Source organism: Oncorhynchus mykiss, chromosome 5 (assembly GCF_013265735.2).
Source record: "Oncorhynchus mykiss isolate Arlee chromosome 5, USDA_OmykA_1.1, whole genome shotgun sequence".
In the NCBI taxonomy this organism is placed as follows: Eukaryota; Metazoa; Chordata; class Actinopteri; order Salmoniformes; family Salmonidae; genus Oncorhynchus; species Oncorhynchus mykiss.
In genome coordinates, this window is record NC_048569.1 from 4,557,088 (window position 1) to 4,629,176 (window position 72,089).

At 43.2% G+C, this 72,089-nt stretch overlaps 2 protein-coding genes across 10 annotated transcripts in view; one reads left to right on the plus strand and one right to left on the minus strand.

Annotated features, from left to right (window-relative positions):
- The first annotated feature begins 4,262 nt into the window (after positions 1–4,262).
- Positions 4,263–41,689, plus strand: LOC110523122 (one cut domain family member 2). Of its 4 annotated transcripts, XM_036976623.1 has the most exons (3): positions 4,265–5,915; positions 9,857–9,943; positions 41,381–41,689. In XM_036976623.1, exons 1-3 carry the CDS (start codon positions 4,799–4,801, stop codon positions 41,665–41,667), a joined length of 1,491 nt encoding a protein of 496 aa, XP_036832518.1. In that variant the 5' UTR covers positions 4,265–4,798; the 3' UTR covers positions 41,668–41,689. The 4 variants fall into 4 exon arrangements, with proteins under 4 accessions (XP_036832521.1, XP_036832522.1, XP_036832519.1 ...); XM_036976626.1 differs by lacking the exon at positions 9,857–9,943 and having other exon boundaries at positions 4,263–5,925; positions 41,381–41,486; XM_036976627.1 differs by lacking the exon at positions 41,381–41,689 and having other exon boundaries at positions 4,263–5,925.
- A 16,224-nt stretch (positions 41,690–57,913) lies between these two features.
- fech (ferrochelatase) overlaps positions 57,914–72,089 on the minus strand; it is a 23,131-nt gene continuing 8,955 nt past the window's right edge. The window contains exons 8-11 of one of the 6 annotated variants that reach the window (XM_036976628.1): positions 71,837–71,944; positions 67,527–67,793; positions 66,871–66,930; positions 57,914–60,735 (exon numbers count right to left, since the gene is read on the minus strand). In XM_036976628.1, the coding sequence (XP_036832523.1) occupies positions 60,604–60,735; positions 66,871–66,930; positions 67,527–67,793; positions 71,837–71,944 (567 nt within the window). In that variant the 3' untranslated portion in view covers positions 57,914–60,603. The other 5 variants (XM_036976629.1, XR_005051626.1, XM_036976630.1 and 2 more) reach the window with 5 other exon arrangements.

The window sequence follows — 72,089 nt, forward strand, 5'->3', positions numbered from 1 at the left end:
ACAACTTGCCTGCCTGCCTTGAAAGACCAAAGAAACAAAGATGTGGATAATGTATAAGGGTAATCTTGAATAGGCCTGGGTAAGACGGAGAAGAGAGAACGTATAAAGGTGACATAGGGTAAACTATCACATGATAGGGTGTATGTGTTTCAAGTTTCAAGTTGTATTTGTGTGTGAGTGTTGATGTGTGAGAGTGGAGAAAAACAAAGAGAGAGAAAGAGAGAGAGAGAGAGAGAGAGAGAGAGAGAGAGACAGAAAGAGAGAGAGAGAGAGAGAGAGAGAGAGAGAGAGAGAGAGAGAGACAGAAAGAGAGAGAGAGAGAAATGTTTACTGTAAAAAAAAAATAATGTTTTATTCACATAGGTTTATTATCTACTTCACTTGCTTTGGCAACGTTAACATATGTTTCTCATGCCAATAAAGCCCTCGAGTTTGAATTGAATTGAGAGAGTTTGTTCTAGTTTTCAGAACCTGACCTTGAAAATGTGATGAAAAGTGAACAGAAGGCTATGTGCACTTTGTTTTATCCAGTGGTGTAAAGTACTTCAAGTACAAATACTTTTAAGTACAACTTAAGTATTTTTTGTGGGTATCTGTACTTTACTATTTATATTTTTTGACAACTTTTACTTTTACTCCACTACGTTCCTAAAGAAAATAATGTACTTTTTAACTACTTACATTTTCCTTGACACCTAAAAGTACTCGTTACATTTAGAATGCTCAAGCAGGACAGAATTATGGCACCTGTCAATATAACACTTTGTCATCCCTACTGCCTCTGATCTGGCAGACTCACAAAACACAAATACTGCCTCTGATCTGGCAGACTCACAAAACACAAATACTGCCTCTGATCTGGCAGACTCACAAAACACAAATACTGCCTCTGATCTGGCAGACTCACAAAACACAAATACTGTCTCTGATCTGGCAGACTCACTAAACACAAATACTGTGTCTGTAAATGATGTCTGAGTGTTGGAGTGTGTCTCTGATTCTGGCAGACTCACTAAACACAAATACTGTGTCTGTAAATTATGTCAGAGTGTTGGAGTGTGGCCCCTGTCTGTCTGTAATTAAAATTAATATACGAAAATAGTGCCTTCTCGTTCGCTTAATATAAGGAATTTAATGTATGGCATTTACTTTTACTACTTTTTCTACCACTGTACTTAAGTACATTTAAAACCAGATACTTTTAGACTTTTTACTCAAGTAGTATTTTACTGGTTATCTTCCACTTTTACTCGAGTCATTTTCTGTGAATAAGGTATCTTTACTTTTACTCAAGTATGACAATTTAGTACTCCCCCCCCCCACTGGCCTTCGGATGCTACTCTTTATTACGTCATAACATGACCATTGCTGTGACAGCTCATGATTCCATGTTGTATTTCTCTATATCTTTTGTCAAATTACCAAAAAGCAGTAGAAATGTGTACATCATGACTCTAGCTCTATAAGGTTATGACTTTCTTAACATAACCTAACTAAAGCCCCACTGTAGGCTAGAACTGGTTTATAATTACAACATAAACCATAACATGAATAATGAAAGAGCAATTTATTAATCTAATTATGCACCCACTGGTTATCCTGAGAAGCCGCTTCTAAATTATGTTTGTTATTGTAGGCCTATACGCAAAATTATTTCAAATATATCTATTTAATTTTTTATTTTACCTTTATTTTACTAGGCAAGTCAGCTAAGAACAAATTCTTATTTTCAATGATGGCCTAGGAACAGTGGGTTAACTGCCTGTTCAGGGGCAGAACGACAGCTCGGGGATTCGATTTTGCAACCTTTCGGTTAGTAGTCCAATGCTCTAACCAATAGGCTTCCTGCCTCCCCAGTTACAGAGAGGAGATACAGGGAGGAGACACAGAGAGGAGATACAGAGAGGAGTTACAGAGAGGAGAAACAGAGAGGAGATACAGAGAGGAGATACAGAGAGGAGATACAGAGAGGAAGTGGTCACAGAGAAGAGATACAGAGAGGAGATACAGAGAGGAGATACAGAGAGGAGACACAGAGAGGAGATACAGAGAGGAGATACAGAGAGGAGAAACAGAGAAGAGATACAGAGAGGAGATACATAGAGGAAGTGGTCACAGAGAGGACATACAGAGAGGAGATACAGAGAGGAGATACAGAGAGGATTTACAGAGAGGAGATACAAAGAGGAGATACAGAGAGGAGATACAGAGAGGAGATACAGAGCGGAGATACAGAGAGGAGATACAGAGAGGAGATACAGAGAGGAGTTACAGAGAGGAGATACAGAGAGGAGATACAGAGAGGAGACACAGAGAGGAGATACAGAGAGGAGTTACAGAGAGGAGAAACAGAGAGGAGATACAGAGAGGAGATACAGAGAGGAGATACAGAGAGGAAGTGGTCACAGAGAGGAGATACAGAGAGGAGATACAGAGAGGAGACACAGAGAGGAGATACAGAGAGGAGATACAGAGAGGAGATACAGAGAGGAGATACAGAGCGGAGATACAGAGAGGAGATACAGAGAGGAGATACCGAGAGGAGTTACAGAGAGGAGATACAGAGAGGAGATACAGAGAGGAGATACAGATGGGAAGTGGTCACAGAGAGGAGATACAGAGAGGAGATACAGAGAGGAGATACAGAGAGGAAGTGGTCACAGAGAGGAGATACAGAGAGGAGATACAGAGAGGAGATACAGAGAGGAGATACAGAGAGGAGATACCGAGAGGAGATACAGAGTGGAGATACAGAGAGGAAGTGGTCACAGAGAGGAGATACAGAGAGGAGATACAGAGCGGAGATACAGAGAGGAGATACAGAGAGGAGATACCGAGAGGAGTTACAGAGAGGAGATACAGAGAGGAGATACAGAGAGGAGATACAGATGGGAAGTGGTCACAGAGAGGAGATACAGAGAGGAGATACAGAGAGGAGATACAGAGAGGAAGTGGTCACAGAGAGGAGATACAGAGAGGAGATACAGAGAGGAGATACAGAGAGGAGATACAGAGAGGAAGGGGTCACAGAGAGGAGATACAGAGAGGAGATACAGAGAGGAGATACAGAGAGGAGATACAGAGAGGAGATACCGAGAGGAGATACAGAGTGGAGATACAGAGAGGAAGTGGTCACAGAGAGGAGATACAGAGAGGAAGTGGTCACAGAGAGGAGATACAGAGAAGAGATACAGAGAGGAGATACAGAGAGGAAGTGGTCACAGAGAGGAGATACAGAGAGGAAGTGGTCACAGAGAGGAGATACAGAGAGGAGATACAGAGAGGAGATACAGAGAGGAAGTGGTCACAGAGAGGAGTTACAGAGAGGAGATACAGAGAGGAAGTGGTCACAGAGAGGAGATACAGAGAGGAGATATAGAGAGGAGATACAGAGAGGAGATATAGAGAGGAGATACAGAGAGGAGATACAGAGAGGAGATACCGAGAGGAAGTGGTCACAGAGAGGAGTTACAGAGAGGAGATACAGAGAGGAAGTGGTCACAGAGAGGAGATACAGAGAGGAGATACAGACAGGAAGTGGTCACAGAGAGGAGATATAGAGAGGAGATACAGAGAGGAGATACAGAGAGGAGATATAGAGGGGAAGTGGTCACAGAGAGGAGATACAGAGAGGAGATACAGAGAGGAGATACAGAGAGGAAGGGGTCACGGAGAGGGAATACAGAGAGGAGATACAGAGAGGAAGGGGTCACAGAGAGGAGATACAGAGAGGAGATACAGGGAGGAAGGGGTCACAGAGAGGAGATACAGAGAGGAGATACAGAGAGGAGATACCGAGAGGAGATACAGAGAGGAGATACAGAGAGGAAGTGGTCACAGAGAGGAGATACAGAGAGGAGATACAGAGAGGAAGTGGTCACAGAGAGAGAGGAGATACAGAGAGGAGGTGGTCACAGAGAGGAGATACAGAGATGAGATACAGAGAGGAAGTGGTCACAGAGAGGAGATACAGAGAGGAGATACAGAGAGGAGATACAGAGAAGATATACAGAGAAGAGATACAGAGAGGAGCTACAGAGAGGAAGTGGTCACAGAGAGGAGATACAGAGAGGAAGTGGTCACAGAGAGGAGATACAGAGAGGAGATACAGAGAGGAAGTGGTCACAGAGAGGAGTTACAGAGAGGAGATACAGAGAGGAGATAAAGAGAGGAAGTGGTCACAGAGAGGAGATATAGAGAGGAGATACAGAGAGGAGATACAGAGAGGAGATACAGAGAGGAGATACAGAGAGGAGATACAGAGAGGAGTTACAGAGAGGAGATACAGAGATGAGACACAGAGAGGAGATACAGAGAGGAGATACAGAGAGGAGAAGACATTTAGACATTCTGACATTACACTCCAAATGCAAGAGATGCGTCTAAATCTCTACCAACCCTTATATCTGACGGGCACTCTACCCAGTAAACATGGATATGGGAGAGGCAGCCAATGAAATGCCTTTGTTTAAACCAAAGAGCGACTGTGGGTGGTTAGATCAGCCGTCCTTAACAAAGAGCCCTCCCCTGCCAGCGCGTTAGGCTGTCCGTTCAGCAAGCCCATCCTGGACAGCTCCAGTGTCCTAAACAGAATACGTAGGAGGAGGAGAGGGCTCGGACATGGATCTAGGAAGACTCAGCACTGGCCCGTCTGATAGAGATCGGTAAAAAAAAAAAAAAGATTTATATTTAAAATAAAAAAAAACCGAGAGGCCTTAGAGAAAAGAAACCGAAGGAATTAGCAAAACCCATCCCGGCACAAAATATTAAATTGATCAATGGACTGAATGAGGGCTGAATGAAGACTGCCTATAACGCCTATCGATGCCTGTCCAAGGATCTGGATGCCTACGCCATGAACCCAGAGATGACAATGGACAGCATTGGCAATCTGCATGGCGGACTGAGCCACGACCAGGACTTGATGAACAGCCACAGCCCCCATCACACCCGGAACGCGGGGGCTTCTTTGCGGTTACATCAGGATCTGGCTGCTGCATCGTCGCGGTCCGCCATGGTGTCCAGCATGGCAACGATTCTGGACGGAGCCGGAGAGTACCGACCAGAATTGTCTCTCCCGCTCCATCACGCTATGAGCATGCCGTGTGATACATCCCCACCGGGGATGGGTATGAACGGCACATACACCACGTTAACTCCACTTCAACCTTTACCCCCAATTTCAACCGTTTCGGACAAATTCCACCATCCGCATCACCATCACCATCACCACCAGCGTCTCTCTGGGAACGTAAGCGGGAGTTTCACGCTGATGCGGGACGAGAGGTGTTTACCAGCAATGAACAACCTCTACAGTCCCTATCATAAGGACATGACCGGGATGGGTCAGAGTTTATCCCCCCTGGCCAGCAGCCCTCTTGGCAATGGCTTGGGTTCTCTTCATAATACACAGCAAAACCTCCATAACTATGGCACTCATGGGCACGACAAGATGCTAAGCTCCAACTTCGATGCCCACACTGCCATGCTGTCCAGGGGTGATCAACACCTCTCACGAGGCCTCGGTGGCCCCACGGCAGGTATGATGCCGCATTTGAACGGGATGCACCACAGTGGGCACCCGGGCCACCCTCAATCCCACGGGCCTGTGTTGGCTTCCAACCGGGACAGACCGCCCTCCTCCTCGGCACAACAAGGTAACAACTCGGGGCAGCTTGAAGAGATCAACACCAAAGAAGTGGCACAAAGGATCACAGCTGAACTGAAGCGGTATAGCATCCCCCAGGCTATATTCGCTCAGAGGGTGCTGTGTCGCTCGCAAGGCACCCTTTCAGACCTCTTAAGGAACCCCAAACCTTGGAGTAAACTTAAATCTGGAAGGGAGACCTTTCGAAGGATGTGGAAGTGGCTGCAGGAACCCGAGTTTCAGAGGATGTCAGCCCTACGGCTTGCAGGTAAGACAAGGTATCCTCAATAAAATATAACCCTCTCTGCTGATGTTTGTTGTCTGTCTGCCTGCCTGCCTCTCTGCTAGTAGTCAGGCTATAGCCCTGCACTAAAATACAGTTCAGTATCTATCTATCTATCTATCTATCTATCTATCTATCTATCTATCTATCTATCTCACTGCTGACAAGCTTAGATGAATGAATTTCGTCCAAATTACAGTAGTAGTATTGTTATCACTGATTCATAATAACAATCGATATCAATGACAAGGTCAATTTATCTGTCTAAAATTATTTCTCTATTTAATAATGAGCTATTTATGTTATTAATATTCTGTGTTTATTGTAGCCTAAACCTTTTGGGGGGGAATTCTCTTTTAGTGACGAGCAAGTTCTTCTGATGAAATATTACTTGTGGTACTATTTTCATTTTTATATGATATTATTATAAGCATAGATAGATACCACCGCTTTTCAACATGTGCAACGCTGAAAACAGCACCAGTCCCTTAATTTGAAATACCCCTCAAAATTGTATGTTGATGTTGGATTTTATGGGGAGGCATATTAATGAATTTATTTTAAATTGTATTGTATTTGTTTATTTATTGAATAGACATATTTACACCTGGAGTAAAGCAGTTTAAGGACTATTGTGTAAATATATTGCTTGGACTTTTTCTGTGGCTGTTCGGTCAAGGAGAGGGAGAGAAAGAGAGAGAGAAAAAGAGACAGGGGACCGTTTCAGACAGAGAATGCCAAAATGCTGTTGAGTGTGAGGAGCTTTTTTCCAATCAAAGCCAGAGAATGCGTTGAAAACAGGCCAAATACATCTAAGGCTGGTCTATAGTAAGGCTGGCGCCCCCTCTAGCGAGAACGCGTAGAACGACTAGAACGGCTTTCTTTTGTTCGGGCAATGCGAAAAAATGAACCGTTGGTTTCCTTTCAGAATTGATTGTGGATTGTTTTTACTAAGGTTTCTCGTTTTATTTTAGTTCACTATTCTCACGATCCTCAAAAAAAATATTGTTTAAATATGTAGTAGACAAACATTTGCTATTATTTCAGTAAATGCTATTTATTTATTCTTCACTGATTAATAACTTAATATAGCTACGTAATCCTAAATGTAAACTATTACTGGCGTATAGGCTGTATATTGATGTTTACAAGTATAGTGTGGAAAGTTGGCTGTTTTGACTAAAACCGAAGGGGATACTGCCTAATTGAGATGAGATTTAGAGAGGAAGACAGACCAGCGGCGAATAGTGGATCAATATTTCAAAATTGTGCGCATTTTCTAACAAGGCATTATCAAAAAAAATCCAGCCTGCTATACTGTAAGACCCAAACAACTACAACATTAGATTTCATTTATATATACATTCTTAATGTATTGGAGATAATGACATTTGACGAGGCTATAATGCAGTAACTGAGCACATTTGAGTAATTTAACAGATGCTCTTATCCAGAGCGAATTACACTACTGAGTATATATATATATTTTCATTCGTGCTTGTCCCCGATGGGAATCGAACCCATAAGCCAGGCGTCCTAAAAGCCATGCTCTACCAACCCAGCCACACGGGAAAACATACTGTTAAAATTGAAAGATATTAGGTTGCTCCACATGCTCTCTGTCATATATATATATATCACAGAATATATATATGTCCCTTCTATGATCAGTAAATTGCCTGGACCGGAATCCGGTGAATATTGAATCAGGCCGTTTTAAAACAAATACATATATTCGTATTAGTTATGGAACGATTGTAAAAATAATTGGCACCATTAAATTATCACCAAATATAGCCTATCACTGGTAGGCTATTTGACAGAGGAAATGCCTTCCCTTCTTCCCCGCAGCAGAATACTATAGTTTACAGATGGGCCGTAACTCTGCGGCCATGCAGCTCGGGGCTTTGGGGGAAGGTATTATGTGATCGGCTCGCGAGGCAGCAGCCAGGGAATTGAATAGAAGAACAGAAGCTGCAGCGCACGGGGCTCAATGAATTATTGATAGAAATCTCTGCGTGACCAACAGCTTGAGCACAAAAAAACGTCAGCTTGTCGCGGGTTAACCAGCTAGGCAAAATGTGGAGACAGGGCGCCCAGGCTTTTGTTCGTTGTTCTGCAGGTGTAATGACGTAAATAAATATCACTGATTGAAAATAAAAATTATGTGAAAGATGTGGTTGTAATACAATTGGAAATGCGGCATGTTTTTACTGTCCAGTGAATCACCTTATATAAAATAAATTTATATAGTATGCTTACAGGCGTATTAATAGGGATATAACCATTAACAACCATTACAGTAGCTGTTGGTCGTATACTAATTATTTGATACAACAGTTTCTACTGGAGGAAATAGAAAATCTCCAGGTGTCCTTTTCACTGCAGGGTCTCAGCACAGGGAAAATGGACCCTTCGCCAATTTATTAGTCTGGTCAAATCAAACGTGACACTTGACTCAAGCTTATTCCGCGCGCACTCTCATTGCCGCATGCAATCAGGCTGTCCTGGTCCTGCCTGACACCTTGAGGTGCCTGCCACGGACCCGACAACATTCCCTGTTACAGTTAGCCTAGCCTACATCATTGACATGCAACTCACAAGTCCAGCTGAACTAACTTTGCCAAATAAAGAATCACACGGGATAGTCGTCATGATTGAATTATGGACGGTTGAGATCGACCATGTGGACCTTATAGCCTCCTTAAGAATGAAGAAACGAGTGGATATATATAGGCACAATAAACAAATTAATAGGCCTATAGAGACATAAGAAAACCAACGTTTTATAATAATGCACCACTAGACTATCGAACATTTCCTTGTTTATATTTATGTATACTCTAGGCCAAGGCTTTTATTTAGGTGTTTAAATAAAATGTCAGATTTATTGAGATTTAGTGAACATTAGCTATGTCATAACCCTAGAACAATTCTTACAATAGAAACATGATCAGTAGGTTAATAACTTACCAAATGTCGTGAAAACATCAAAAGCGCCAATAGGCCACGTTTCATAATGTTTCACAATATTCCTCTGGCATCATTGTGAAATTAGACACAAACTAAAAATAGTTATTCAAAATCACATGTAACATTAAATGACATAGTTACATCTTTACTGAAGTAAAATTATGTTAATGTTATATATATATATGGACACAGAAAACAAATGGAAACATGATTAACGAACAGAAACACAAGACCAAGCTCAGAATTAAGACAACACACATTCTTGTTTACTGTCACTCCTGTCTTTCAGTTAAGACATGCGGTTATGTCACTTTTTCAAACAAATCTGCTAGGCAGTGGATCAATGGCGATAATCCCCACAAGATTAAAAGGGCATTAATGCTGACAACAATAACATAAACGTGTGGACCCAGATCGCATTGATCTACAGAACCTGATCCGAAGCCGTTCCAGTAATGCTGACGAATCAGGCGGGGTGATACCCTCTTCCCATCACTGGGGCTATCTCTGCAGCGTCTCCTCTCCTAACACCCACATCAACCTATCCTCAGAGCGAAGAATGTCTTGTTGGATTGACAGTGCACTTTGAGAAAGACTGAATTTAAACGTGTGTGTAAAGAGTATTATTGCAGCCTAAAATAACATGTTTTAAATGTCATTTTCCTTGTATTTAATGCATAAATTAAGAGTGACAGTGTGTGTGTGTGTGTGTGTGGGGGGGGGGGGGGGGGGGGGGGTTCCAACTCGGGCCTGTTAGTTAGGCTCGATGTTTGCATATATTCGTATAAGGTGCTCTCATCCAGAAATGGGGACATTATTAATCAATTAATATTCAACATGTAATAATAAATTAGTGTGTATTTATTCATATTTATTTAGTCGGCTAAACAAACAGCGGCCAGAGAACAGATCACCACACCAAGCCTTTTCCCTGTGTGCCTCCTCCCTTACAGGTACCAGTAGAGAGCACGCCATGATTGGGTCAAATGGGATGCATTGTCAGACACTGACAACATTGTGCACAGGGACTCAAAACTATGGTATGTCAAAAAACAATAAAGTAAATATGTAGTAATGCTCAACAGATACACATATACCTAGTATTATATACCTAGTATTATGTGTAGTTGGTAGTTGTGTGTTTAGTATGAAATCCCACTTGAATTGATTGAATGGGATTATTGGATTCATTTTATAAAGAATATATCCGGTATTTAAATAAATGTTATGTTGTATTGGAAAGATCCAATTGTGGATAATAATCTTTAATCTGTGGTTTAAGGCCATTTTAAGGTAAACTAGACCTACTTATGATGAAAACACAACCGTTATTAACCCAGACATTTATCAGATAAAAAATGACGAGAGGGTTGTTTAGAAAAGTAAAGATTTATTTATATATATATATATATATTTTTGTCAGTAGGTGCATGGGTTCTTTGACAGTGCTAAATTATCCAATGAGTTGACGAGTTCACGTTGCTTTGACATTAGCCAATTTGATAAACTACAACATAAAGATTAGTTTTTACTGAGCAACATGTGTTCTCTCTATCACAGTGTGTTTTCCAACCCCAGTCTAAGATAACAGAAGGCTGAGTAGCAGTATTTCTCCTCTCCAGTTAAAGCAGTAGCTATGAGATAATCTGCTAGCCTGGCCACACAGTCCAACAGTGACCATCTGTATCGCCTTGTCATCTTCCTGCTGTCAACACACAGCTTGTGTAAAAAGGGCAAAGTTGATCCCCCCCCCACCCCACCCCTGCTCTCTTCTAAAACCAAAAGTACACTGACTCACTCACTCTTGGTCACGTGCAACCCCTGTCTGTCTATAGACAAAAGCACTGAACCAAAACCATGCTTGGATATGTGAATTATGTAGTCATCAAACAAATGATGCTTTTCAGAATCTTACTGGCTTTGTGATTTTTTATTTATTAGGATACATCTGTCGGTCATATTCGAACTTTGAAGCAACCGAAATGCTGGACACTTATATGTGGTCGATACAGGTCTTTAATGTGTCTGAAGTATCAGTTATTTCTGTATTATAAGGAGTATTACAATGAGTAACATACAGAGTATTATAATGAGTAATATACAGAGTATTATAATGAGTAACATACAGAGTATTATAATGAGTAATATACAGAGTATTACAATGAGTAACATACAGAGTATTATAATGAGTAGTACAATGAGTAATATACATAGTATTTTAGGCAGTATTATAAGGAGTATTATAAGGAGTATTATAATTGGTATTACATGGAGTACTATAATTAGCATTATAATTAGTAATATAAGGAGTATTATACAGAGTATTATAATGAGTAATATACAGAGTATTATAAGGAGTATAATATTGAGCAATATACAGAGTATTATAAGGAGTATTAGGAGCATTATTTTAAGGATTATAATAAGTAATATTATAAGGAGTGTTATAAGGAGTATTGTAGGAAGTGTTATAAGGGGTGTTATAAGGAGTATTATGATAAGTGTTATAAGGGGTGTTATAAGGGGTGATATAAGGGGTGTTATAAGGAGTATTATGATAAGTGTTATAAGGGGTGTTATAAGGAGTGTTATAAGGAGTGTTATAATTAGTATTATGAGGAGTATTATAATTAGTATTATGAGGAGTATTATAATTAGTATTATGAGGAGTGTTATAATTAGTATTATGAGGAGTGTTATAAGGGGTGTTATAATTAGTATTATGAGGAGTATTTGTCATAGAAAAGCACAAAACACTGCATCTTTTGGGTCTGAGTTTATCCTGATGTGTGTGTGTGTGTGTGTGTGTATGTGATGTGTGTGCGTGCGTGTTTGGTGTGTGTGTGTGTGTGTGTGTGTATGTGATGTGTGTGCGTGCTTGCGTACGTGTGTGTGTGCGCGTGTAAAAACCCTGACGGTAGATAAATGGAACAGGATTTTATTCCTCCAAATCCCTCTGAGACTATTTCCTTATCAGTACAGTGACATCACTAAAAGTCAATGAGAGGGCGCTGTGATTGGTTGTTTCACAGAGCTAATAAATAAGTCTGGTTACGAACCTTTGGACTGTTGGCTGTGTGGACACTGTGATTCCTTGATAGGCTGCCGGGCTCCAACCATCATCCTGTTGATTAGAGAAAGAGGGAGACACTGTGTGTGTATTTGTGTGTGTGTGTGTGTGTGTGTGTGTGTGTGCCTGCGTGCTTGCGTGTGAGGTAAACAACCTCACTATCCATCCTCAGTCTTTGATATGGTTGAATGCAGTGAAATGATGTCAGTTAGACTCTCAATGCAAATGTAAACACTGAGTAGGAACTGTCTGCCTGTCTGTTGTTAGCAGGAAGTGTCTGCCTGTCTGTTGTTAGCAGGAAGTGTCCGCCTGTCTGTTGTTAGCAGGACGTGTCTGCATGTCTGTTAGCAGGAACTGTCTGCCTGTCTGTTGTTAGCAGGAAGTGTCTACCTGTCTGTTGTTAGCAGGAAGTGTCTACCTGTCTGTTGTTAGCAGGAAGTGTCTACCTGTCTGTTGTTAGCAGGAAGGGTCTACCTGTCTGTTGTTAGCAGGAAGTGTCTGCCTGTCTGTTAGCAGGAAGTGTCTGCCTGTCTGTTGTTAGCAGGAACTGTCTACCTGTCTGTTGTTAGCAGGAAGTGTCTGCCTGTCTGTTGTTAGCAGGAAGTGTCTGCCTGTCTGTTAGCAGGGACTGTCTGCCTGTCTGTTAGCAGGAACTGTCTGCCTGTCTGTTGTTAGCAGGAAGTGTCTACCTGTCTGTTGTTATCAGGAAGTGTCTACCTGTCTGTTGTTAGCAGGAAGGGTCTACCTGTCTGTTGTTAGCAGGAAGTGTCTGCCTGTCTGTTAGCAGGAACTGTCTGCCTGTCTGTTGTTAGCAGGAAGGGTCTACCTGTCTGTTGTTAGCAGGAACTGTCTGCCTGTCTGTTGTTATCAGGAAGGGTCTACCTGTCTGTTGTTAGCAGGAACTGTCTGCCTGTCTGTTGTTAGCAGGAAGTGTCTACCTGTCTGTTGTTAGCAGGAAGTGTCTTCCTGTCTGTTAGCAGCAAGTGTGTTCCTATCTGTTGTTAGCAGGAAGTGTCTTCCTGTCTGTTAGCAGCAAGTGTGTTCCTATCTGTTGTTAGCAGGAAGTGTCTGCCTGTCTGTTGTTAGCAGGAAGTGTCTTCCTGTCTTTTGTTAGCAGGAACTGTCTGCCTGTCTGTTGTTAGCAGGAAGTGTCTACCTGTCTGTTGTTAGCAGGAAGTGTTTTCCTGTCTGTTAGCAGCAAGTGTGTTCCTATCTGTTGTTAGCAGGAAGTGTCTGCCTGTCTGTTGTTAGCAGGAAGTGTCTACCTGTCTTTTGTTAGCAGGAACTGTCTGCCTGTCTGTTGTTAGCAGGAAGTGTCTACCTATCTGTTGTTAGCAGGAAGTGTCTACCTGTCTGTTGTTAGCAGGAAGGGTCTACCTGTCTGTTGTTAGCAGGAAGTGTCTGCCTGTCTGTTAGCAGGAACTGTCTGCCTGTCTGTTGTTAGCAGGAAGGGTCTACCTGTCTGTTGTTAGCAGGAAGTGTCTGCCTGTCTGTTAGCAGGAACTGTCTGCCTGTCTGTTGTTAGCAGGAAGTGTCTACCTGTCTGTTGTTAGCAGGAAGTGTCTACCTGTCTGTTGTTAGCAGGAAGTGTCTACCTGTCTGTTGTTAGCAGGAAGTGTCTACCTGTCTGTTATTAGCAGGAAGGGTCTACCTGTCTGTTGTTAGCAGGAACTGTCTGCCTGTCTGTTGTTAGCAGGAAGTGTCTACCTGTCTGTTGTTAGCAGGAAGTGTCTTCCTGTCTGTTAGCAGCAAGTGTGTTCCTATCTGTTGTTAGCAGGAAGTGTCTACCTGTCTGTTGTTAGCAGGAAGTGTCTTCCTGTCTGTTAACAGCAAGTGTGTTCCTATCTGTTGTTAGCAGGAAGTGTCTGCCTATCTGTTAGCAGGAAGTGTCTGCCTGTCTGTTGTTAGCAGGAAGTGTCTACCTGTCTTTTGTTAGCAGGAAGTGTCTGCCTGTCTGTTAGCAGGAAGTGTCTGCCTGTCTTTTGTTAGCAGGAAGTGTCTGCCTGTCTGTTGTTAACAGGAAGTGTCTGCCTGTCTGTTGTTAGCAGGAAGTGTCTGCCTGTCTGCTGTTAGCAGGAAGTGTCTGCCTGTCTGTTATTAGCAGGAAGTGTCTTCCTGTCTGTTGTTTGCAGGAAGTGTTGGTCAGTCAATCTCATCTAAGAGCTAGGAACTGCAGTACATTAAGGACATCTGCTAGCTAGCTAGGCTGGAGAGCTAAGAGCTACAGTACATTAAGGACATCTGCTAGCTAGCTAGGCTGGTGAGCTAAGAGCTACAGCACATTAAGGATATCTGCTAGCTAGCTAGGCTGGAGAGCTAAGAGCTACAGTTCATTAAGGACGTCTGCTAGCTAGCTAGGCTGAAGAGCTAAGAGCTACAGTTCATTAAGGACATCTGCTAGCTAGCTAGGCTGGAGAACTAAGAGCTACAGTACATTAAGGACATCTGCTAGCTAGCTAGGCCGGAGAGCTAAGAGCTACAGTACATTAAGGACATCTGCTAGCTAGCTAGGCCGGAGAGCTAAGAGCTACAGCACATTAAGGACATCTGCTAGCTAGCTAGGCCGGAGAGCTAAGAGCTACAGTACATTAAGGACATCTGCTAGTTAGCTAGGCCGGAGAGCTAAGAGCAGCAACATTATGCACTGACTGTGTTATTGGCATTCAGTACAGAGTACAGCAATGTCGAACTATTTCTCTGAAGGAATGTGTAAAACTACATATATTTGTGTTTATTATGGGATCCCCATTAGCATTTGCCAAAGCAGCAGCTACTCTTCATGAGGTCCAGCAAAACTAATGAATTTTATACCATTTTAAAACATTACAATACATTCACAGGTTTTACAACACACTGTGTGCCCTCAGGCACCTACTCCACCACTACCACATTATCTACAATACTAAATCCATGTGTATGTATAGTGCGTATGCTATCGTATGTGTGTGTGTGTGTGTGTGTGTGTGTGTGTGTATGTGTCTTTGCCAATGTTTGTGTTGCTTCACAGTCCCCGCTGTTCCATAAGGTGTTTTTTAATCTGTTTTTTAAATCAAATTTTACTGCTGCATCAGTTACTTGATGTGGAATAGAGTTCCATGTTGTCATGGCTCTATGTAGTACTGTGTGCCTTCCATAGTCTGTTCTGGACTTGGGGACTGTGAAGAGACCTCTTGTGGCATGTCTTGTGCGGTATGCATGGGTGTCTGAGCTGTGTGCCAGTAGTATAGACAGACAGCTTGGTGCATTCAACTTGTCAATACCTCTCATAAATAAAAGTAGTGATGAAGTCAATCTCTCCTCCACTTTCAGCCAGGAGAGACTGACATGCATATTATTAATATTAGCTCTCTGCGTACATCCAAGGGCCAGCCGCGCTGCCCTGTTCTGAGCCAATTGCAATTTTTCGAAGTCCTTTTTTTGTGGCACCTGACCACACGACTGGACAGTAGTCAAGGTGCGACAAAACTAGGGCCTGTAGGAGCTGCCTTGTTGATAGTGTTGTTAAGATGTAGTTGAGGTTTAGGGTTTAGTGAATGTTTTGTTCCATATATAATGCTTTTAGTTTTAGAAATATGTAGGGCTAACTTATTCCTTGCCACCAACTTTGAAACTAGCTGCAGCTCTTTGTTGAGTGTTGCAGTCATTTCAGTCGCTGTAGTAGCTGACGTGTAATAGTGTTGAGTCATCCGCATACATAGACACTCAGGCTTTACTCAAAGTCAGTGGCATGTCGTTGGTAAAAGTTGAAAAAACCCCAGGGGCCTACACAGCTGCCCTGGGGAATTCCTGATTCTAACTGGGTTATATTTGATAGGCTTCCATTAAAGAACCCCCTCTGTGTTCTGTTAGACAAGTAACTCTTTATCCACATTATAGCAGGGGGTGTAAAGCCATAACACGTATGTTTTTCCAGAAACAGACTATGATCGATAATGTCAAAAGCTGCACTGAAGTCTAACAAGACAGCCCCCACAGTCATTTGATCATCGATTTCTCCTCAGCCAATCATCAGTCATTTTTATAAGTGCTATGTTTGTTGACTATTCTTTCACTCAAATATATTTCTGGAATTTACAGTACAGTAAACAGCCTTTAAGCGATATACAGTATACAGATGTTTTGAAATCAGAGGCGTGGCCAAGCCAGTGGCTTTTAGAGACACATTTTATTCTTCCTCTGGAATTTACAGAAACGGCCTTTTTAAGGAATATAAAGTGATGCTTTAAAATCAGAGAGAAAAAGCGAGTGCTAGCCAGAAGTTTTTTTTTCTAGATAGGCTACGTTTTGTCTTCTTAAAGCTTTCCTGATGCTTGTATAAAAGCTGATAAACGTGACCCTGCTGTGTTGTGTAACTACGCCTGGTCGGTTTTGTGTCTCTCTGTGTGTCCGTGTGTCTGTGAACAAGAGCAGACATCATTACCGCTTATGTTTCGTGGTAGAATATTGATCTATCTCCAGGACACCCTCCATCCTCCATGTCACTACTCTAGCCATCCTCTCCTTTATGAACTTATTGATTGCGTCCTCTAATGGCACCCTATTCCCTATTTAGTACACTTATTTTGACCAGGGCCAATAGGGCTTAGGGGCTTTGGTCAAAATTAGTGCACCGTATAAGACCTAGGTAAAAGGGTGCCACTTGGGAAGCAACCATACAGCTGATCTCAGGCCTATTAGCTGACTTTACATTGCTGAATCTTAATTGGAATGTAATGTGAAGTAACTCTGACACGCTGTACTGATAACATGTTTTTATTGTTCTGTTCATCTTACTGTATATAGTTTTAATGGTCCATGTTGAATCTAAGCATTATGTTAATTTGGGAGTCATTCTGAAAATGCAGTGTCTTGTTGATGGTCTGAGAACAATAGAGGGATTCTCTCTCTTGTAGCTTGGTAGTAAGAGAGACCTTATGATAGGATAGCATGTCAATTCAAATCAAATCACATTTATTTATATAGCCCTTCGTACATCAGCTGATATCTCAAAGTGCTGTACAGAAACCCAGCCTAAAACCCCAAACAGCAAGCAATGCAGGTGTAGAAGCACGGTGGCTAGGAAAAACTCCCTAGAAAGGCCAAAACCTAGGAATAAACCTAGAGAGGAACCAGGCTATGTGGGGTGGCCAGTCCTCTTCTGGCTGTGCCGGGTGGAGATTATAACAGAACATGGCCAAGATGTTCAAATGTTCATAAATGACCAGCATGGTCAAATAATAATAATCACAGTAGTTGTCGAGGGTGCAGCAAGTCAGCACCTCAGGAGTAAATGTCAGTTGGCTTTTCATAGCCGATCATTAAGAGTATCTCTACCACTCCTGCTGTCTCTAGAGAGTTGAAAACAGCAGGCCTGGGACAGGTAGCATGTCCGGTGAACAGGTCAGGATTCCATAGCCGCAGGCAGAACAGTTGAAACTGGAGCAGCAGCACGGCCAGGTGGACTGGGGACAGCAAGGAGTCATCATGCCAGGTAGTCCTGAGGCATGGTCCTAGGGCTCAGGTCCTCCGAGTGAGAGAAAGAAAGAGAGAAAGTGAGAATTAGAGAGAGCATACTTAAATTCACACAGGACAAGGATAAGACAGGAGAAGTACTCCAGATATAACAAACTGACCCTAGCCCCCTGACACAAACTACTGCAGCATAAATACTGGAGGTTGAGACAGGAGGGGTCAGGAGACACTGTGGCCCCATCCGATGATACCCCTGGACAGGGCCAAACAGGAAGGATATAACCCCACCCACTTTGCCAAAGCACAGCCCCCACACCACTAGAGGGATATCTTCAACCACCAACTTACCATCCTGCCCACAAAGATCTCCGCCACGGCACAACCCAAGGGGGGTGGGGGGGGGGGGTGGGGGGGGGGCAACCCAGACAGGAAGATCACGTCGGTGACTAAACCCACTCAGGTGACGCACCCCTCCCAGGGACGGCATGAAAGTGCACCAATAAGCCAGTGACTCAGCCCCTGTAATAGGGTTAGAGGCAGAGAATCCAAGTGGAGAGAGGGGAACCGGCCAGGCAGAGACAGCAAAGTCTTCAGAGCCTTTCCGTTCACCTTCACACTCCTGGGCCAGACTACACTCAATCATATGACCCACTGAAGAGATGAGTCTTCAGTAAAGACTTAAAGGTTGAGACCAAGTCTGCGTCTCTCACATGGGTAGACAGACCATTCCATAAAAATGGAGCTCTATAGGAGAAAGCCCTGCCTCCAGCTGTTTGCTTATAAATTCTAGGGACAATTAGGAGGCCTGCGTCTTGTACGTGTAGGTATGTACGGCAGGACCAAATCAGAGAGATAGGTAGGAGCAAGCCCATGTAATGCTTTGTAGGTTAGCAGTAAAACCTTGAAATCAGCCCTTGCCTTAACAGGAAGCCAGTGTAGGGAGGCTAGCACTGGAGTAATATAATCACATTTTTTGGTTCTCGTCAGGATTCTAGCAGCCGTATTTAGCACTAACTGAAGTTTATTTAGTGCTTTATCCGGGTAGCCGGAAAGTAGAGCATTGCAGTAGTCTAACCTAGAAGTAACAAAAGCATGGATTCATTTTTCTGCATCATTTTTGGACAGAAAGTTTCAGATTTTTGCAATGTTACGTAGATGGAAAAAAGCTGTCCTTGAAACAGTCTTGATATGTTCGTCAAAAGAGAGATCAGGGTCCAGAGTAACGCCGAGGTCCTTCACAGTTTTATTTGAGACGACTGTACAACCATCAAGATGAATTGTCAGATTAAGATCTCATATAATCACTTTGATGACCAGGGCAATGTTAATGCTGGGGAAAAAATTCAACCATTTAATGTGGTGAGCCAAACAAACAGTCCTTTCTGTTCTCTTTTATACATAAACACTCTTACTTGACATATAATAATATGTATGTCATGTCAGGCCCTAAAACATGTGGTTTACACTACAGTATGTCATGTCAGGCCCTAAAACATGTGGTTTACACTACAGTATGTCATGTCAGGCCCTAAAACATGTGGTTTACACTACAGTATGTAATGTCAGGCTCTAAAACATGTGGTTTACACTACAGTATGTCATTACACACTCTAAAACATGTGGTTTACACTACAGTATGTCATTACACACTCTAAAACATGTGGTTTACACTACAGTATGTCATTACACACTCTAAAACATGTGGTTTACACTACAGTATGTCATTACACACTCTAAAACATGTGGTTTACACTACAGTATGTCATTACACACTCTAAACATGTGGTTTACACTACAGAATGTCATTACAGGCTCTAAAACATGTGATTTACACAACAGTATGTCATTACACACTCTAAAACATGTGGTTTATACTACAGTATGTCATTACACACTCTAAACATGTGGTTTACACTACAGTATGTCATTACACACTCTAAACATGTGGTTTACACTACAGTATGTCATTACACACTCTAAACATGTGGTTTACACTACAGTATGTGATTACAGGCTCTAAAACATGTGATTTACACTACAGTATGTAATTACAGGCTCTAAATCATGTGGTTTACACTACAGTATGTAATTACAGGCTCTAAATCATGTGGTTTACACTACAGTATGTAATGTCAGGCTCTAAAACATGTGGTTTACACTACAGTATGTAATTACAGGCTCTAAATCATGTGGTTTACACTACAGTATGTAATGTCAGGCTCTAAAACATGTGGTTTACACTACAGTATGTAATGTCAGGCTCTAAAACATGTGGTTTACACTACAGTATGTCATTACACACTCTAAAACATGTGGTTTACACTACAGTATGTCATTACAGGCTCTAAATCATGTGGTTTACACTACAGTATGTAATGTCAGGCTCTAAAACATGTGGTTTACACTACAGTATGTAATGTCAGGCTCTAAATCATGTGGTTTACACTACAGTATGTAATTACAGGCTCTAAATCATGTGGTTTACACTACAGTATGTAATGTCAGGCTCTAAAACATGTGGTTTACACTACAGTATGTAATGTCAGGCTCTAAATCATGTGGTTTACACTACAGTATGTAATTACAGGCTCTAAATCATGTGGTTTACACTACAGTATGTAATGTCAGGCTCTAAAACATGTGGTTTACACTACAGTATGTAATGTCAGGCTCTAAAACATGTGGTTTACACTACAGTATGTCATTACACACTCTAAAACATGTGGTTTACACTACAGTATGTCATTACACACTCTAAAACATGTGGTTTACACTACAGTATGTAATGTCAGGCTCTAAAACATGTGGTTTACACTACAGTATGTCATTACACACTCTAAACATGTGGTTTACACTACAGTATGTCATTACACACTCTAAACATGTGGTTTACACTACAGTATGTCATTACAGGCTCTAAAACATGTGATTTACACTACAGTATGAAATTACAGGCTCTAAAACATGTGGTTTATACTACAGTATGTAATGTCAGGCTCTAAAACATGTGGTTTACACTACAGTATGTAATTAGAGGCTCTAAATCATGTGGTTTACACTACAGTATGTCATTACAGGCTCTAAATCATGTGGTTTACACTACAGTATGTAATGGCAGGCTCTAAAACATGTGGTTTACACTACAGTATGTAATGTCAGGCTCTAAAACATGTGGTTTACACTACAGTATGTAATGTCAGGCTCTAAAACATGTGGTTTACACTACAGTATGTCATTACACAGTCTAAAACATGTGGTTTACACTACAGTATGTGATTACAGGCTCTAAAACATGTGATTTACACTACAGTATGTAATTACAGGCTCTAAATCATGTGGTTTACACTACAGTATGTAATGTCAGGCTCTAAAACATGTGGTTTACACTACAGTATGTAATGTCAGGCTCTAAAACATGTGGTTTACACTACAGTATGTCATTACACACTCTAAAACATGTGGTTTACACTACAGTATGTCATTACACACTCTAAAACATGTGGTTTACACTACAGTATGTAATGTCAGGCTCTAAAACATGTGGTTTACACTACAGTATGTAATGTCAGGCTCTAAAACATGTGGTTTACACTACAGTATGTCATTACACAGTCTAAAACATGTGGTTTACACTACAGTATGTCATTACACACTCTAAAACATGTGGTTTACACTACAGTATGTCATTACACACTCTAAAACATGTGGTTTACACTACAGTATGTCATTACACACTCTAAACATGTGGTTTACACTACAGTATGTCATTACAGGCTCTAAAACATGTGATTTACACTACAGTATGTCATTACACTCTCTAAAACATGTGGTTTACACTACAGTATGTCATTACACACTCTAAACATGTGGTTTACACTACAGTATGTCATTACACACTCTAAACATGTGGTTTACACTACAGTATGTCATTACAGGCTCTAAAACATGTGATTTACACTACAGTATGAAATTACAGGCTCTAAAACATGTGGTTTATACTACAGTATGTAATGTCAGGCTCTAAAACATGTGGTTTACACTACAGTATGTAATTAGAGGCTCTAAATCATGTGGTTTACACTACAGTATGTCATTACAGGCTCTAAATCATGTGGTTTACACTACAGTATGTAATGGCAGGCTCTAAAACATGTGGTTTACACTACAGTATGTAATGTCAGGCTCTAAAACATGTGGTTTACACTACAGTATGTAATGTCAGGCTCTAAAACATGTGGTTTACACTACAGTATGTAATGTCAGGCTCTAAAACATGTGGTTTACACTACAGTATGTCATTACACAGTCTAAAACATGTGGTTTACACTACAGTATGTCATTACACACTCTAAAACATGTGGTTTACACTACAGTATGTCATTACACACTCTAAACATGTGGTTTACACTACATAATGTCATTACAGGCTCTAAAACATGTGATTTACACTACAGTATGTCATTACACACTCTAAAACATGTGATTTACACTACAGTATGTCATTACAGGCTCTAAAACATGTGATTTACACTACAGTATGTCATTACACACTCTAAAACATGTGGTTTACACTACAGTATGTCATTACACACTCTAAACATGTGGTTTACACTACAGTATGTCATTACACACTCTAAACATGTGGTTTACACTACAGTATGTCATTACAGGCTCTAAAACATGTGATTTACACTACAGTATGAAATTACAGGCTCTAAAACATGTGGTTTACACTACAGTATGTAATGTCAGGCTCTAAATCATGTGGTTTACACTACAGTATGTAATGTCAGGCTCTAAAACATGTGGTTTACACTACAGTATGTAATGTCAGGCTCTAAAATATGTGGTTTACACTACAGTATGTAATGTCAGGCTCTAAAACATGTGGTTTACACTACAGTATGTAATGTCAGGCTCTAAAACATGTGGTTTACACTACAGTATGTAATGTCAGGCTCTAAATCATGTGGTTTACACTACAGTATGTAATTACAGGCTCTAAATCATGTGGTTTACACTACAGTATGTAATGTCAGGCTCTAAAACATGTGGTTTATACTACAGTATGTAATGTCAGGCTCTAAAACATGTGGTTTACACTACAGTATGTAATGTCAGGCTCTAAATCATGTGGTTTACACTACAGTATGTAATGTCAGGCTCTAAATCATGTGGTTTACACTACAGTATGTAATGTCAGGCTCTAAAACATGTGGTTTATACTACAGTATGTAATGTCAGGCTCTAAAACATGTGGTTTACACTACAGTATGTAATGTCAGGCTCTAAAACATGTGGTTTACACTACAGTATGTCATTACAGGCTCTAAATCATGTGGTTTACACTACAGTATGTAATGTCAGGCTCTAAAACATGTGGTTTATACTACAGTATGTAATGTCAGGCTCTAAAACATGTGGTTTACACTACAGTATGTAATGTCAGGCTCTAAATCATGTTCGGACCAGACCAAAAATCAATGTCCGTGGACATGGAAATCAAGGTTGGTTTGGACCAGACCAAAAATCAATGTCCGTGGACATGGAAATCAAGGTTGGTTCGGACCAGACCAAAAATCAATGTCCGTGGACATGGAAATCAAAGATGGTTCGGACCAGACCAAAAATCAATGTCCGTGGACATGGAAATCAAGGATGGTTCGGACCAGACCAAAAATCAATGTCCGTGGACATGGAAATCAAAGATGGTTCGGACCAGACCAAAAATAGACGTCCGAAAGGCGTAGGCGTCGGTCCGTGCTTAATGAGGTGTAGCCTACCGTGTTGCCTAACTTTTCACTGTATGAATGCCCCAGTCTACGTGGTGGGCCTCGTATTTGTAAAACAGGCCGTTGTATTGACTTTATCATCAGTCCTGATTCCCGTGACTAATCATTGTGTCTATCTAAACTCTGAATACCAGCTAACCAACTTTATCAGGAGGTATCGTGACTCTATTTGTAATGTGTTTACACAGCGGGAAATGTAGAAGTTTGTTTTATTTGTTGTTGCTGTGATCAGCTTTGTCAAAAAAATGTATAGGATACACACTTGAAACCACTGATCATAACCATTTAGTGCACGGGATGAATTTCCTGGACAGCAGTTGTGAGTAGACTGATTCCATATTAAAACCACTAGTAGACTGATTCCATATTAAAACCACTAGTAGACTGATTCCATGTTAAAACCACTAGTAGACTGATTCCATATTAAAACCACTAGTAGACTGATTCCATATTAAAACCACTAGTAGACTGATTCCATATTAAAACCACTAGTAGACTGATTCCATATTAAAACCACTAGTAGACTGATTCCATATTAAAACCACTAGTAGACTGATTCCATATTAAAACCACTAGTAGACTGATTCCATATTAAAACCACTAGTAGACTGATTCCATATTAAAACCACTAGTAGACTGATTCCATATTAAAACCACTAGTAGACTGATTCCATATTAAAACCACTAGTAGACTGATTCCATATTAAAACCACTAGTAGACTGATTCCATATTAAAACCACTAGTAGACTGATTCCATATTAAAACCACTAGTAGACTGATTCCATGTTAAAACCACTAGTAGACTGATTCCATATTAAAACCACTAGTAGACTGATTCCATATTAAAACCACTAGTAGACTGATTCCATATTAAAACGACTAATAGACTGATTCCATGTTAAAACCACTAGTAGACTGATTCCATATTAAAACCACTAGTAGACTGATTCCATATTAAAACCACTAGTAGACTGATTCCAAATTAAAACCACTAGTAGACTGATTCCATATTAAAACCACTAGTAGACTGATTCCATATTAAAACCACTAGTAGACTGATTCCATGTTAAAACCACTAGTAGACTGATTCCATATTAAAACCACTAGTAGACTGATTCCATATTAAAACCACTAGTAGACTGATTCCATATTAAAACCACTAGTAGACTGATTCCATATTAAAACCACTAGTAGACTGATTCCATATTAAAACGACTAGTAGACTGATTCCATGTTAAAACCACTAGTAGACTGATTCCATATTAAAACCACTAGTAGACTGATTCCATATTAAAACCACTAGTAGACTGATTCCAAATTAAAACCACTAGTAGACTGATTCCATATTAAAACCACTAGTAGACTGATTCCATATTAAAACCACTAGTAGACTGATTCCATGTTAAAACCACTAGTAGACTGATTCCATATTAAAACGACTAGTAGACTGATTCCATGTTAAAACCACTAGTAGACTGATTCCATATTAAAACCACTAGTAGACTGATTCCATATTAAAACCACTAGTAGACTGATTCCAAATTAAAACCACTAGTAGACTGATTCCATATTAAAACCACTAGTAGACTGATTCCATATTAAAACCACTAGTAGACTGATTCCATGTTAAAACCACTAGTAGACTGATTCCATATTAAAACCACTAGTAGACTGATTCCATATTAAAACCACTAGTAGACTGATTCCATATTAAAACCACTAGTAGACTGATTCCATATTAAAACCACTAGTAGACTGATTCCATATTAAAACGACTAGTAGACTGATTCCATGTTAAAACCACTAGTAGACTGATTCCATATTAAAACCACTAGTAGACTGATTCCATATTAAAACCACTAGTAGACTGATTCCAAATTAAAACCACTAGTAGACTGATTCCATATTAAAACCACTAGTAGACTGATTCCATATTAAAACCACTAGTAGACTGATTCCATGTTAAAACCACTAGTAGACTGATTCCATATTAAAACCACTAGTAGACTGATTCCATATTAAAACCACTAGTAGACTGATTCCATATTAAAACCACTAGTAGACTGATTCCATATTAAAACCACTAGTAGACTGATTCCATATTGTCCATTTCACTTTGACCTGTTGTGTTTTTAGGACATGTTGTTTGTTAACATGGCTATATGATTGGCCACCATTCAGGTTAGGCTATTGATTGGCCACCATTCAGGTTAGGCTATTTGATTGGTCACCATTCAGGTTAGGCTATATGATTGGCCACCATTCAGGTTAGGCTATTTGATTGGCCACCATTCAGGTTAGGCTATTTGATTGGCCACCATTCAGGTTAGGCTATTTGATTGGCCACCATTCAGGTTAGGCTATTTGATTGGCCACCATTCAGGTTAGGCTATTTGATTGGCCACCATTCAGGTTAGGCTATTTGATTGGCCACCATTCAGGTTAGGCTATTTGATTGGCCACCATTCAGGTTAGGCTATTTGATTGGCCACCATCCAGGTTAGGCTATATGATTGGCCACCATTCAGGTTAGGCTATATGATTGGCCACCATTCAGGTTAGGCTATTTGATTGGCCACCATCCAGGTTAGGCTATATGATTGGCCACCATTCAGGTTAGGCTATTTGATTGGCCACCATTCAGGTTAGGCTATTTGATTGGCCACCATCCAGGTTGGGCTATTTGATTGGCCACCATCCAGGTTAGGCTATATGATTGGCCACCATTCAGGTTAGGCTATATGATTGGCCACCATCCAGGTTAGGCTATATGATTGGCCACCATCCAGGTTAGGCTATTTGATTGGCCACCATCCAGGTTAAGCTATATGATTGGTCACCATCCAGGTTAGGCTATATGATTGGCCACCATCCAGGTTAGGCTATATGATTGGCCACCATTCAGGTTAGGCTATTTGATTGGCCACCATTCAGGTTAGGCTATTTGATTGGCCACCATTCAGGTTAGGCTATATGATTGGCCACCATTCAGGTTAGGCTATATGATTGGCCACCATTCAGGTTAGGCTATTTGATTGGCCACCATCCAGGTTAAGCTATATGATTGGCTACCATTCAGGTTAGGCTATATGATTGGCCACCATTCAGGTTAGGCTATATGATTGGCCACCATTCAGGTTAGGCTATATGATTGGCCACCATTCAGGTTAGGCTATATGATTGGCCACCATCCAGGTTAGGCTATTTGATTGGCCACCATCCAGGTTAGGCTATTTGATTGGCCACCATCCAGGTTAGGCTATATGATTGGCCACCATCCAGGTTAGGCTATTTGATTGGCCACCATCCAGGTTAGGCTATTTGATTGGAGAAACCTGCATGATGTAAAATGCATGATGTGTCCATCTCATTCCATTGTCATCCATTTTATCTCCAGCCTGAAGGCTACAGAAAAGGCCACCTAGTGTTTCTACCACATCCTGTATCTGCTACATGATTGATGTTAGATGCTATTATTTTGACGGACTGTTAGTGGAGCGCAGCAGCGATGTATCCCTCCAACAGCACAGAGGCATGCTGGGAATGGACAAGATACGTATTTTGTGTCCCTTTGCCTTTGACTAAGTGGGCACTGCTTACCACAGGGCGGCATTAGTGCTCACCTAAAGCCCATATGGTTGAGATAAATTATTATAGTTAATAGGTGATATGTGTTTTTTTGGAGGTGTGTCTTGGTTCAGTTCAGCTCAGAAAATGTCGCCCTCGTCACTCTTGTAGGCAGCCGCCTAATCCTGACTAATAATGCCGTTCCAACTTCAACCGGTGGATCTCCCTATGCGCTTGGCAGTGTGCCAGTAGAAATGCATCACATCCTGATATACACTGGGTGTACGAAACCTTAGCAACACCTGCTCTGTCCATGTCATAGACAGACCAGGTGAATCCAGGTTAAAGCTATGATCCCTTAATTGATGTCGCGTGTTAAAACCACTTCAATCCACGTAGGTGAAAGAGAGGAGACTAAAAGGTTAAAGAAGGATTTTTAAACCGCAACAGTTTCCCGTGTGTATCAAGCAGGGGCCACCACCCAAAGGACATCCGGTCAACTTGACCACAACTGTGGGAAGAATTGGAGTCAACATGGGCCAGCGTCCCTGTGGAACGCTTTCAACACCTTGTCGAGGTCATTGTAAATATGAATTTGTTCTTAAAGGTTAAATACAAATACAAATAGAATCCCATGCCCTGACGAATTGAGGCTGTTCTGAGGGCAAAGGGAGGGGTATGGGGGGGGGGGGTGCAACTCAATATTAGGAAGGTGTTCCTAACCATGAGTAAGAAGGGCCGTTATCCCTCCGATAAAAGAGAAGGGGAACACTACCTTATCGATCATAGGCTATTGATTGAACCTTATAAAGAAAACCCCTAAGTTAACGCCTAATTTCCCCTCTCCTCTGGAAACGGTAAACCCTTCTCCCTGAATAATATAATTACGTTTTTTGATCCTACTGTAACCTGTCCTCCGTGGAAAGAAACCTTGGTTGAATCACTGGAGTGTGGACTTTCATTGTCAGAGGTGAGGGGGGGGGGGTTCAGCGACTGTAGCCTAAGCATAATAGAAAATTATGAGAGATAATTTCATCATCACACAAAGGTGTTGGCCTTGGTGTTGTGGTTATATCGGGAATCCTTGTTGATCAGTAATCTGAAGGAAACCTAGACAACAGTAGCCTATTGTGACATCATTTTCGGCCATGACATGTAAATTGAGATTTGTTTTGATGCGATAGTTAGAATAGCAATAACAAATAGGCCAGGCTCCCATTTCTAGTACTCAAGATGAATCACAAAGACGAAAGTTTGCATCCACAGTGTGAATAGCCTTAGTAAAAAGGAATTGAAAGCCTTGACACTCGTGAGGCAGTTGCGTTCCAAAAAAATTGCCCAAGAAAATTTTTTAAATACATAAAATAATTTCTCTTTCGACCTGTCTGTGTTTGATCAATTTGCAAGTGGCTGAATGTATCTCTACCGGAGAAAGCATCTGAGCGAGCGAAACAGCGCCCCCCTCTGTCTCAGTATGTGTAGGACATCTATCTGATGCTGTCTGGTCCAAAAGAGAATGACATTGTTGCCGCCCGTAGCATTGAAGGCAAGGAAAGCCAGCGAGCATCTGGCCTCCCTTGGCAAAAAAGTATAAAACATTTGCCAATCAGCATTGAGCTAGCTAAAACTGTCCCTTTCCTGAATTAGCCATGGCTGGAGATAGGGATTTGGACTTGGGTTTTACTTAATTCTCCACACTGGCCAATGATTATAACGGAGATTCTGATCCAACCATTAATTCATACATTGTTGTGCCCCTGACCTGAGAGGATGGAAGTTCAATATGTAACTAGATGTAAAAGGCTAATGTTAACTAGCTAACGTTGCCCATAAATGGAAGTTAGGCTAGCGATCAAGCATTTTAGCCAAGTGGCCTAGGACAACAACAAATAACAGCATGTACTGTATGACAGAGGGATAGACTGTTTCCTCAACATGAAAGAGAGGAGGATGGAATTGGCGTTTTTCTACATGTTTTTTACTTGCCCGAACTTGCACAGACACACACACACACACACACACACACACACACACACACACACACACACACAGAAATCAGAACCACGGACAGCCACATCATATTTAGCTTACGTTGATTGGACTAAATCGTTTTGAGTGTATTTTTAATGGTCACTGTATTAGACTAAGCACAGGTGATTTGATGATGTCGAAATGTTGCTGGAATAAGTGATGTTTTCTTTGCGACTTGCAGTAACTCTCTGCGGTTCGAAATCAATAGTTGTTTAGTGGTCCGAAAATGTCTGAACCAGTAACTTGTTTGACCACGCTGTAGATCATGTTACTGTCTCTTACTGTACATGCAATATGCCTTGTGGACTTCGCTGGACAGAGGTTGCTATCCGGTTTTGTCAGAAAACAAAAGGTGCGGTTGAATTCATTCTGCCACTCTGTTTTCCTATTGTCTCGGCCTTTAGGCCTATAGTACATATATATATATATATATATATATATATATATATATCACTGTCGAAAGGCAAATGAATTAGTAGGTTAAAGAGAAAACCATGCAATTATCACAACACATACAGAATGCAAAGAGGGTGCAAAGCTGTCGTCAAGGCAAAGGGTGGATACTTTGAAGAATCTCCAATATAAAATATATTTTTTATTTATTTAACACTTTTTTTGGTTACTACATGACTCCATATTGTGTTATTTCATAGTGTTGATGTCTTCACTATTATTCTACAATGTAGAAAATTGTTTTTAAAAAATAAAGAAAAACCCTGGAATGAGTAGGTGTTCTAGAACCCTGGAATGAGTAGGTGTTCTAGAACCCTGGAATGAGTAGGTGTTCTAGAACCCTGGAATGAGAAGGTGTGTCCAAACTTTTCACTGGTACTGTAGACTGTAATATGTCTTATTTTTTTATTTAATATTTTTTCTGGGGGGGGGGGTACCCACGCACCGCTACTGTCGTCATGTTATGTGGCGCTTTATACAAATATATACAAAAGGATGTAGATTGAACACAACAATTATAGACAACAATCACTGAAACAAGCTTAACACTGCAGCAAGCTTAACAATGAAACAAGCTTAACACTGTAACAAGCTTAACACTGCAACAAGCTCAACACTGTAACAAGCTTAACACTGCAACAAGCTTAACACTGTAACAAGCTTAACACTGCAACAAGCTTAACACTGTAACAAGCTTAACACTGCAACAAGCTTAACACTGTGACAAGCTTAACACTGCAACAAGCTTAACACTGTAACAAGCTCAACACTGCAGCAAGCTTAACACTGTGACAAGCTTAACACTGCATCAAGCTTAACACTGCAACAAGCTTAACACTGTAACAAGCTTAACACTGTAACAAGCTTAACACTGTAACAAGCTTAACACTGCAACAAGCTTAATAGATGTAACAAGCTTAACACTGTAACAAGCTTAACACTGTAACAAGCTTAACACTGAAACAAGCTTAACACTGCAACAACCTTAACTCTGTGACAAGCTTAACACTGTGACAAGCTTAACACTGCAACAAGCTTAGTAGATGTAACAAGCTTAACACTGCAACAAGCTTAACACTGTAACAAGCTTAACACTGTATCAAGCTTAACACTGAAACAAGCTTAGTAGATGTAACAAGCTTAACACTGTAACAAGCTTAACACTGTAACAAGCTTAACACTGCAACAAGCTTAACACTGCAACAACCTTAACACTGTAACAAGCTTAACACTGTAACAAGCTTAACACTGCAACGAGCTTAACACTGTGACAAGCTTAACACTGCAACAAGCTTAACACTGAAACAAGCTTAACACTGTAACAAGCTTAACACTGCAACAAGCTTAACACTGTGACAAGCTTAACACTGCAACAAGCTTAACACTGTAACAAGCTTAACACTGAAACAAGCTTAGTAGATGTAACAAGCTTAACACTGAAACAAGCTTAACACTGAAACAAGCTTAACACTGTGACAAGCTTAACACTGAAACAAGCTTAACACTGTGACAAGCTCAACACTGCAACAAGCTTAACTCTGTGACAAGCTTAACACTGAAACAAGCTTAACACTGCAACAAGCTTAACACTGCAACAAGCTTAACACTGAAACAAGTTTAACACTGTGACAAGCTTAACACTGAAACAAGCTTAACTCTGTGACAAGCTTAACACTGTAACAAGCTTAACACTGTAACAAGCTTAATTTTTATGCACTGTATGTCAGTTTCTATATCCTGATAATATATATTGTCTGAACATGATCATTATTATTGCCTTTTTTTCCCCCTAATAACTGGCCTAGGCTACCTACTGTTGTGTTATTGTGAAACATGAACGCTGTCTAATGATTGTGAAATAATCTATCATATCCAGATGGAATGGGGCGTTGTTTTTGAATCTGTTTTAATGAAGCCCTTTAGGTAAAAGACCCAGTTAGCAAGAAGACACTCACTATTGCCATTACAAGCATATCAGTGGTGTCACTCTGAGAGAATATTGTCAGTGAATACTGCCACCTTCTGGTAGAATCTTGTAAGTTCTGTTTTTTGTTTTTTTTGTTTCACATTTCACAGCAAGAGTGATGGGAGAGCTCGGTGGTGACAGAGAAAATTTGAGAATTTAACAAGAGAGAAAGAGGTAGAAAAATGATCCTGTTTCTATTCTATAAGGATCTTGGGCAGTCTCCCTATGTGTTGGCGATAAGGATCAGAGGATAGGAGATGCCTGGATAGACCTTGTGTTTATTTACAACCAACTCTCTTGGATAGTTTCCACCTTTTCAAAATAGTTTTGTACTCAATTGAGTTCTTAAACCTGATTCATATTGATCTCTCTCGGTCTCAATTGTGCATACTTAATTCAGGGAGGTAATCAAATCAACCCAGGCCGGCGGTGATGAGTGACAGGAATACAGTGCCAGGGATACAGTACCAGGGATACAGTGCCAGGATACATATACAGGGATACAGATACAGGGATACAGATACAGGGATACAGTGCCAGGGATACATATACAGGGATGCAGTGACAGGGATACAGATACAGGGATACAGTGCCAGGGATACAGATACAGGGATACAGTGCCAGGGATACAGATACAGGGATACAGTACAGGGATACAGTGACATGGATACAGTGACAGGGATACAGTGACAAGGATACAGTGCCAGGGATACAGTGCCAAGGATACAGTAACAGGGATACAGTAACAGGGATAAAGTGCCAGGGATAAAGTGCCAGGGATACAGCGCCAGGGATACACTGACAGGGATACAGTGACAGGGATAAAGTGACAGGGATAAAGTGACAGGGATACAGATACAGGGATACAGTGCCAGGGATACAGTAACAGGGATACAGATACAGGGATACAGATACAGGGATACAGTGACAGGGATACAGTACAGGGATACAGTGACATGGATACAGTGACAGGGATACAGTGACAGTGATACAGTGCCAAGGATACAGTTCGAGGGATACAGTGCCAAGGATACAGTAACAGGGATACAGTAACAGGGATAAAGTGCCAGGGATAAAGTGCCAGGGATACAGTGCCAGGGATACACTGACAGGGATACACTGACAGGGATACAGTGACAGGGATAAAGTGCCAGGGATACAGTGACAGGGATACAGGTACAGGGATACAGTGACAGGGATACAGTGCCAAGGATACAGTAACAGGGATACAGTGCCAAGGATACAGTAACAGGGATACAGTGCCAAGGATACAGTAACAGGGATACATATACAGGGATACAGTGACAGGGATACAGTGACAGGGATACAGTGACAGTGATACAGTGCCAAGGATACAGTGCCAGGGATACAGTACCAGGGATACAGTGCCAGGGATACATTGGCAGGGATACAGTGACAGGGATACAGTGCCAAGGATACAGATACAGGGATACAGTGGCAGGGATACATTGGCAGGGATACATTGACAGGGATACAGTGCCAAGGATACAGTGACAGGGATACAGATACAGGGATACAGTACCAGGGATATAGCGATGGTTATATACAGAATAATGGTTATATAGAAAATAATATGCATAATATTGGTCATATAATATTGGTCAAGTAAGATGGTGCCGGAGGGAGGGCTGCCGTCTTATCGGCTCTTAACCAAACATGCTATTTTGTTTGTTATTCCGCGTTGTTCGCAACTTGTTTTGTACATAATGTTGCTGCTTCCGAAAAGAGCTTCTGGACATCAGAAGTGGGATTACCCACCTCAAATTGGAGAGGAGTTTTTCTTCAATGAGTCGGACGCGAGGGATATACTAAGAACACCCGACCAGGCCCAGATCCCCGGGATTCACTGGAAGTGGAATCATAGGTTTTGCGGAAAGAGATCAGGATCAGACGACGAGTGGCTAATCTGCCCTTGCCTTCTGCTAGCAAAAACAAGTGGTCATATGAAGCAGATGCTAAACTACAGGACTGTTTTGTTAGCACAGACTGGAATATGTTCTGGGATTATTCCAATGGCATCGAGGAGTACACCACATTAGTCACTGGCTTCATCAATAAATGCATCGATGACATCGTACCCACAGTGAATGTACGTACATACTCCAACCAGAAGCCATGGATTACAGGCAACATTCACACTGAGGAAAAGGGTAGAGCTGCCGCTTTCAAGGAGCTGGACTCTAATCCGGAAGTTTATAAGAAATCCCGCTATGCCCTCTGACGAACCATCAAACAGGCAAAGTGTCAATCCAGGGCTAAGATTGAATCATACTACACCGGCTCCGATGCTCATCGGATGTGGCAGGGCTTGCAAACCATTACAGCTGAGAGCTGCCCAGTGACACGAGACTACCAGACGAGCTAAATTACCTCTATACTCGCTTCGAGGCAAGTAACACTGAAACATGCATGAGAGCATCAGCTGTTCCGGACGACTGTGTGATCATGCTCTCCGTAGTCGACGTAAGACCTTTAAACAGATCAACATTCACAAGGCCACAGGGCCAGACGGGTTACCAGGACGTGTGCTCCGGGCATGAGCTGAACAACTGGAAAGTGTCTTCACTGACATTTTCAACCTCTCGCTGTCTGAGTCTGTAATACCAACATGTTTCAAGCAGACAACCATAGTCCCTGTGCCCAAGAACACTAAGGTAACCTGCCTAAATAACTACCGACCCGTAGCACTCACATCTGTAGCCATGCAGTGCTTTGAAAGGCTGGTCAGTGCTCACATCAACACCATTATCCCAGAAACCCTAGACACACTCTAATTTGCATACCGCCCAAACAGATCCACAGATGATGCAATCTCTATTGCATTCCACGCTGCCCTTTCACCTATGTGAGAATGCTATTCATTGACTACAGCTCAGCGATCAACACCTTAGTGCCCTCAAAGCTCATCACTAAGCTAAGGACCCTGGAACTAAACACCTCCCTCTGCAACTGGATCCTGGACTTCCTGACAGGCCGCCCCCAGGTGGTAAGGGTAGTTAACAACACATCCTCCAAGCTGATCCTCAACACAGGTGCCCCTCAGGGGTGCGTGCCCAGTTCCCTCCTGTATTCCCTGTTCACTCATGACTGCATGGCCAGGCACGACTCCAAAACCATCATTCAGTTTGCTGATGACACAACAGTGTCAGCCTGATCACTGACAACGATGAGACAGCCTATAGGGGGAGGTCAGAGACCTGGCAGTGTGGTGCCAGGACAACAACCTCTCCCTCAACGTGATCAAGACAAAGGAAATGATTGTGGACTACAGGAAAAAGGAGGACCGAGCACGTCCCCATTCTCATCGACGGGGCTGTAGTGGAGCAGGTTGAGCGCTTCAAATTCCTTGGCGTCCACATCACCAACAAACTTACATGGTCCAAGCACACCAAGATATTTGTGAAGAGGGCACGCTGACAAAACCTCTTCCCCCTCAGGACACTGAAAAGATTTGTCATGGATCCTCAGATCCTCAAAAGGTTTTTACAGCTGCGCCATCGAGAGCATCCTGACCGGTTGCATCACTGCCTGTTATGGCAACTACTCAGCCTCCGACCGCAAGGCATACAGAGGGTAGTGCGTACGGCCCAGTACATCACCGTGGCCAAGCTTCCTTCCATCCAGGACCTCTATACCAGGCGGTGTCAGAGGAAGGCCCTAAAAATGATCAAAGACTCCGGTCACCCTAGTCATAGACTGTTCTATCTGCCACCGCAAGGCAAGCGGTACCAGAGCACAAAGTCTAGGTCCAAGAGGCTTCTAAACAGCTTCTACCCCCAAGCCATAAGACTCCTGAACAGCTAATCAAATGGCCACCCAGACTACTTACATCAACCCCCCCACGCTGCTGTTATTATCTATCCATAGTCACTGTAACAACTCTACCTACATGTACAATTACCTCGACACCGGTACCCCTGTATATAGCCTCCACATTGACTCTGTACCGTAACACCCTGTATATAGCCTCCACATTGACTCTGTACCATAACACCCTGTATATAGCCTCCACATTGACTCTGTACCGGTACCCCCTGTATATAGCCTCCACATTGACTCTGTACCGGTACCCCCTGTATATAGCCTCCACATTGACTCTGTACCGGTACACCCTGTATATAGCCTCCACATTGACTCTGTACCAGTACCCCCTGTATATAGCCTCCACATTGACTCTGTACTGTAACACCCTGTATATAGCCTCCACATTGACTCTGAACCGGTACACCCTGTATATAGCCTCCACATTGACTCTGTACCGGTACCCCCTGTATATAGCCTCCACATTGACTCTGTACCGTAACACCCTATATATAGCCTCCACACTGACTCTGTACCGGTACCCCCTGTATATAGTCTCCACATTGACTCTGTATCGGTACCCCCTGTATATAGCCTCCACATTGACTCTGTATCGGTACCCCCTGTATATAGCCTCCACATTGACTCTGTACCGTAACACCCTGTATATAGTCTCCACATTGACTCTGTACCGTAACACCCTGTATATAGCCTCCACATTGACTCTGTACCGTAACACCCTGTATATAGCCTCCACATTGACTCTGTACCGTAACACCCTGTATATAGCCTCCACATTGACTCTGTACCGGTACACCCTGTATATAGCCTCCACATTGACTCTGTACCAGTACCCCCTGTATATAGCCTCCACATTGACTCTGTACTGTAACACCCTGTATATAGCCTCCACATTGACTCTGAACCGGTACACCCTGTATATAGCCTCCACATTGACTCTGTACCGGTACCCCCTGTATATAGCCTCCACATTGACTCTGTACCGTAACACCCTGTATATAGCCTCCACACTGACTCTGTACCGGTACCCCCTGTATATAGTCTCCACATTGACTCTGTATCGGTACCCCCTGTATATAGCCTCCACATTGACTCTGTATCGGTACCCCCTGTATATAGCCTCCACATTGACTCTGTACCGTAACACCCTGTATATAGTCTCCACATTGACTCTGTACCGTAACACCCTGTATATAGCCTCCACATTGACTCTGTACCGTAACACCCTGTATATAGCCTCCACATTGACTCTGTACCGTAACACCCTGTATATAGCCTCCACATTGACTCTGTACCGTAACACCCTGTATATAGCCTCCACATTGACTCTGTACCGTAACACCCTGTATATAGTCTCCACATTGACTCTGTACCGTAACACCCTGTATATAGCCTCCACATTGACTCTGTACCGTAACACCCTGTATATAGCCTCCACATTGACTCTGTACCGTAACACCCTGTATATAGCCTCCACATTGACTCTGTACCGTAACACCCTGTATATAGCCTCCACATTGACTCTGTACCGTAACACCCTGTATATAGCCTCCACATTGACTTTGTACCGTAACACCCTGTATATAGCCTCCACATTGACTCTGTACCGTAACACCCTGTATATAGCCCTGTTATTTACTTTATTTACTGCTGCTATTTAATTATTTGTTATTCTTATCTTACTTTTTCTTTAAACTGCTTTGTTGGTTACGGGCTTGTAAGTAAGCATTTCACTGTAAGGTCTACCTACACCTGTTGTATTTGGGGCATGTGACAAATACAATTTGATTTTGAACGATGGTTATACACAGAATAATAATTTGGAAACCAAGGATTGATTGAAGGGCTAAAAGGACGGATAAAATATATGATTCATTCATGTCAGCCGGTATATTAATCAAAAATAGAAAATACTACATTTAAATGATTTATTCCATATGAAGGGTTGTGATTTCAGGCAGTATATTTCATTGTGTTTTGTTCACGGCACATTATGAGTAATGCTAAGTGTGTTTTTTTTCTTGTGTCAGTCCGTCGGCTTGTTTGCTAGTCTGTGTGTGTACTTTTGTGTGGGAGGCATGGCAACCATCTCGCAACGGAATGTTGACATTTGATGACATACTTCCTCTGTCAACAAAGAGAAGCTATTTCTTTATCCTTTATCTTCAACCGCATTCCTAGCCCACAGACTGAAGACTACTGTAGGGGTAGTGTTGGGTTGTAGCCTGCTGACTGAAGACTACTGTATGGGTAGTGTTGGGTTGTAGCCTGCTGACTGAAGACTACTGCATGGGTAGTGTTGGGTTGTAGCCTGCTGACTGAAGACTACTGTAGGGGTAGTGTTGGGTTGTAGCCTGCTGACTGAAGACTACTGTATGGGTAGTGTTGGGTTGTAGCCTGCTGACTGAAGACTACTGTATGGGTAGTGTTGGGTTGTAGCCTGCTGACTGAAGACTACTGTGTGGGTAGTATTGGGTTGTAAACCCACAGACTGAAGACTACTGTGTGGGTAGTATTGGGTTGTAAACCCACAGACTGAAGACTACTGTATGGGTAGTGTTGGGTTGTAGCCTGCTGACTGAAGACTACTGTGTGGGTAGTATTGGGTTGTAAACCCACAGACTGAAGACTACTGTATGGGTAGTGTTGGGTTGTAGCCTGCTGACTGAAGACTACTGTGTGGGTAGTATTGGGTTGTAAACCCACAGACTGAAGACTACTGCATGGGTAGTGTTGGGTTGTAGCCTGCTGACTGAAGACTACTGTAGGGGTAGTGTTGGGTTGTAGCCTGCTGACTGAAGACTACTGTAGGGGTAGTGTTGGGTTGTAGCCTGCTGACTGAAGACTACTGTAGGGGTAGTGTTGGGTTGTAGCCCACAGACTGAAGATTACTGTATGGGTAGTGTTGGGTTGTAGCCTGCTGACTGAAGACTACTGTAGGGGTAGTGTTGGGTTGTAGCCTGCTGACTGAAGACTACTGTAGGGGTAGTGTTGGGTTGTAGCCTGCTGACTGAAGACTACTGTAGGGGTAGTGTTGGGTTGTAGCCCACAGACTGAAGACTACTGTATGGGTAGTGTTGGGTTGTAGCCCACAGACTGAAGACTACTGTATGGGTAGTGTTGGGTTGTAGCCCACAGACTGAAGACTGCTATATGGGTAGTGTTGGGTTGTAGCCTGCTGACTGAAGACTACTGTATGGGTAGTTTTGGGTTGTAGCCCAGAGACTGAAGACTACTGTAGGGGTAGTTTTGGGTTGTAGCCCACAGACTGAAGACTGCTATATGGGTAGTGTTGGGTTGTAGCCTGCTGACTGAAGACTACTGTAGGGGTAGTGTTGGGTTGTAGCCTGCTGACTGAAGACTACTGTAGGGGTAGTGTTGGGTTGTAGCCCACAGACTGAAGACTACTGTATGGGTAGTGTTGGGTTGTAGCCCACAGACTGAAGACTACTGCATGGGTAGTGTTGGGTTGTAGCCTGCTGACTGAAGACTACTATATGGGTAGTGTTGGGTTGTAGCCTGCTGACTGAAGACTACTGCATGGGTAGTACTGGGTTGTAGCCTGCTGACTGAAGACTACTGTAGGGATAGTATTGGGTTGTAGCCTGCTGACTGAAGACTACTGTATGGGTAGTGTTGGGTTGTAGCCCACAGACTGAAGACTACTGCATGGGTAGTGTTGGGTTGTAGCCTGCTGACTGAAGACTACTGCATGGGTAGTGTTGGGTTGTAGCCTGCTGACTGAAGACTACTATATGGGTAGTGTTGGGTTGTAGCCTGCTGACTGAAGACTACTGCATGGGTAGTACTGGGTTGTAGCCTGCTGACTGAAGACTACTGCATGGGTAGTATTGGGTTGTAGCCCACAGACTGAAGACTACTGTAGGGGTAGTGTTGGGTTGTAGCCTGCTGACTGAAGACTACTGTAGGGGTAGTGTTGGGTTGTAGCCCACAGACTGAAGACTACTGTAGGGGTAGTGTTGGGTTGTAGCCTGCTGACTGAAGACTACTGCATGGGTAGTATTGGGTTGTAGCCTGCTGACTGAAGACTACTGTAGGGGTAGTGTGAGTGGCTTTTCCACAATACATCTTGCAACCCAAACAAATGGTTGCTCTGAAATTGTCTGGACACATGGTAGAATGAGGTAAAATATGTTGTTGTTGGTGTGTACTACATTTAAAGGGGATTTTGACTTCAGATTTAATAATGATAGAAATCTACCATTTATTTTGACTCTGCAGGTTTTACGTCAATAATCATGTTGCTCTTTATAGCACATACAGTTCATTCAGAAAGTATTCAGACCCCTTGAATTTTCCCACATTTTATTACGTTACAACCTTATTCTAAAATGGATTAAATTGTTTTTTTCCCCCACAACACCCCATAATGACAAAGCAAATAAAAAACATTTACATAAGTATTCAGGCCCTTTACTCAGTACTTTGTTGAAGCACCTTTGGCAGCGATTACAGCCTCCAGTCTTCTTGGGTATGAAGCTACAAGCTTGGCACACCTGTATTTGGGGAGTTTCTCCCATTCTTCTCTGCAGATCCTCTCATGCTCTGTCAGATTGGATGGGGAGCGTCACTGCACAGCTATTTTGAGGTCTCTCCAGAGATGTTCGATCAGATTCAAGTCTGGGCTTTGGCTGGGCCACTCAAGGACATTCATAGACTTGTCCTGAAGCCACTCCTGCGTTGTCATGGCTGTGTGCTTAGGGTTGTTGTCCTGTTGGAAGGTGAACCTTCACCCCAGAGGTCCTGAGTGCACTGAAGCAGGTTTTAATCAAGGATCTCTCTGTACTTTGCTCTGTAGATCTTTCCCTCGATCCTGACTAGTCTCCCAGTCCCTGTCGCTGAAAAACTTCCCCACAGCATGATGCTGCAACCACCATGCTTCACCGTAGAGATGGTGCCAGGTTTTCTCCAGACGTGACGCTTGGCATTCAGGACAAAGAGTTCTTGTTTCTCATGGTCTGAAAGTCCTTTAGGTGCCTTTTGGCAAATTCCAAGCGGGCTGTCATGTGCCTTTTACTGAGGAGGGGCTTCCATCTGGCCACTCTACCATAAAGGCCTGATTGGTGGAGTGCTGCAGAGATGGTTGTCCTTCTGGAAGGTTCTCCAGTCTCCACAGAGGAACTCTGGAGCTCTGTCAGAGTGACCATCGGTTCTTGGTCACATCCCTGACCAAGGCCCTTCTTCCCCGATTGCTCAGTTTGGACCGGGCGGACAGCTCTAGGAAGACTCTTGGTGCTCTCAAACTTCTTCCATTTAAGAATGATGGAGGCCACTGTGTTCTTGGAGACCTTCAATGCTGCAGATATATTTTGTTACCCTTCCCCAGATCTGTGCCTCAACACAATCCTGTCTCAGAGCTCTACGGATAATTCCTTCGACCTCATGGCTTGGTTTTTCCTCTGACATGCACTGTCAATTGTGGGACCTTATATAGACAGGTGTATGGCTTTCCAAATCATGTCCAGTCAATTGAATTTAGCACAGGTGGACTCCAATCAAGTTGTAGAAACATCTCAAGGATGATCAATGGAAACAGGATGCACCTGAGCTCAATTTCGAGTCTCATAGCAAAAGGTCTGAATACTTATCTAAATAAGGTGTTTCTGTTTTTTAAATACATTTGCAAAAATTCTAAAAACCAGTTTTCTCTCTGTCATTATGGGGTATTGTGATGTCATTATGGGGTATTGTGATGTCATTATGGGGTATTGTGATGTCATTATGGGGTATTGTGATGTCATCATGGGGTATTGTGATGTCATCATGGGGTATTGTGATGTCATCATGGGGTATTGTGATGTCATCATGGGGTATTGTGATGTCATCATGGGGTATTGTTTATGTAGATTGATATGAATAAAAATGCATAAGGCTGTAATGTAACAAATTGTGGAAAAATTCAAAGGGTCTGAATACTTTTCGAATGAACTGTAGAAATGCTTGACTTGCATGAAGCAAATTATATAAACATGCAGAAAACGTTAACACACGCACACACACACGCACACACACACACACACACACACACACACACACACGCGCACACGCACACACACACTAGTCATACAGGGTCTGTTATAAGTTTATAAGAATGTTATAAGTTTATTGAGACTTACCTAAGACATGTACACTTGTCTGTTCTACCTCACCCAAGATCACATCTTCATCTCTCTCTCTCTCTGTAGGATCATTCCTACGTATGACTACTAACATATTCTCTCTCTTCTTCCTCACACCCTACCCTGTGTTTTGTCTTCCCTTCCCTCCCCTTCCCTCCTAAAGCGTGCAAAAGAAAAGAACAAGACCCAAGCAAGGAAAGGAACAATACACCAAAGAAATCCCGGCTGGTTTTTACTGACCTGCAACGTCGCACCCTGCTGGCCATCTTCAAGGAGAACAAGCGTCCGTCCAAAGAGATGCAGATGACCATCTCTCAGCAGCTGGGACTGGAACTCACCACCGTCAGCAACTTCTTCATGAACGCCCGCAGGCGCAGCCTGGACAAATGGATGGACGAGGGGAGTCCGGGAGGAGCCTCCACAGCCTCCAGCTCTTGTACCAAAGTGTGATGGATAGGGGGGGGGGGGGGAGTTAGGGTTGGGGTTCGGGGACGGTTAGGTGAGGGTTGGGGTTGATGGGTGGGGTGAGGGGCTGAGGGGGAGGGGGCACCGCTGGGAAAACCAAAACGTTTTACATTTTGATTTTTGAGGACGAGTTTAAAAAAGGAAAGGGGTTGTTTACTGGCTGATTTAGCAAAAAATAAATCAGATCCATTTATAAAACATCGATGAAGCACCATAGAGTAATATAGAGTAATCCCACACTCCCCCTTGCACACTGCCTGAATGATACCACCAGTCCAAGGCTATTCCTGACTAATGTCTATCTATAGCTTTATTATAATGAAACACAGTTAATCTGCCCTATTCTAGTTTTTTTTTTTTATCTCACTCAAAACATTAGCCCATAAAAACCAAAGACCAAGTATAATATGCTAACATATATATTATGTACATTATCTATATGTAATATTGGATTGAAACCACAGGGTTAGCTAACCCACCAAAGACAGAATGTCCTAGCCATCTCCCGGTAAAGGACTTCTTTGAGATCGTCATATAGAATACTTATATTAAGAAAAAAATAATAATAATTGCCCCCAAATACCTAGTATTATCTCCAATGATGGAGACAAGTTCTGATATGTTTTGGATGAATGTTGTTGACACAAGTCAAGGTAAACAAAATGCCAAAAGCAGAAAAGACTGACTATATACAGGTATTGATCTTACCCATGTCAATGAAATAATAATTTGTTTAATATCCATGTTTAGCCAGCTTTACAATTTAGTTGTACAATCCTTTCCCCAGGAACTGAGAACAGAGGGCAGAGAAATCCTGTATAGATGTGGTCTACCTCTAGTTAGCCTGCTATTTCCCTGGGTTTTTTTCCCCCCCCAGAAAACCCGGTTGGAAGTTCCCGGAGTCAGGAGGGAATTAAGCAGGAAATCCGAAATCCTCTAGCCATGATTTCTGGGAAAACCTGATAATTTTGAGAAAGTAGCCCTAGTGTGATTTCAGAACTTGAGAACAGACCAATAGACAGCAAGTAGAGAGAGGCATGATGTTAGAGAGGATGGCTGAGACATCATCAACATCATCAGAGAATCTTCTGAGGGGAGAGGGAAGTTTAGGACTTAGAGACATTTCCACAGCCAGCTACTGGCAAGTATGCAAGCACAACACATGACCAACACACACACGACCGACCGACCGACCGACACACACACACACACACACACACACACACACACACACACACACACACACACACACACACACACACACACACACACACACACACACACACACACACACACACACACCATTGACTCTTTACACTGTAAAGCAAATACTACAAGTAGCTCTCCCTCAACATATGTAGTGGTCTGTGACGTATGTGAGCACAATCTTGAAGCACATTTTATTTGCAATAGAACTGGAGCTGCAGCTCAATGTAGAATGTTCTTCACATATTAGAAAACTCAGGATGCCATTTCTAAACAGCGGCTGAAGAACACTGACTACTACTACTAATACTACAACTACTACTAATACTACTAATACTACAACTACTACTATACTACAACGACTACTAATACTACAACTAATACTACAACAACTACTACTAATACTACAACTACTACAACTACTGCCATACGACCCACTCTTGCACACACACAGTATATTACTATACTCTCTATAGTATAATCACAACAAACCACACATGTCCAAATAAACACTAAGTAGGAGAGTAGGCCACAACCCTGAGGAGCCATTTCCCCTGTTTCCTAACTTTGTATTATAGAAGCTTTCTGGTAAGACTAAAGTTATTATTCTACCCTGGAATAACATGGTTTATCTCAACATAGTAACCATCAATTCTATTTTAATGACAATATCAATCAACTGCTCTAACCTCCACTAGTCTCCACTAACCTCCACTAGTCTCCACTAGTCTCCACTAACCTCCACTAGTCTCCACTAGTCTTCACTAACATCCACTAGTCTCCACTAACCTCTACTAGTCTCTACTAGACTCCACTAACCTCCACTAGTCTCCACTAGTCTCCACTAATCTCCACTAGTCTCCACTAACCTCCACTAGTCTCCACTAGTCTCCACTGGTCTCTACTAGCCTCTACTAGTCTCTACTAGTCTCCACTAATCTCCACTAACCTCCACTAGTCTCCACTAGTCTCCACTAACCTCCACTAGTCTCCACTAACATCCACTAGTCTCCACTAACCTCCACTAGTCTCCACAAACCTCTACTTGCCTCCACTAGTCTCCACTAACCTCTACTAGTCTCCACTGGACTCTACTAGTCTCCACTAGTCTCCACTAACCTCTACTAGTCTCCACTAGTCTCCACTGGACTCTACTAGTCTCCACTAGTCTCCACTAACCTCTACTAGTCTCCACTGGACTCTACTAGTCTACACTAGTCTCCACTAACCTCCACTAGTCTCCACTAGTCTCCACTAACCTCTACTAGTCTCCACTAGTCTCCACTAACCTCTACCTGTCTCCACTGGACTCTACTAGTCTCCACTAGTCTCCACTGGACTCTACTAGTCTCCACTAGTCTCCACTAACCTCCACTAGTCTCCACTAGTCTCCACTAACCTCTACTAGTCTCCACTAGTCTCCACTAGTCTCCACTAACCTCCACTCGTCTCCACTAGTCTCCACTGGACTCTACTAGTCTCCACTAGTCTCCACTAGTCTCCACTAGTCTCCACTAACCTCCACTAGTCTCCACTAGTCTCCACTAACCTCCACTAGTCTCCACTGGACTCTACTGGACTCCACTAGTCTCCACTGGACTCAACTAGTCTTGTAGAGGCAACACCCTGGGCGCCAGGCTAAGAAAGAAACAGACCAAGAAACAAACCGGGAAGAGTGTGTGTCTGTGCCCCAAATGGCACCCTATTCCCTATATAGTGTATTACGTTTCGTGCACTATGTAGGGAATAGGGTGCCATTTGGGACACCGACCCAAGAGTCTGCTTCTTAACTGCTGTGCTGATACTCCACCTGTATGATACACCAATGATTATTGTCCACTTAACACAGTAGCAATCATTCATTATATTACACATTCTGTAAATATATACAACCTCCTACTTTTCTAGTCAACCCCACACATAATATCTTTAGAGTTCAATCATGTCAAACTCGTCTATCCTTCTATCAGCCATTGATGAAACAACCAAAGCAAAGAGTCCGGTAAGCAGCCCCTTGTCCAGTAGAACACAGGTTTTTCGTGATATATAAAGTGAGCCAAAGGCTTGACGGACCAGAAATGGACACTTGAGACTTTTTTCTATTTATTGACAAATCAAAACCAAAGAAACTTTTTCTGCACCTAACTGTTCTACAACAAAACTGTTCTAAAGAGGAAGATAATTATAAATGTGAGCAGCGATGATGATGATGATGATGATGATGATGATGATGATGAAGAAGAGGAATAGGAGGAGGACCGACATCAGGGGGAACGGAGAAGTAGCTTTGTTCTGTTCTGATTGGTCAGGACATTTTAAGGGGAAGCAGGATGAGACTGAAAGGGTTTAAAACACGAGGGGGGAAACCACGCCGCTGCGGCAGCTGTTTCCTAAGGCAGAATGACGCGTCTCTGAAAGTTGGAAGGTTGTCTTTAACGTGTGCCTATGCAGTTTTTCAAGAAAAATGGAAAAGAACAACGAAAACCTCATCAGCTACAAAACCAAAGATTCATAATTATTCCTACAGAGGTTTTCCCCCAAAGTTTATTTTCCTGACAATGTCGACCACACATACAGCCACATACGTATACATGCATGCACACTGTATAGCTAGCGCTACCCAGTACATGCATGCATATTAGTACATGTATGTGTGATTTTAAGGGTACGCTCCTTCTTCAACATGACACTGTGTGATTCAGTAGATATGATACATCCTCTCCATCACTCCCTTTCACTGGACACTGACTACCTCGGTTTCTCCGTCTGTCCAGTCCACTAGGGAACATCATGCCCGGAGGATTCAGGTGTATCTGTCACTGCAGTCTGTAGAGAAACATGATTCTGTGAAACTATGTGAAACTACAGTACACACCAAAGATAACTCGTGTACAGCACACCACAATCCTTCCAGTTCCACTAACTACCGTGCTGTTGTACTCAGACTCACATGTGGTAGACTACACACATCTCTCTCTCTCCCTCCCTCCCTCTCTCTCTCTCTCTCCCTACCTCTCTCTCTCCCTCCCTCTCTCTCTCCCTCCCTCTCCCTCTCTCTCCCTCCCTCTCTCTCTCCCTCCCTCTCCCTCTCCCTCTCTCTCATCTATTCACCTCACTCTCCAGTCCACTGCTGAATCACAGCGTCCGTGTTAGTGAAGGAGGGTACAGTAGGGGACAGAGGGGTTGGGTGCTCATAGGCACATCCTGTATGACTTCAGTTATTTTTGGGGAAAACAAACTCTACTACTCCACACGTTCACAATAAGCAAAACCAAAAATACAAAACAGACTAGTAGTTCAACCTTTTGAGAGAAACTGCTCAAATATCGGTCAAATAGCTTTATCCTTTCCTAGTTGTCTCTCTGTGAGGCTTCTGGTACAAAGATGCTCCGCCACGGCCCTAGCTCTCCTGGTCCTGGTCCTGGCCCTGAGGCTCGGAGCCTGGCGGAGTCCACTTTCATACTCAGTCTGGTCTTGAGGAACATGTACCAACCATGGGTATGAAACTAAAATCCAAAGAGGTTTTCATTGCTTGTCTTTAGTGCTTACGTTCATTTGCCAATGCCTAATGTACAATTATGTTGTCTCTCCTAGGTTTATGTAATATATGATTTTATTTATGTAATTTATATTTGTTTTTAATTAATTGAGAATTCATTTAAAATTGCCAAATCTCACTTGGAACCCTTTACCCTGATAAGTTTGCCAAGGGTTACATTGTTTGTCCTGTTTTCTTTTGCTGACACTGTCAAACTATTTATGAGGTGTGTTAGTGATAGTTTTTTACTTAATTATTTAATGTTATTTAATTAGATGTAAATTTTTTTTGGGGGGGATGAATATTTATGGGTATTTAAGAGAGTTAGAGAATCAAAGATGCAGTGCTTATGTCCTACCCACGTTAATTTATTATTAGTGAGTTTACTTTAAAAAGCAACAGAGGGTGTTCAATTGTTTAGTGAATAATGACAGAACAATGTTTAAAAAAATGTAGTAATGTCAGGGTAGTTGTAATGATGAATGTCACCATTATATTATTATAAAACACATTTAGCTCAATCTTTTTCCTAATATAGATGTTTTTTCCAATAACTTTATTATTCCTGATGAAAACAATCTATTGATTTAAAAGATAACGAATGAGCACTGCATTGTTTTTTTGAAAATCCTTCTGTGATTTATGATTAATTAATTAATTTGTTTTTCATTTGCGAGTCCTTTTGCATTAATTTTGTTTACCAGTGACGGACAAGCAATGAATTTCAGACTGATGTTTGTGCCACTGATAGAGGAGGGTAACACGTTGATTGAGACAAGTCAGACTCACCAAAGATAACTGGAACACTTGAGAGGTTGGTCGTTGTTTCACTTGATAGAAGAAGGAAAACTAGCTGCTTCCGAGACCGGCTTGTAAAAAAAACAACAACAAAAAAAAACGTAAAAAAAAACACAAAAAAAAATATATTTCTAAAGTGAGAACCAAAAAGGCTACCTCACTGACTTTCCCATTTGTCATTTGAATCGTGTTGATGAAACCAAAGATACCAAAGATTTGATTTCTCTAGTACGGTCTGCGCTTGGCCCACGCTTTCATTTTGATATGATCTCTCTTTCTCCTTTCTCCTTTCTCTCTCGAACACATGCCTTCTCCTCCCCTAAAATAATAGGGACGAAGGGGGAAGGGTTAGGGAAGATGAGGGTGTGTGTTTTGGGGTTAGGGAAGGTGAGGGTGAGGGTGTGTGTTTTGGGGTTAGGGAAGGTGAGGGTGTGTGTTTTGGGGTTAGGGAAGGTGAGGGTGTGTGTTAGGGATATATGCTGGATTTCAGAAAGCCCTTCACCAGATCACAGTACACATTGTGTCTAAACCACACTTTGAGTTGTTGTGACAAATCCCCAAGTCAACGCCGTTTTTGCACTGAAGCATTGAGACAACCTCGAGGCTGGATAAAATACATCCACATACTCTATATAAAGAACGTACATATATATATACACACTAATATAATTCCCAGACATCTAGCGATTAACTTTTCTCCTTGATTTAAAAAAAAAAAAAACTTTTATTTTTATTTTTTTTTCAACGTAATGACCAAACAAGCAGTGTCGAGTTTTGGAAATCTACAAACACAGGAGAATGATTAGCCCCCGAAAAAAACCCAGTGTCCATTTTTATCAAACTGCCATTATAGTAGCTGTCTTTTTACTCGTGCCTGTGCAAAGGCCACAGTCAATACATTAGAAAATGCTTCCGTCAATCCCCCCCCCCCCCCCCCCCCCCTGGTATCACTCCTAAACAATCAGACTTAATGGAAATAAAAACAACGGACAATATACTGTAAATGGACTTAGAAAGCCACAGTCATCCTCCCTGCCTATTGTTCCAGTGCAACGTTGTGATTTAAACCAAACCAAAGAAAACCTTGACACAAAGAAACCAAAGGCACTGGTGAAAAGGCCTCTCTGAAAGACACATATCAGAATGTAACCCTGATATATTCTGGTTCGGACCAAACAGAACAGCTTGTAAACATTATAATAGCAGTAGTGTACTCCTTGGGACTAATTGCTGTGTTCGTAACCAAGTGGGAGGTGGGAATTTACCAGTTGTGAAGTCGTAAATACCAGTTTGGATGCTTTCACGTGCTTTGAACTCGTTGAGAAACACAGATTGGCTAAAAAGGTCAACAAGCTACTTAACCACGGACTAAAAGTACAACAAACATGCTCGTTCACAAATTATAGTGTTTACAAAACCACATGAATAGATTGCTTTTTATAAGTAATGTTTTGTTGTTGTATTTAACTGCTGGAAATTTTGTTATAGAGGCCATTCTCTTAGTAGGGAGCCACTGGGGCTCCCGAGTGGCGCAGCGGTCTAAGGCACTGCACTGCATCTAGTTCAAATCCAGGCTGTATCACAACCGGCTGTGATTGGGAGTCCCATAAGGGCGGCGTACAATTGGCCCATCGTCGTCCGGGTTTGCCCGGTGTAGGCCGTCATTGTAAATAAGAATTTGTTCTTAACTGACTTGCCTAGTTAAATACAATTTTTTTTTTTTAAAGTAGGTGATGTCAAAGGTCAGCATGTGGGAGAAGTGGGAGGGACGAGTTTCCCACAAGTAATTACCAGTTGGAGGGGCCTTCAATGGGATTTTTTCCACAGTTACATGTGAGAAATTCCCACTTCCCACTTGGTTACGAACACATCATTATACTAATCATTCTCTAGCTCCTGTTTGGAAAGGTAATATGGAGTTGAAATGAGAGAGAGAGAAATAATGTTGAATCTAGTGGGAACTTGGGACCATTGTCATTTATGAAAGTACGGGATTTCATCACGTGTTGCCACCTTCATCTATGCCTATACAAATTAGCATATAACACATTATGCAAATATACTTAAGATATGGGAGTGGCAACAGTTGATGTGAGACTCCTGGAACCATATGACAATACTGACTCCAATGGATTCTCTCTCTAGAGCTGATATGATAGGCTTTTAGGCCTATATTACTAATAGGGTTAGAGGCCTATATTACTAATATAAAGGCCTATATCACTAATAGGGTTAAAGGCCTATATCACTAATAGGGTTAAAGGCCTATATCACTAATAGGGTTAAAGGCCTATATTACTAATATAAAGGCCTAAATCACTAATAGGGTTAGAGACCTATATTACTAATAGGGTTAGAGGCCTATATTACTAATAGGGTTAGAGGCCTATATCACTAATAGGGTTAGAGGCCTATATCACTAATAGGGTTAGAGGCCTATATTACTAATAGGGTTAGAGGCCTATATTACTAATAGGGTTAAAGGCCTATATCACTAATAGGGTTAAAGGCCTATATCACTAATGGGGTTAAAGGCCTATATTCAGCCAGCTATATTACTTTTCCACTGGGGCGGCTTTAACAAAGACGTAAACAGCTCTTTTGTTGCAAAGTATGAGATAACCATGGGACGAGTGCCTTGCTTGAACCAAAGCAAAGTGGAGACCTCTCTGTACTTACCTCAGCTTCTAGCCCGTCGTCACGGTGACGACAATGTATTAGTCTGGCTCTGTGGTGCTTTGCAATGCAATCACTAAGCAAACAACTAAGAGAAATGATTACCAAAGGATTTCCACATCTATGTTTCCTTCCCTCTTCTTGTTCTACCAAATGGTTGCAAAGCTTTACAATTTAAAAAAAATAAATAAATGAAAAAGCTGTGGCATGTTAACAGCGCAGACCGTGCTCTCCTTAATGTTCTCAGATATACCTCAGAGATACTAGTGGTTAGGGTAATGTTATTCTAGCGTATGTAATAAATTATTATTTTGGTAACTGTGACTTTACGAAAACAAAAACAAACAAAAAAAAAATCTTTATACATTTTAAGTTGTGATTTCTGTAATAGTTGAAGAGGTGCGCTTACCAAAAACAAATGCTTGTCTTTTTGTGGTTTGGGTTTTTAATTATTGTTTCTGCTTTTATTTTGTTGTTGTTGGAGGGGCTCTGGTTATTCACTCAGCTTTCTGGAATGAGGATAGTTGCAGATTAAGCCCACAGTTTACATGTTACAATGAAGAAAAGAAAAAAATACAAAAAAAATGGACAAAACCCCCCCTGTTCTTCTGTTCTAGTTTCTGACCACCATTTTGTAAATGTTTCCTTCTTTGTCTTATGACCTAGTTTCTGACCACCATTTTGTAATGGTTTCCTTCTTTGTCTTATGACCTAGTTTCTGACCACCATTTTGTAATGGTTTCCTTCTTTGTCTTATGACCTAGTTTCTGACCACCATTTTGTAATGGTTTCCTTCTTTGTCTTATGACCTAGTTTCTGACCACCATTTTGTAATGGTTTCCTTCTTTGTCTTATGACCTAGTTTCTGACCACCATTTTGTAATGGTTTCCTTCTTTGTCTTATGACCTAGTTTCTGACCACCATTTTGTAATGGTTTCCTTCTTTGTCTTATGACCTAGTTTCTGACCACCATTTTGTAATGGTTTCCTTCTTTGTCTCATGACCTAGTTTCTGACCACCATTTTGTAAATGTTTCCTTCTTTGTCTTATGACCTATTCTTCTGTGTTGAAGTGTAGCATTATGTTTAGCAACTGCCAAACAACAGTGCTATAGCCCAGACTTTATGCATGAGTATATTTACAATTAGCTAGCAGTGTAATGCATTGTGACTTCATTACTTTATAAGTTCAGAATCCGTACCACTCTATGGACTGCATGTGGTCGCTGAGAGTGTGGCTCAGTTGTGTATATATTGGCCCTCCACTGTCATAGTGCACCCTCTGGGTAATAAGTGAATTAGCCGAAGTGTCCATATTCCGAGTAGAAGGTTATGAACACAGGGCTAAACTGTTAACATACTGCACAAGGCTAGCACAAGGCTAACTGTTAACATACTGTAAAAGAGTGACAGATGAGATATTTATAGAATGAGTAAAAAAAAATAAAAAAAATGTTCCCGAGGCCTATTTGAGACAGTAGTCCACAACTTTGATATAGCCTTCGTATAGTAACTTACACAGCGCCGAATTTGACATCGATGGACAAACCACGTAGTATTTTAATTAACCACAATAGACCTGAAAACACAGTAGAATAAATAATCTTTCAAAGACTATTACTGAAAAAGCCTCAACCTAACGACGTCACAGAAGGTACTGTGCCTGACAATCTATGCCTCTCTTTTATCTTCCACTTAGCTAGCCGACAAAATAAACCCCTATTATTAGACAACAGCACCCAATCAGTGTCTGATGAAAACACAACAAATGAGTTTAGGATGAAGTGATTGTACTGTACTCTGGTCCTTACTCGGTTAATAATAATTAAAACGTTAAACATTTTTTTTTTAAAACAACACAAAGAGATCTACAGCCAGGCCACTAGCCTACCTCAGGGGGTCGGAGGTGAAGCGTCAGACAGTCTGACGACCACAGGGGGGGTAAGAGGTCAGAGGTCAGTGTGATGATAACCAAAAATAAACTTGATGAATCAAATCACTCATTCATTCATTTAGTAGAACATGAGGATATTGAATAATAACTGAACTTTGCATCCATCAATCTCACTCTCCACAGTTTGGATTATCTTTATGTATCTATGCTTGATGGTGACGTAAACATACCCTACATTGGCTCAGTAAGGGTCTTATATATAAGCCTTTTCACACAACTGAGCCGAACCGAACTGAGCCGAGCTGTACTGACCCGGTTTGTTCAGGTCGGCATGACAGTGTGAAAGGGCTACTTTAGAGAGGAGTGTGTTGAAACCAAAGGCAAAAATGGTGTTACGATCTGATGACATCAGTAAATTACACCCGGAAAGGATGACCTCCCGGGAGGTGGTTTAGAAACCTGGTCCCAGATCTGTTTGTGACGACCACCATAGGAGTTAGATGCACAGCACAAAACAGATCTGGGATCAGGTTAGACTGTGTGAATATTCTGAGCAAAAGCTTCATTCCAAAGACGAAAACAAAGCCAATATGCTGTCTATCCCAAAGTACAATTAATACATTTACCATTATCTGTAGATTTCTACGGATTTGTTTCTGTTGATGTTTTTTATTTTTTGTAAAAGAAAAACATGATTTTTCTTTATTTTCATTAGTTGGAACACAAATGGAAGCTGGTATTAAAGTGTGGTGTTGTATTGGAATCGTACGGATAAACCTATTGATAAAGCAATTCAATTATGATCCAAATGAAGGAAATATTCAGAGTTAATGTTGTTTCGCTTACCCTGTCTGTGTAAAGACAAAATAAACCCTGTCTGTGTAAAGACAATACATTTGTCCTCATGACTTGAAAACCCCTCAAAAAATTCATTTATTTTCAGATGAAAATGATTGTATAGCTCTTTCTTTGTACCATGTCTCAAATAGACTGAAATATTGCACTTCTGCATTTTATTTCTTAAAACAAGGAGGGGGGAAATAACACCATTTAAAATAATGCATTTAAAGTTTATTTCCTTTGAATCGAAGCATTTTGAACAAAGAGATAGTAACAATGTATCTATCGAGGCCTGAATCACCTCGACTACCGTAGAACAATTAAACGGCTTTTAAAACACATCATCTCTCACTTTACCCGTGTCAATGAGACCACAGCGTTTATATAATAACCCGGGGTCGTGATACTGACAGGTTGCTGGGTAGTGAGTGTCCTACTGCCTAATATGTTGCTAGAAGTGATTTCTGTAGTGGGAAAGTGATCCGTGATCTCAAATCCATGCCCTTTGAAACAGTATGTCCTAATGTAAAAGCAACAACTAATGTGTAGCCTAAATGTGCATTGACGGGGTAAATTTTTTGTTTTATACATAAACCTTTATTTTACCAGGTAAGACTGAGATGAGTCAATGTGATGAATACCAACAACAACAACGACGACACTGACATACATTATGGCTAAATCCCCTGAGCTGACAAGTCACAAATCTGTCCTTCTGCCCCCCTGAACAAGGCAGTTAACCCACTGTTCCCCGGTAGGCCGTCATTGAAAATAAGATTTTGTTCTTAACTGACTTGCCTAGTTAAATAAAGGTTCAATATTTTTTTTTTTTTTTTTAATTCATATGGAACCAGGCTGGAAGGTAACAGTACAGCTATCGTCACATTAACCCACAGATACACATTAACCCACAGATATACATTAACCCACAGATACACATTAACCCACAGATACACATTAACCCACAGATACACATTAACCCACAGATACACATTAACCCACATATACAGAGAGAGAAACCCTCCTGTAGGTTTTAACTCCAACCCTAGTCTAGAACACCTGATGTTAATAATTAGTTGATAAACTGAATCAGGTTAGTTACAACTGGGGTTGGAGTTAAAACCTACAGGAGGGTGGATCTCCAGGAACAGGGTTGGAGTTAAAACCTACAGGAGGGTTTCTCTCCAGGAACAGGGTTGGAGTTAAAAACCTACAGGAGGGTTTTTCTCCAGGATCAGAGTTGGAGTTAAAACCTACAGGAGGCTGGATCTCCAGGAACAGGGTTGGAGTTAAAACCTACAGGAGGGTTTCTCTCCAGGAACAGGGTTGGAGTTAAAACCTACAGGAGGGTGGATCTCCAGGAACAGGGTTGGAGTTAAAACCTACAGGAGGGTATCTCTCCAGGAACAGGGTTGGAGTTAAAACCTACAGGAGGGTTTCTCTCCAGGATCAGAGTTGGAGTTAAAACCTACAGGAGGGTGGATCTCCAGGAACAGGGTTGGAGTTAAAACCTACAGGAGGGTTTCTCTCCAGGAACAGGGTTGGAGTTAAAACCTACAGGAGGGTGGATCTCCAGGAACATGGTTGGAGTTAAAACCTACAGGAGGGTATCTCTCCAGGAACAGGGTTGGAGTTAAAACCTACAGGAGGGTTTCTCTCCAGGATCAGAGTTGGAGTTAAAACCTACAGGAGGGTGGATCTCCAGGAACAGGGTTGGAGTTAAAACCTACAGGAGGGTTTCTCTCCAGGAACAGGGTTGGAGTTAAAACCTACAGGAGGGTATCTCTCCAGGAACAGGGTTGGAGTTAAAACCTACAGGAGGGTTTCTCTCCAGGAACAGGGCTGGAGTTAAAACCTACAGGAGGGTATCTCTCCAGGAACAGGGTTGGAGTTAAAACCTACAGGAGGGTTTCTCTTCAGGAACAGGGCTGGAGTTAAAACCTACAGGAGGGTATCTCTCCAGGAACAGGGTTGGAGTTAAAACCTACAGGAGGGTTTCTCTTCAGGAACAGGGCTGGAGTTAAAACCTACAGGAGGGTATCTCTCCAGGAACAGGGTTGGAGTTAAAACCTACAGGAGGGTTTCTCTTCAGGAACAGGGCTGGAGTTAAAACCTACAGGAGGGTGGATCTCCAGGAACAGGGTTGGAGTTAAAACCTACAGGAGGGTATCTCTCCAGGAACAGGGCTGGAGTTAAAACCTACAGGAGGGTATCTCTCCAGGAACAGGGTTGGAGTTAAAACCTACAGGAGGGTTTCTCTCCAGGAACAGGGTTGGAGTTAAAAGCGACTTACAGTCAGTCGTGTGCATAGATTTTATAAATGGGTGGTCCTGCGAATCAAACCTTCTCCCTATCTCTCTCTCCCCTCTCTCTGTACCGCACCTGCTTTCTAGACCTCTGAATGCTCGGCTATGAAAAGCCAACTGACATTTACTCCTGAGGTACTGACCTGTTGCACCCTCTACAACCACTGATTATTATATGACCCTGTTGGTCATCTATGAACATTTTAACATCTTGAAGAAAGATCTGGCCTTAAATGGCCATGTAATTCTTATAATCTCCACCTGGCACAGCCAGAAAAGGACTGGCCACCCCCCAGAGCCTGGTTCCTCTCTAGGTTTCTTCCTAGGTTCCTGCCATTCTAGGGAGTATTTTCCTAGCCACCGTGCTTCTACACCTGCATTGCTTGCTGTTTGGGGTTTTAGGCTGGGTTTCTGTATAAGCACTTGGTGTCATGTGTTGATGTAATATAATAATATATTCTATTTAGCAGACACTTTTATGAGCATAGATTGTATGTAGGGGTAGTCCTGGGAATCAAACCCACTGTCATGGTGTTGCAAAGCCAGAGAGAGAGAGACACCGTCCTGTTGGTTTTAACTCCAACCCCAGTTGTAACTAACCTGATTCAGCTCTACCAACAGAAGACTACGTAAAAAGGGATTTATAAATACATTTGACTGATTGATCTGCATTAAACCGTGCTATTTTATTTTTCTCTACGCACACTCACAACATGCAAACACCCACACAGTCATACTGACTCCACACCCACAGTCAGTACACAGTACTGACTCTACACCCACTTACATACAATCATCATACTGCTACTCTGTTTAACATATATCCTGATGTCTAGTCACCTTACCCCTATACAAACCGACTCAGAACTAGTTAAGACCAACTTGTTGCTGTCCTAGGTTATCTGTTATACCATCTGGTATTGCTAGAAGCTAGCTAGCTAAAGTAGCAAGATAATTGATGCTATTTTTTGTTGTTGCTGTACTTGTCCACAACAACTCCGTTCATATGGAACAGCCTACCTGTTGGTCGATCACTGTGGTCTACTCTTTCTCATTTAAACAAGTCCGTTCATATGGAACAGCCTACCTGTCGGTCGATCACTGTGGTCTACTCTTTCTCATTTAAACAAGTCCGTTCAAATGGAACAGCCTACCTTATTGGTCGATCACTGTGGTCTACTCTTTCTCATTTAAACAAGTCCGTTCAAATGGAACAGCCTACCTGTTGGTCGATCACTGTGGTCTACTCTTTCTCATTTAAACAAGTCCGTTCAAATGGAACAGCCTACCTTATTGGTCGATCACTGTGGTCTACTCTTTCTCATTTAAACAAGTCCGTTCAAATGGAACAGCCTACCTTATTGGTCGATCATTGTGGTCTACTCTTTCTCATTTAAACAAGTCCGTTCATATGGAACAGCCTACCTGTCGGTCGATCACTGTGGTCTACTCTTTCTCATTTAAACAACTCCGTTCTTCCATCACTCCAGTATCCCTGCACATTGTTAATATGGTACTGGAACTGACCCCGTATATTGCTTACCTACTTTTTCGTGTTCTTCTGAATTCAATTTATTGTGTTGTTCTACTTGACTTTGCTCTTTCCCAACAACGCAGTAATTAATAACAATCAAAACAAGGCATTACACTATACTAAACGCACTTGACAAAAACTAGAAACATTTGACAAATGCATCCAACATTTATTTTTCAACTAACATATTCAATGAATGTCTACATACGGACCGATACATCCATCACAGTAACTGAACAAAATGTTAGCCCTGCCTGCTTCCTCCACGTTGGCGCAGTCTGTACACAGAGAAGGATACAACAGTCTCCGATCTGGCAACGTCCCTCCTCGCGCTATTTCACCGTCGAAAAATAAAAAAAAACCTCCCATGAGAACGTTGGAACAATTAGAGAAGCAGTTCTCTGTTAACAATGGAGTCTCTATATGGACCAATCCCTTACGGTTTTCCAAGGATACACCAGCTACTAAATCTGGACAGGTCAACAGCGATACTAGCATCTGTTGAAGACTATGGAAGTCCTACTGAATACTGGTACAATATACATACACCGCTCGGACGCTTGTGTCTCCTCAGCGTCAAGAGTGATGGTGAGTTCAGTGGTGACGAACCACTTCAAATAGTACAGAGGACAGCGTCATCTTTTAACTCTGGTCCAGGTGGTTGATGTACAGCTCAGCATCGGAAAGCCCTGGACCAGAGCTAGACCCTTGTTGCATAAAAGGTATCTGATGTTATTACATACATTCGATCTGTCACGAAGAATCAAACATCACATATTAATGGGTGAAACGGAGAACCATGAAATGCATGTCTGGCACATCTTCTCCCTGTTTTAACTCCTTAAATCTCCCTCTCCCTCCCCTACTCGGCCGGGCCCACCAACCCGTTTTCTACAATCTCACCTTCAGTCAATTCACTCTGGCCTGGACACACTCATTCTCTCATTTCATTCCTCCTCACCTCTCAGTACCCTGCTGCTGAACACACTTCCTCCTCATCCACCTGTCCCCCTCCCCCGCCAGCCAAACTGTACACCCTTCTCTCTTCATCCCCCTCCTTCAAGAAATCAATGGAGAAAAGCTCCAGCTTTTCAATTACCAGGAGGTTCCTGCTGCTGTGCCAACCGGAGTTGCCCCTCCCTCTCCTCTCATAGCCCCTCCCTCTCCAATAGCCCCTCCCTCTCCAACAGCCCCTCCCTCTCCAACAGCCCCTCCCTCCTCCAATAGCCCCTCCCTCCTCCAATAGCCCCTCCCTCCTCCAATAGCCCCTCCCTCCTCCAATAGCCCCTCCCTCCTCCAATAGCCCCACCCTCCTCCAATAGCCCCACCCTCCTCCAATAGCCCCACCCTCCTCCAATAGCCCCACCCTCCTCCAATAGCCCCAACCCCCCCAGATATAGGACTGGGTTGTTGAAGATCTGATGAAATGATGCAAAATGTTTTTAATGTTGTCCATTTTTATTAGATGTCGTGGAAGACTTGTTGTTAATGTTGTATTCCAGTAAAAATTATATAACACATTTTGAACAGCAGAGCAGGTGGTGTTTTATGACAGACAGAAATAAATATACTTATTAAAAAAAAAAAATGACAACGATGTAACATGAAGCCGCATCTCTTCACTATACATTCACACACACACAAATCATATATGTAAGGGATAATCAATGAGGGGCTGTGTGTTCTATGGAAAATAATTAACGACGTGAAAAAGTGCGTTCCCACGACGTGCTAGCAGAGTGGACTTAATGCAATTCCGTGGGAGGTTAATTTCCAGAGAACGCATATAGCCTCCCCCGAGTTGATTTATCCCTTCGATACCATTGGCTGTAATTGAACACATTTGCGGGTAGATATTGTGTTCAACGTCCACTGAAGAAGCTAGCAAGTTGACCGGATAGCTACAGTAGTTGCTGTGGTAACCAAAACAGACAGACTTGCTTAGTTTAGCGAACCAAACTATCAGTCTTAGTTTGCTAGGATGAAAATTGAATTCAACACTGCCAATACTGTTCTCAATTTGACTTTTGATTTCAAAAGCACCTTAAAACCAAACATGTAAGAGTGAACGAAAGTCATTGAATTCAACCGTGCTGATATACCGTGCGTTATAGGGAAGTAATGCACGCTCTAGAATTCTCTTCAAACCCAATCAGAAACGACTTTTCAACAATGGAGATGGTATGTCTTATTTAAACTATAGTATCCACACATCCAAGATTATTCAACATGATTTACAGATGACTTCTTTAAATACATTAGAAAATGGGGATTGTGTTCAGCAGGCAGGTAACAGAAGAAAACGGCTGAAAACAGAGTCTCCAACTTGTCCAATAAGAGACCCTCATTTACTTTTTTTTTGTTGGGGGGGGGGGGGGGGGTTTAGGAAATGATTTAAAACGTTTAGTTACGGTGTGCCCAGATGAACACGACCCGGGTAAATTTTCACATGAGTATATTACATGTAAAAATAATTTAAAAAAAGCACAGAGTTGAATCAATGTTCGAAGAGCAAGTGTAAAAAAAGGCACGTTATGTCATGTTACTCCGACCGACCGAGGACAACGGGAGAAGCACGTCAACGCTGCTCGTCGCTAAGAATGTGTCTGTCTGTCTAAACAGCAGCAGCTACAACACAGCTCAGGTTAGATGGATGAGGCCATGGAGCCCATAGTTAGACCGGTAACAGGTTCAGAGCTGAGGGAGGTGAGAGGTCAGCCGGGGAGAGAGACAGGGACGGGGGAGGTGAGAGGTCAGCCGGGATAGACAGGGATGGGAGACACTGAAGCAGGGAGGTGAGAGGCCAGCCGGGAGAGACAGGGATGGGGGTGGTGAGAGGCCAGCCGGGGAGAGAGACAGGGATGGGGGACACTGAAGCAGGGAGGTGAGAGGTCAGCCAGGGAGAGAGACAGGGATGGGGGAGGTGAGAGGCCAGCCGGGGAGAGAGGCAGGGATGGGGGACACTGAAGCAGGGAGGTGAGAGGTCAGCCGGGGAGAGAGACAGGGATGGGGGAGGTGAGAGGTTAGCCGGGGAGAGACAGGGATGGGGGAGGTGAGAGGTCAGCCGGGAGAGACAGGGATGGGGGAGGTGAGAGGTCAGTCGGGGAGAGACAGGGATGGGGGACACTGCAGAAGGGAGGTGAGAGGTCAGCCAGGGAGAGAGAGGGATGGGGGAGGTGAGAGGCCAGCGGAAGTTTGTGGAAGTTTAACCAGGGATTATGGTTCCCTATAACAGATTAGAGGTCAGCGGAGAGGTGAGAGGTCAGAGGAGGCTGCTGGGTGGGAAAGTTAAGAGCATCGACTCTGGATGAGCAGTGCCTCTACAAAGATGGAAGCAGGGATTCTCTAGAGGCCGAGAGGAGATAGAGGGTCTCAAAGCAGGGGACAGTCCAACAGGCTTCAGAGAGGTTCTCAAAGCAGGGGACAGTCCACCAGGCTTCAGAGAGGTTCTCAAAGAGACACTGTGGATGACATACCAGAATGGGGTGGGGGGGGGGGGGGAGACACGCTTCACCACTGTCCCTGAGCATGACGTACAAACCAACTGGACAAGCACCAGGTCAGAAAGGATACAGTCCAGTTTATCTTCCTGGAAAGAGGATGGAGGGATGAATGGACATAGTTTTCCAGGGATTCAACAGATGGAATGTGAGTGGTGGGGGGGACGAGGGAGGGGACGGGGGAGGGGACAGGGGAGGGGACAGGACGGGGGGGGGGGGGGGGGGGGGGCGGGGGAGGGGGGGGGGTAGGGGACAGGACGGGGGAGGGGACAGGGGAGGAGGGGGGGGGGCAAAATAAGTGCAACTCTACTTGTCTTATAGCTTTAATGCGATGCGTATAGACAGCTTCTTTCCTAGATTGTCTGCTTCTTCTTCTTCTGGTAGTTACTTGGAAACGTGTGCTCTGTCCCGTAGTAACAGATGGGTAGAAGGTAGGTGACTCTCAGAATTCCCAGCTGTTCTAGAAATCCCGATTGGAAGTATCCAGGAATCAGGAAGAAATAAGTAGGAAGTCCGGAATCCTTCAAATAGGATTTCAGGGAAATCAGGACTTTTTTTTGAGGGTGGGGGGGGGGGATAGTTATCTGCAGTTTGCAACACTAGAAAACGGTTGAGGAGGAAGAGGAGGGTCATTTCTGATTAGCGAAGAAGGCCTTGGTTTCTCCGCAGGTGGGGTTGGTACACAGTGGGCAGCGCAGGGTGAGCTGACGGGAGCAGGACTCGCCTGACCTCAGGTGGGTTTGGACCAGGTCTGCCAGAGCCTGAGAGAGGAGGGTCAAGGGTCAAAGTTCAGTTGTCATATATATACATATATATAAAAATAAATGCTTACCCATAAGCAACCTCACCATAAACAAAATGAACACCTCAAAATAAATACATAGTACGCAGAGGAGCCCGAGTGAGGGGGCCGAGTGAAGGTGAGGGGGCCGAGTGAGGGGGTAGTGTGCCAGAAAGTGAGAGAGAGACGGCCTTTTAGGAGGGCTGAGCTTGGCCGGAGGGAGGGACGGAGAAGAGGGATAGACCAATCCCTTTGTTGACCAGCTGTTCCCTAGGGCTTTCTTCCCAGCTCAGCTAGCTAGCTGGGGGTCTGCTCGGTCTGAGTAGCACTACCCACGGTGCCTCTCTCCCTCCCTCTTCAAACGAACCCCTCACAGATAAGAGGTCATGGAGGGGCTGCTGTTTCATAACGGCTCTCTGAACATCTTTGATTCCAGCACTACTGTTTAAAGTCTCGCCATCTCTCGGAGTCAGAGCGAGAAGCCGTATGTGCCCAGTATTTGCTTGGTACTGGGGATATTGAATGATTAACAGTGACAGGGTGCTTTATCCAACGCTCGGGCTGTCTACACATCCATGTAACACACATTGCTAAAGTCATTTTTGATGGTCAGAAAGAAAATGTATGGACATTTTTGGCTGATTTATGAGACGCATAGAAAATGTAGAAAACATGATTATTATCGCGAGAGGAATGTATGTAAACTTCATTATGTTAAATATGTAAATGAGTAGCCTTTTCTTGATGCTATTGTGACACTTGGTGTTGTCTTTATGGAATGGTCTGGCTAGCCATGTGAGAGACGTAAACCTCCATCTTAATGGAATGGTCTGGCTAGCCATGTGAGAGACGTATACCTCCATCTTTATGGAATGGTCTGGCTAGCCATGTGAGAGACACAGACCTCCATCTTAATGGAATGGTCTGGCTAGCCATGTGAGAGACGTATACCTCCATCTTTATGGAATGGTCTGGCTAGCCATGTGAGAGACACAGACCTCCATCTTAATGGAATGGTCTGGCTAGCCATGTGAGAGACACAGACCTCCATCTTTATGGAATGGTCTGGCTAGCCATGTGAGAGACACAGACCTCCATCTTTATGGAATGGTCTGGCTAGCCATGTGAGAGACACAGACCTCCATCTTTATGGAATGGTCTGGCTAGCCATGTGAGAGACACAGACCTCCATCTTTATGGAATGGTCTGGCTAGCCATGTGAGAGACACAGACCTCCATCTTTATGGAATGGTCTGGCTAGCCATGTGAGAGACACAGACCTCCATCTTTATGGAATGGTCTGGCTAGCCATGTGAGAGACACAGACCTCCATCTTTATGGAATGGTCTGGCTAGCCATGTGAGAGACACAGACCTCCATCTTTATGGAATGGTCTGGCTAGCCATGTGAGAGACACAGACCTCCATCTTTATGGAATGGTCTGGCTAGCCATGTGAGAGACACAGACCTCCATCTTAATGGAATGGTCTGGCTAGCCATGTGAGAGACGTATACCTCCATCTTTATGGAATGGTCTGGCTAGCCATGTGAGAGACACAGACCTCCATCTTTATGGAATGGTCTGGCTAGCCATGTGAGAGACGTATACCTCTATCTTTATGGAATGGTCTGACTAGCCATGTGAGAGACACAGACCTCCATCTTAATGGAATGGTCTGGCTAGCCATGTGAGAGACGTATACCTCCTTCTTTATGGAATGGTCTGGCTAGCCATGTGAGAGACACAGACCTCCATCTTAATGGAATGGTCTGGCTAGCCATGTGAGAGACACAGACCTCCATCTTTATGGAATGGTCTGGCTAGCCATGTGAGAGACACAGACCTCCATCTTTATGGAATGGTCTGGCTAGCCATGTGAGAGACACAGACCTCCATCTTAATGGAATGGTCTGGCTAGCCATGTGAGAGACGTATACCTCCATCTTTATGGAATGGTCTGGCTAGCCATGTGAGAGACACAGACCTCCATCTTAATGGAATGGTCTGGCTAGCCATGTGAGAGACACAGACCTCCATCTTTATGGAATGGTCTGGCTAGCCATGTGAGAGACACAGACCTCCATCTTTATGGAATGGTCTGGCTAGCCATGTGAGAGACACAGACCTCCATCTTTATGGAATGGTCTGGCTAGCCATGTGAGAGACACAGACCTCCATCTTTATGGAATGGTCTGGCTAGCCATGTGAGAGACACAGACCTCCATCTTTATGGAATGGTCTGGCTAGCCATGTGAGAGACACAGACCTCCATCTTTATGGAATGGTCTGGCTAGCCATGTGAGAGACACAGACCTCCATCTTTATGGAATGGTCTGGCTAGCCATGTGAGAGACACAGACCTCCATCTTTATGGAATGGTCTGGCTAGCCATGTGAGAGACACAGACCTCCATCTTAATGGAATGGTCTGGCTAGCCATGTGAGAGACGTATACCTCCATCTTTATGGAATGGTCTGGCTAGCCATGTGAGAGACACAGACCTCCATCTTTATGGAATGGTCTGGCTAGCCATGTGAGAGACACAGACCTCCATCTTTATGGAATGGTCTGGCTAGCCATGTGAGAGACACAGACCTCCATCTTTATGGAATGGTCTGGCTAGCCATGTGAGAGGTGTAAACCTCCATCTTTATGGAATGGTCTGGCTAGCCATGTGAGAGACGTATACCTCCATCTTTATGGAATGGTCTGGCTAGCCATGTGAGAGACGTATACCTCCATCTTTATGGAATGGTCTGGCTAGCCATGTGAGAGACACAAACCTCCATCTTAATGGAATGGTCTGGCTAGCCATGTGAGAGACGTATACCTCTATCTTTATGGAATGGTCTGGCTAGCCATGTGAGAGACACAGACCTCCATCTTAATGGAATGGTCTGGCTAGCCATGTGAGAGACGTATACCTCTATCTTTATGGAATGGTCTGGCTAGCCATGTGAGAGACGTATACCTCTATCTTTATGGAATGGTCTGGCTAGCCATGTGAGAGGCACAGACCTCCATCTTAATGGAATGGTCTGGCTAGCCATGTGAGAGACGTATACCTCTATCTTTATGGAATGGTCTGGCTAGCCATGTGAGAGGCACAGACCTCCATCTTAATGGAATGGTCTGGCTAGCCATGTGAGAGGCACAGACCTCCATCTTAATGGAATGGTCTGGCTAGCCATGTGAGAGACGTATACCTCTATCTTTATGGAATGGTCTGGCTAGCCATGTGAGAGGCACAGACCTCCATCTTTATGGAATGGTCTGACTAGCCATGTGAGAGACGTATACCTCTATCTTTATGGAATGGTCTGGCTAGCCATGTGAGAGGCACAGACCTCCATCTTAATGGAATGGTCTGGCTAGCCATGTGAGAGACGTATACCTCTATCTTTATGGAATGGTCTGGCTAGCCATGTGAGAGGCACAGACCTCCATCTTTATGGAATGGTCTGGCTAGCCATGTGAGAGGCACAGACCTCCATCTTTATGGAATGGTCTGACTAGCCATGTGAGAGGCACAGACCTCCATCTTTATGGAATGGTCTGGCTAGCCATGTGAGAGACACAAACCTCCATCTTTATGGAATGGTCTGGCTAGCCATGTGAGAGACATATACCTCTATCTTTATGGAATGGTCTGGCTAGCCATGTGAGAGACACAAAACTCCATCTTTATGGAATGGTCTGCCTAGCCATGTGAGAGACACAGACCTCCATCTTAATGGAATGGTCTGCCTAGCCATGTGAGAGACACAGACCTCCATCTTTATGGAATGGTCTGGCTAGCCATGTGAGAGACGTATACCTCTATCTTTATGGAATGGTCTGGCTAGCCATGTGAGAGACGTATACCTCTATCTTTATGGAATGGTCTGGCTAGCCATGTGAGAGACACAAAACTCCATCTTTATGGAATGGTCTGCCTAGCCATGTGAGAGACACAAACCTCCATCTTTATGGAATGGTCTGGCTAGCCATGTGAGAGGCACAGACCTCCATCTTTATGGAATGGTCTGGCTAGCCATGTGAGAGACACAGACCTCCATCTTAATGGAATGGTCTGCCTAGCCATGTGAGAGGCCTAGCCATGTGAGACACACAGACCTCCATCTTTATGGAATGGTCTGCCTAGCCATGTGAGAGACACAAACCTCCATCTTTATGGAATGGTCTGCCTAGCCATGTGAGAGACACAGACCTCCATCTTTATGGAATGGTCTGACTAGCCATGTGAGAGACACAGACCTCCATCTTTATGGAATGGTCTGGCTAGCCATGTGAGAGACGTATACCTCTATCTTTATGGAATGGTCTGGCTAGCCATGTGAGAGACACAGACCCCCATCTTTATGGAATGGTCTGACTAGCCATGTGAGAGACACAGACCTCCATCTTTATGGAATGGTCTGCCTAGCCATGTGAGAGACACAGACCTCCATCTTAATGGAATGGTCTGCCTAGCCATGTGAGAGACACAGACCTCCATCTTTATGGAATGGTCTGGCTAGCCATGTGAGACACAGACCTCCATCTTTATGGAATGGTCTGGCTAGCCATGTGAGAGACACAGACCTCCATCTTAATGGAATGGTCTGACTAGCCATGTGAGAGACACAGACCTCCATCTTAATGGAATGGTCTGGCTAGCCATGTGAGAGACACAAACCTCCATCTTTATGGAATGGTCTGGCTAGCCATGTGAGAGACGTAAACCTCCATCTTTATGGAATGGTCTGCCTAGCCATGTGAGAGACACAGACCTCCATCTTAATGGAATGGTCTGGCTAGCCATGTGAGAGACACAAACCTCCATCTTTATGGAATGGTCTGGCTAGCCATGTGAGAGACACAAACCTCCATCTTTATGGAATGGTCTGGCTAGCCATGTGAGAGAAGTAAACCTCCATCTTTATGGAATGGTCTGGCTAGCCATGTGAGAGACACAAACCTCCATCTTTATGGAATGGTCTGGCTAGCCATGTGAGAGACACAAACCTCCATCTTTATGGAATGGTCTGGCTAGCCATGTGAGAGACACAGATCTCCATCTTAATGGAATGGTCTGGCTAGCCATGTGAGAGACACAAACCTCCATCTTTATGGAATGGTCTGGCTAGCCATGTGAGAGACACAAACCTCCATCTTTATGGAATGGTCTGGCTAGCCATGTGAGAGACACAAACCTCCATCTTTATGGAATGGTCTGCCTAGCCAATGGTCCACGCCGTCCCTAGGAAGGTTGAGTCACAGACGTGATCTTCCTGTCCGGTTTTATTATTTGACCATGCTGGTCATTTATGAACATTTGAACATCTTGGCCATGTTCTGTTATAATCTCCACCTGGCACAGCCAGAAGAGGACTGGCCACCCCACATAGCCTGGTTCCTCTCTAGGTTTCTTCCTAGGTTCTGGCCTTTCTAGGGAGTTTTTCCTAGCCACCGTGCTTCTACACCTGCATTGCTTGCTGTTTGGGGTTTTAGGCTGGGTTTTTGTACTGCACTTTGAGATATCAGCCGATGTACGAAGGGCTATATAAACAAATTTGATTTGATTGATTGGAAACCTACGGTTTCCCTGTAAGAACAGAGAATGAAGGGTTTATGGGTAAAGATGTCGTCATTAACTAACAGCTGGATTGAGCTGATGGAAGACACCTATAAGTAGAGAGACAGTTTTCCATTCTTTCTTTTGGATTTCAACGTTTTGCACAGTCGTCATTTTGTACTTTAGGACCATATCACCTGGAACATGTTTAGCCTCATCTGGAATTACAATGTCATATTTTAACCACTTGAATCTGTGGGACACACAATTTAGGCTTTACAGAGGAGAAACTCTTACAGTCACTAACACACGTTAGCTAACGATGCTACAAAACACTTCAACAGTTTCGAATCTGAAGGCAGCAGCGTTTAAAATGAATAAATAATCGGAGACTTTAAAAACGCCTGGAATAGTTTCCACGGAACAAGATTTACGTGTGTAAAACAAGGCAGAGCAAGTTCACAAAATGTAAGTTGGACGACATATGACCCCGTATGTATAAAGTGAAGAAAACAGTTCAAATATATATATTTATATATGTCAGATGCCTCCAGTACCTGGAAAAATATTGGGTTTCCATTCAGAGATTCAGCCCTTCTGATGTTTTCTACGCCACACTGAGAGAGAACATAGGACTTGGTTAACTGTGCACCACAACAAGCAGGAAGGTAAAACAACAGCAAAACATCGAATTCTCCTGTACGGTCAGTAATATTCTGGAGACGTTAGACTGGTGGACGGGACAGTGTACTTTAAAACTTCAATAGTGGTAGACTGAGGGGAGTGAGAGAGAGAGACGGGGAGTGAGAGAGAGAGAGACGGGGAGAGAGAGAGAGAGAGACGGGGAGTGAGAGAGAGAGAGACGGGGAGTGAGAGAGAGAGAGACGGGGAGTGAGAGAGAGAGAGACGGGGAGTGAGAGAGAGAGAGACGGGGAGTGAGAGAGAGAGAGACGGGGAGTGAGAGAGAGAGACGGAGAGTGAGAGAGAGAGACAGAGACCCCTAACTGATCTGTGATTAGTATGGTGGCTATAGATTAGGTAAGTAGCTGTGTAAGGAACAGTCACTGACCTCTCCCATCAAGAGTACTCGATGTCCAGCTCACACAGACACGTACCTCCTCTCCCATCAAGAGTACTCGATGTCCAGCTCACACAGACACGTACCTCCTCTCCCATCAAGAGTACTCGATGTCCAGCTCACACAGACACGTACCTCCTCTCCCAGCACCTGAGAGTACTTGATGTCCAGCTCACACAGACACGTACCTCCTCTCCCATCAAGAGTACTCGATGTCCAGCTCACACAGACACGTACCTCCTCTCCCAGCACCTGAGAGTACTCGATGTCCAGTTCATGCAGCGTTTCGATGTGGTCGCTGGTGAAGGCGATGGGGACCAGCAGCAGGTTTTTCTTCCCCCGTTCACACAGACCTTTGATGACATCATCTGTCTGAGGGCCCAGCCACGGCATAGGACCGACCTAGAGAGGACAGAGACACAATCATTTGTCTGAGGGCCCAGCCACGGCATAGGACCAACCTAGAGAGGACAGAGACACAATCATCTGTCTGAGGGCCCAGCCACGGCATAGGACCAACCTAGAGAGGACAGAGACACAATCATCTGTCTGAGGGCCCAGCCACGGCATAGGACCGACCTAGAGAGGACAGAGACACAATCATCTGTCTGAGGGCCCAGCCACGGCATAGGACAGACCTAGAGAGGACAGAGACACAATCATCTGTCTGAGGGCCCAGCCACGGCATAGGACCAACCTAGAGAGGACAGAGACACAATCATCTGTCTGAGGGCCCAGCCACGGCATAGGACAGACCTAGAGAGGACAGAGACACAATCATCTGTCTGAGGGCCCAGCCACGGCATAGGACCAACCTAGAGAGGGCAGAGACACAATCATCTGTCTGAGGGCCCAGCCACGGCATAGGACAGACCTAGAGAGGACAGAGACACAATCATCTGTCTGAGGGCCCAGCCACGGCATAGGACCAACCTAGAGAGGGCAGAGACACAATCATCTGTCTGAGGGCCCAGCCACGGCATAGGACAGACCTAGAGAGGACAGAGACACAATCATCTGTCTGAGGGCCCAGCCACGGCATAGGACCAACCTAGAGAGGACAGAGACACAATCATCTGTCTGAGAGGACAATGAAGTCCGATTTATTTTGAAAAGCTGCCGCACCAAGAAATTCTCTGAATTTCATATGTGGAAACGAGGTGACAAAATCTCCCCCACATCCCATTCCTCCGCCACTCGGGCTCCGGGGCAGCGGTCTAAGGGCACTGCATCTCAGTGCTAAGTGGCGTCACTACCGACCGGCCGTGATTGGGAGTCCCGCAAGGGCGGCATACAATTGTCCCATCGTCGTCCGGGATTGGCCGGTGTAGGCCGTTCTTGACCGACTTGCCTAGTTTAAATAAAAAAGGTTAAATAAGGGTTGAAAAAAAGGTTAAATAAAGGTTGAACAAAATAAAATAAAAAATTAAACATGGGAGACTGATGCTTTAGCCTTGGTCTTCTGGTTTTGGCCCACAAGCTGGAAAAAAAAAAAATATTTGTTATCGAAAATATATTTCACAGCGATTTAGATGGTACAATGAATCCCCTCTATACTATTCAGTGTTTGTTTTCTCACATAAACAAAAATTGAGAGAAGTAAAAACAAATTTTGCAACTAGGAAATGACAGAGCGATTTCTACATTGGCCACTTGACTCGATTTCTACTAGACAAAAACACAGATGCCGCTCCTGCAGGAGAAATCAATAGGCGAATATCACAGCCAATCACAGCACTGGCAGGTTTGTAATACTATGAAACAGCATCATTCCACTATTAACGCAGATATACCATGGACATTCTCTGAAATGGCAAGGCAAAAAATATATAACTAAGTTCATTTCACATGAGTCATAATAGACTCTACATCATTAAAAAGTGATTCAGGCTTTTCAAATTAAGACAGAGCATTAACTATGTGAATACATTAAGAGTTCTAACCAAATTGATACGACGATATTGTATTTAGAAGATCCATGGGTGTTAAACTGCAGTCCCTGGTTCGAATCCAGGCTGTATCACATCCGGCCGTGATTGGGAGTACCACAGGGCGGCGCAGCGTCGTTCGAGGTTTGGCCGGTGTAGGCCGTCATTGTAAATTAACTGACTTGCCTAGTTAAATAAAAGGTTAAATAAAATATGCTGTGGCTGAACTAATTATTATGTGATGTGTCAGTCAAGGGTCACAAGGGTCAGGGCCACCACATATAGACTGGCATTACATACTGATCACCACAGGGTTGGTCAACATGTATCATATCAGATGCTGTCTACTCTCAGTCTCAGCCCTGTGTTTCTACCTCAATAAGACCAATGACCTCAGCCCTGTGTTTGACCTCAATAAGACCAATGACCACCCTTGTAGAGTGGCCCAGTTTACACCCTTGTAGAGTGGCCCAGTTTACACCCTTGTAGAGTGGCCCAGTTTACACCCTTGTAGAGTGGCCCAGTTTACACCCTCGTAGAGTGTCCCAGTTTACACCCTCGTAGAGTGTCCCAGTTTACACCCTCGTAGAGTGTCCCAGTTTACACCCTCGTAAAGTGTCTCCAGTTTACACCCTCGTAAAGTGCCTCCAGTTTACACCCTCGTAAAGTGCCTCCAGTTTACACCCTCGTAAAGTGCCTCCAGTTTACACCCTCGTAAAGTGCCTCCAGTTTACACCCTCGTAAAGTGCCTCCAGTTTACACCCTCGTAAAGTGCCTCCAGTTTACACCCTCGTAAAGTGCCTCCAGTTTACACCCTCGTAAAGTGCCTCCAGTTTACACCCTCGTAAAGTGCCTCCAGTTTACACCCTCGTAAAGTGCCTCCAGTTTACACCCTCGTAAAGTGCCTCCAGTTTACACCCTCGTAAAGTGCCTCCAGTTTACACCCTTGTAGAGTGGCCCAGTTTACACCCTTGTAGAGTGGCCCAGTTTACACCCTTGTAGAGTGGCCCAGTTTACACCCTTGTAGAGTGGCCCAGTTTACACCCTTGTAGAGTGGCCCAGTTTACACCCTTGTAGAGTGGCCCAGTTTACACCCTTGTAGAGTGGCCCAGTTTACACCCTTGTAGAGTGGCCCAGTTTACACCCTTGTAAAGTGCCTCCAGTTTACACCCTTGTAGAGTGACCAGAACTAAGGTGAATAATTCAAATGGCCAGAGGAATAAAGTGGTCGATCTTGATTTTATTTTTGTTGTGTCAGCTCGTCTGGATGCTGTGTTATGGCTCCTGAATACCTGACAGGCTCACTTTCCCGTTGAAACTCGTCATCTTTCTTCTCAAATCCGCAGGACATAAAACAATATAGGAGGTCGGAGGTCATTCATTTTGTTTTGGCCCCTTTTTCGTGACATCCAATTGGTAGTTACAGAATTGTCCCATCGCTGCAACTCCCGTACGGACTCAGGAGAGGCGAAGGTCGAGAGCCGTGCTTCCTCTGAAACACGACACTGCCAAGCCGCTCTGCTTCTTGACACACCGTACAGCTGGCGAGCGAAGTCAGCTTGCAGCCACCCGGCTCGCCACAAGGAGTCGCTAGAGCGCAATGGGAAAAGGAAATCCCGGCCGGCCAAACCCTCCCCGTAACCCGGACGACGCTGGGCCAAACCCTCCCCGTAACCCGGACGACGCTGGGCCAAACCCTCCCAGTAACCCGGACGACGCTGGGCCAAACACTCCCCGTAACCCGGACGACGCTGGGCCAAACCCTCCCCGTAACCCGGACGACGCTGGGCCAAACCCTCCCAGTAACCCGGACGACGCTGGGCCAAACCCTCCCCGTACGACGCTGGGCCAATTGTGCGCCGCCTCATGGATCTCCCGATCACGGCCGGCTGTGACAGCCCTGGGAACGAACCCGGACACTGCAGAGTCTGAGGGATACTTGATTTTGAGACAACATTTTTCATATTTTTTTTTTGTAGACGATTTTCATACGAATTAAAAACTCCTGATCTTTTTTTAACGATGATTTCACACACAAAAACAAGCGTATCTCTGTGAAAATGTCAACGGAGCGCTGAACGTACACTAATCTTTTATTTTCAAAGCCTTTTACATTTGCAGCTTGTGGCTAATTTAGCTTTTATTTTCGACTCATCGGAAAACAACTTTTGAAGACTACAACTACAAAATCTAACATTTATCTTGGTAAAAAAAATGTATTTTATAACAAAAGGAAGTGCGATTTCATCACCACTCATTCTGGGGTAGAGTGGACCGCCTTCACCGTATTGCATCAGCCCTGATGGAGAAACCCTTTCATCACAAGACCACTACAGAACAACAACACAGTCCTGAAAAATACTATTTAACCAGTGGCTCTGGGCGTTGACCCTGAACTAGAAACGTGGAGAGGTAACCATGAGTGTAGAAGTCATCTAAGTTGAGGCTGTAATTCTCTCTGCACCACAGATGAAAGACAACATAGCATGTGTGTGTGTGTGTGTGTGTGGTCCTTACCCTGGACTGCCAGACCAGGCGGTAAGGATTACAGTGCCCTAGTCTCTCCATGACTCTCTGCACAGTGGCCCCAACCTCCTGAGGGTACGGGTCTCCCCTGTTCACCACCTGCAGAGAGACGACAATGAGACAACACAGACAACACTGGAAACTCGCCTGGTTACCCATCTTGACAGACAACACTTACCCCTTCTTTCTCATTAAACTTTTTCCCTAGCAAAATGTAATAAAAATCAAATAGATTTATATAACG

Bases quoted from the DNA above. Each gene is read 5' to 3' on its own strand.
- LOC110523122 (XM_036976623.1), top strand. From the start codon at position 4,799: ATGAAGACTGCCTATAACGCCTATCGATGCCTGTCCAAGGATCTGGAT. The intron at 5,916-9,856 runs GTAAGACAAGGT...CCTCCCTTACAG, and splicing joins GTCAGCCCTACGGCTTGCAG to GTACCAGTAGAGAGCACGCC. The intron at 9,944-41,380 runs GTATGTCAAAAA...TCCCTCCTAAAG, and splicing joins CACAGGGACTCAAAACTATG to CGTGCAAAAGAAAAGAACAA.